At 40.5% G+C, this 60,948-nt stretch overlaps 4 protein-coding genes and 1 long non-coding RNA gene across 6 annotated transcripts; 1 reads left to right on the forward strand and 4 right to left on the reverse strand.

The window, feature by feature from the left end:
* Positions 1-1,216: 1,216 nt before the first annotated feature.
* LOC112567886 lies at positions 1,217-5,028 on the reverse strand. The gene is made up of 4 exons (XM_025244758.1): positions 4,678-5,028; positions 3,147-3,448; positions 1,785-2,155; positions 1,217-1,704 (listed from the first exon to the last, which is right to left on the reverse strand). Exons 1-3 carry the CDS (start codon positions 4,950-4,952, stop codon positions 1,815-1,817), a joined length of 918 nt encoding a protein of 305 aa, XP_025100543.1. The 5' UTR covers positions 4,953-5,028; the 3' UTR covers positions 1,217-1,704; positions 1,785-1,814.
* Positions 5,029-9,088: 4,060 nt separating this feature from the next.
* LOC112567473 lies at positions 9,089-33,926 on the reverse strand. Its single transcript, XM_025244166.1, has 7 exons — positions 33,621-33,926; positions 32,635-32,735; positions 32,415-32,439; positions 11,063-11,140; positions 10,509-10,672; positions 10,244-10,296; positions 9,089-9,116 (listed from the first exon to the last, which is right to left on the reverse strand). Exons 2-7 carry the CDS (start codon positions 32,659-32,661, stop codon positions 9,089-9,091), a joined length of 375 nt encoding a protein of 124 aa, XP_025099951.1. The 5' UTR covers positions 32,662-32,735; positions 33,621-33,926.
* LOC112567894 lies at positions 19,862-26,158 on the reverse strand. Its single transcript, XR_003099938.1, has 3 exons — positions 26,109-26,158; positions 24,474-24,832; positions 19,862-20,035 (listed from the first exon to the last, which is right to left on the reverse strand). It is a non-coding gene; the product is annotated as an uncharacterized LOC112567894 (long non-coding RNA).
* Positions 33,927-35,890: 1,964 nt separating the features above from the next.
* Positions 35,891-37,794, forward strand: LOC112567890. The gene is made up of 3 exons (XM_025244765.1): positions 35,891-36,367; positions 36,488-36,868; positions 37,301-37,794. The coding sequence occupies exons 1-3, from the start codon at positions 36,292-36,294 to the stop codon at positions 37,609-37,611; spliced, it is 768 nt and encodes a 255-aa protein (XP_025100550.1). The 5' UTR covers positions 35,891-36,291; the 3' UTR covers positions 37,612-37,794.
* Positions 37,795-48,192: 10,398 nt separating this feature from the next.
* On the reverse strand, positions 48,193-52,401 carry LOC112567882. Of its 2 annotated transcripts, none has more exons than XM_025244751.1 (3): positions 52,094-52,401; positions 50,682-51,040; positions 48,193-49,708 (listed from the first exon to the last, which is right to left on the reverse strand). In XM_025244751.1, exons 1-3 carry the CDS (start codon positions 52,351-52,353, stop codon positions 49,368-49,370), a joined length of 960 nt encoding a protein of 319 aa, XP_025100536.1. In that variant the 5' UTR covers positions 52,354-52,401; the 3' UTR covers positions 48,193-49,367. The 2 variants fall into 2 exon arrangements, with proteins under 2 accessions (XP_025100536.1, XP_025100537.1); XM_025244752.1 differs by having other exon boundaries at positions 51,951-52,401.
* Between the last annotated feature and the right edge of the window lie 8,547 nt (positions 52,402-60,948).

Raw genomic sequence — 60,948 nt, forward strand, 5'->3', positions numbered from 1 at the left:
GTGCAGTTCAATAAACAACTGTTAAATAGTGAAAGAGCTTCGTTTATATCTTTATCTGTCTTATCGCTTGTTTGCGTTAGTAGCTCCTGTATCTCCGGGGATTGGACAGCTTGGTGAAATTTCTGGATATTAGCGGGGTTCCATGCCATCTTGCTTACAGATCTACTTGTTTTGATGGTATTCCTTACAACATGACCAACTGTCTGAACTTGTAGGCTAAGTTCTACTGGAAAATGTTTGGATTCAATCCTGTCTGCCACTATCATCTTAAAGTCAGATGACTTTTTATGTAGCAGTTCGTCTGAAGCAATGTAATAATCTATTGTACTATTTCCATTATCTGATAAGTATGTGAAACTTCCATAAGGGTCGCCATTACATACTCCATTTAGTATAGTCAAGTCCAGAGTAGAACACATATCTAGTACTAATCGGCCATATTTGTTTACCACCTTATCCTCCGACTGTCTGAGTTTGGTAATCATTTCATCATTTTTTAAATGCATATCATACAATGTACTAATGCTATACATAAGGCAGTTTTCTGTCCCAGTTCTTGAATTTAGGTCCCCTGAAATAAGGAGGTATACATCTTCATAAACATTTTTCATATCAGTTATACATTCTTCAAGTAAGCCGATGCCGTTATCGTTACCTGTTACGACATAGTAGACAGAGTGTTCAGGGGGCACATACCTTGAGTATCTGAATCTTTTAACAATATACATGTAATAACATTAGGGAAATGGTCAGGCTCATCCTTATCCAGAAATGGTTGTACACGTCTGAGTATATTCCCATACTTCTCATCAAAACTAATCGCAGTTCCTCACTGCTCATTACTACTGATGACTTCTTAAGATTGCTAATTACCGTTAAAACAACACTGACGGCCAGTCTCATTGTCCCCAGGCCGGTGTGGTGTCTGTCTCTGGTGGCGTTGTCGCTGTAATCAAGATTAGTTCACTAGAAATGAGAGACACCCGCTAGTATGGAGTACATGCAATGACTGGTAAATTGTTTATTAAATTGTCTAGCATGTCCTGGTCTTGCAAGAAGTGTGATTGTGAAAGGACTGACAGACACTTGTGAACATGAACTCGGTGGATAACAATTAAAAGTCTTTATTCATTTGAAAGTCGCGACCTGTTCACTTCTTGTCGTTTAATCATTCAGAGACCAAATTAGCAACAGAATCAAAATCGTCTCCTGAGGAGAGTAGACATGTTGACAGCTGCTCTGGTAAAATAACGGTTTGAAGGGAGGTCTGTACACGACTTAGTGTGACACAGTCTGTGTGTGAATTCATAAACAAATACCAGAAGAGAAATTACTGGAACATATTCAACAGTCCACTGCAGAAATGAACAAGGAAAGTTAATATTTAAAAAAAAACTTTTTTGTCTTAAACGTTTTACTGCCACAGCCCGACACACAGTTACTGCTGCTCCTGGTGATGTTGCAGCTACAGTGCATGTACTTTCTCAAATTGTTGATAAAAAAAAAGGAATTTTTTCCATAAAGTTTAGTTTATGTGTGGTGTGCTATGTTGTAAACGTATTTACATGCTGCAATAAAAGTGTCACCTCATCTGTGTGCATACGTATGATATTAAAGTTAACACTAGTTGTTGTGTAAAGAGAGACACCGACTGTTGTGAGTGCAATATACAACATGTATATATAAATGTGTCATAGACACAATGTGTCTATAAATGTCTTTAAACATGTGTAAAGAAATGTTCCCTACACACCATATGTCTATAAATGTGTCATACACTCGATGTGATGACGTCAGATACCCTTTGGTTTGTCCTAAGAGTAGACAATCACAAGTTGTGACGTACACCGGGACATGCAGTAGAACCGGGCTAAAACGTTATCCTCCACACAGATTACAACTTTTCGCTCCAGACCACAAACACTTTCTCCACTCGTCACCCACACCACGTCACTGCGGGCCGTGGAAACGTCCTCGATGTCATCATCCTTCATCACCCGCACTGGGATACTCGCTTCTTCAAGTCCCTTCATCATACCCGAGTCGTCACTAATGTCATTCCAGTACAACACCAGCACGTCTCTCCACTGCAGGCAGGGCGGTGTTGTGCCGCCGTTGGTGGAGCTGACGGTCGTGGCTGTTGTCGTGACATTCTCTGTTAACATTCAAAGTCAGTTTCTACTGTTAGTTACTTGTCGGAGATACAGCGTACACACTGACAGACACATGGATATAAACACGACGTAAAATAACAGTCACACGTGACTTACACAGTGAGCATAATGATAATAATGATAATACACATAATGATAATGATAATGTTTATTATAATAATAATGGCATCTTGATAGCGCACTTTTCCGCCATTAGTTTTGACATAAGCAGTCAGCAATGTCCATGTAGATTATCAGACTCCACAGCACAATCACACTACAGGTAAACTCAACATGTTGTACACAAAGTAAACAACACAAACAACGGCGTTACACACAGCAACATTACAGGTGTCACACAGTCAAGAGGAGGTGAACACAGATTCACCTGAATACTTCAGTTGTAGGCAACACAGGTAAGTATCCAGACACAAGATCACGTGACAGCAGCCTCAAACACACATGGAGCAGGACGACAGACAACCACCAATCCCTGATATCACACTCATCGTCAGTCACATCATTGAGATGAAGAGGACACAAACATCTACTCTACAGACAGTGCAGCCATGAGGCACAGGTCCGCACATCAGACAAAGGAAAACTGAGTGGTCAGCAGTGCCAAACATGGATTGTCAGTGAAGTAGACACAAGTAATACACATGATGAACAGGTGTAACACATGACAAGATGGCGTAGATGTTACAGTTGAATAAAAGTGTTCTACAAAAATGAGACACGTTGTAAAGATACAGAAACCGGTTCAGAAACCTGGGTAATGATGTCACACTTTCAGAGATGACCAGTTTACACAAACCATGGTTCAGATGAAAGGTCAAAGACGACATGGTATGAAGAGCTGTCACCCTGTAGGTAGTTAGGCGAAAGAATATCTCACATTCATATTCACAAGACTGTTTCTCACCTGCTTGTTATTTATCACACGGTGTTTATCTGTCAACAGACGTTACACTACACAATACCCACACCTACCTGTAACACCAACACGGAGACTGAGTAGGAAGCTGGCCACGTCACGACCGCACGTCACACAGTCACCTGGCCTGTCACCTGAGTGACCTCGCTCAGTGTACGGTTTTACATCACCGTGTTTAGTGATAAAGTCGTCCTGCTCGACTTCCCTGACGACGGCCGGCGGAGAGCGGAGGGGTCTGGTTAAACATTCCTCTTGCCAGCCGTCGGGTGCATGTCCATGGAAACAACTTGACGCCCACAAATGGAGATCAGAAACTTGTGTTAGCAGCTTGTCACACACTTTGTAGAAGTATGGTGACCTGTGACAGACATGAGTGTTGCTATAGTTACCGTCACACACAAACATCACAAGTGTTCAATTCCTGTCAAAGTATTTTATGAAGTTTCATGAACAGAAAAATCACTTTAATTGACAATAAAGTCACGTGTTCAGAGTATGTGTGTGTTGTGTGTGACTAGACAGTAATTGTGTAACACCTTGATGTCAAGGGGAGGCTACTTGTATACTAAGCTCACTGACACTGTACATAATAATGTGTGTGAATAGCGGTGAATGCTGTGGTTGTGTGTGTAGATATGTATACATGCATGAGGCAAGAGAGAGTATATGTCTGTTGTCTGACACAGAATGTGTAAGTATACACGTAAATGTATCTTGTACAAATAAAATTAAGCAACTGACAAGCATTTACGTTTATTGCCGAAAAGAATTTTGTACAGATGTACGAAACTGATGTGTAAGGACAAGTTTCATCTTCTTCAACACGTACATGGCACGAAGATGATAAAGAAATTGTGGTGTAAACTGAAAAAAATATTTTACTTTCTGTGTTTATGTGGTCTATGGGAGAAAGAGGATGGGAGGGTAAAACTTAGTTCCAAGATAAGTAGAAAATATAGTTGTATTCAATATGTCACTTAGAACAGAAATTCTACCTAAAATATATATTTATATAACATGCAAAGTTCTTAAGATGCAAGCTTTCTTCGCCAATTTTAAGTAATAATGTATTAGATGATCATTTAGTATTGTTACTTTTGTTTTTGTTGTTGAGTATATATTAAATCCATCCACTGGTGTAGTCTTCTACTGCACATCTTTGTTCAACTTCGTTGTCTTCAACTCAGTGCTAACTGTCACAATGTGTTCATCAGGACAAATCACAACTTTCTCATTTAATTTGACTATCAGTCTTGAAGCACCTCCATCTCGTCTTTGTTTACTTGTATACCTGTTGTTTGAATGAAAGCTACGGTCACGCGAACTACCGTTTATTTCGGAAGGTCGAGGTCAAGGTTTGTCACCTTGGTAACCACGTATGGAAGATCGCGCATGCGTAGAACATGTCATTGTAAAAAAAGCGTGTGCGAAAACAATTCTTACGTACTGGTGCGAGACTTGCGTGAACAGGGCAGGTGTCCCTTTAATTGAAAAAATATCACCTGTTAAACACCTTGTGGTGATTATAACATCATAGCAAGCACCTACCTGTGTGTCTATCATCACATCACACGATGTACTACTCACCTGTAATAGCCCCCTACTTCATCAGCGATGATGTACAACGACCCTCCTGTTGCTGCCTGTGACAAGTCGTTGATGGCCTTCTCCGCCTCGTTCTTTTTATCGTCATCAAGATCATACTGCAGGTAGTGAGGCTGACCAGGTGATACACCTGCTGACTGTTGTCTCTTTACTGACTGCAGCAACAGGTGATACAGCATCATGCACGCTGCTTCACTTCCATCATGAGTACTGACAACGTAGACGTGGTGACCACACCGCAGCCACTGTATGGCCATCAGCAGCAGCACCACAGTTTTACCTGTACCGGGCGGTCCGGTGACAAAGAGTGTGGGAGGCGCCGTGTGTAGCAGGTGAACTTGCTCCGGGAAGAGTGTGATGACAGCAGTATAGCACTCTCCTGTCCACCACACGGCCTGACCCAGGGTCTTGACACTCACACGTGGAGGACATGTACATGGCACAGTCACTGTTGTCGCCGGACCACAGAATCTAGTACAGTCACATCAGTTGATGTCTTTTACAAATACTATTACTATTATTTTACAATCAATAATAAGTTAATTGTTATTTGTATTTTATTTTCCCCCCAAAAGTGTATAACTTCTATTAAAACTAAAGAGACATTTTATTTTACTATCTAACTTATGTTAACTAAAGAAACTTTCTAAAGCTTACTTCTATAATGGACACAATGATCTGCTCCAAATTAAGTATTGAAGTACTCCAGTACAATGCAAGACAGTACAGTGGAACCTCGGTTAACCAACTTAATTCGTTCTGGAAAGCTGTTCGTTATCCGAAACAATTTGTTCCATAAGAAATAAAGGAAATAGATTTAATTGGTTCCCAGCCTCTGTTGACTCGCTAATATTTGAAAGCTACAGGCTATATAAGTATGTTTTAATGAGAACAGTTATAATGCAATATAAATGGAATTAAACATAAAAACATTAACGAAAGAATTTAAACATCAGAAAACTTGCCGTTTTGACGGCGTGGTTGGAAGCAGGTGAGGGGAGGAAGGGGTGGAATTACTGATTTGATTCCCCCTCCATGAGCACACATGACATTGTAAAATCGGGGGTGACTTCCCTTTTCTGTAGCTTTGAGGTTAAGGGAAAAAACTTGTCCAGTGTCTGTTGCTTCTGCCTTTTTTGTAAAACTCTTCGGCATCACATATCCGAGGACATAGGGAATGAATTCCATTATCTTTTTAATTGTAACAAATTTGATACCCAGCGCAAAAAATACTTACCAAACTACTATACTCGTAACCCAAATGCTTACAAATTCCAATCTTTATTAGCCTCAAAAAATAAAAAGACCCTCAGTAGACTATCTCAATTTGTAAAGATATTAATAAGGACAGTGAATTAGTTAAATTGATAAAACGTGTGTGTGTGGGAGATATTGTAAACAGGGATGGATGGGAGTGCATTACCACTGTGATAATGAAATATTAAAGAATACAGAACACCTGTGAAAGAGAGTGAGGGAGAACAAGAGAGTGCTAATCCTATGTTCTGATATGTTCAGATGCCTTAACCTACTCGATTACAATATCCAAGTTACACGAAGGGATTTGAAAAAGGAAAGAATGAGTGGATGATTTTGAATATATATGAATGAGAGACACCCTATATTTAATGATAAGAATGTGAATGTATATGCATTGATACTTCCTAATTTCTCAATACCCCCTGGAGGGCGACAGAATAAAAGAATCTTGAATCTTGAATCTTGACAGACGCATGCCATCTTCATACTTTGAAATCATTTCCTTTTTCAATTGATTTGTTGGCCGCTTCTTTGTCATTACCTCACTACTATTAATCTTGATCTTCATTGGAGCCATGATTGAGGATTATCTTATTAAAATAAAGCACACAAAGCACTAAATAAGAAGGATGCGCATAGATAAGGAACGACTGATCGTAACTGTGTCTCGAGCGCGAATGATGACATGCTGGTCGGTCACGTGTGGTTCACGTGACTGTTCGTTATCCGAAATTTTGTTCGCTATCCGAGACAAATTTTTAACGAAATTTTTGTTCGTTAACCGAAATATTCGCTATCCGAGGCGTTCGCTAACCGAGGTTCAACTGTATAATAAAATTTTTAAAAGGTAAAATGTGTTTCAAGTTTAAGAATTTTACAGAAGGCAGCTAGTGAGCTGGTAGAAAAAAATATTTAGAAAAAACAACAGAATAATTATAACACTGTGACAATGGTTCGCAAACAGTCGGACTTACAACATCTCTATTTGTTGGTTGAACCTGAAACTACATCAGTCGATGAATACAGGTTTCATGAGCTACATATGCGCTGAAAACGCACTTCTTCCGTGAAAATTATTCCTAACACCCTTTCCCACCATGCTAGTCCTTTGTGACAACTTCCATGATCGTCTTCCTTTTGCAATATCATGTTACTCTCAGTTCTTGTACTTATTTTTTTGGTTCCTCTGCGTTTTCTGTATATGTTTTTTTTTATTTATCCTTAGAACCGTTGTTTAATCTTTTTATAGTTGGTGTGTTATTCGTTTGTTTTTCAGTCCCTCGTATTCTGTCCATGTTTCGTTCTTGTTCTTAAGCGCTAAGAGCTTGCTCCTTAGGAGTGTGAGTATGCACTTTACACATTTTGCATTTTGTTTATTATCATATGACAAATGTGTCTTTCCGTGTGTGTGTGTGTGTGTTTTGTTTCAGTGGTTTGTTTGTGTGAATGCGGGAAAATCTTCAAAGAAAAAAATGGCCGTTCTAGGGTGGGTCACGTTTTTCATATATTATATACACACTACAAAGATTCCAACTTTTGAGATGCACTTAAACTTTTAATCTAGCGAAATTCTATATCTACACAAAACAACAATAATGTGATCTGACGTCATTTGTAATTTAGGGTTACAACTGACTGCTGATAATGACATGTTTACAATGTAAAATGAGGGCTTCTGCTTACGCAAAAAATTGCGTACAGTACGCATTAAAAGTTCGGAGTGTCGCGTGTAGCGACGTATCCAGCCGCTCCCAGCGCTGAACAAACCAACACGCATTTGTCGCGTGTCGCATGCTGACTCAGCCTGTTGCGTCAATGAAGTTTGACGTAATTTGTTTTGGTGACGTTTTTTTTTGGAACGACGGGGGATGAGAGAGTGAGAACCATGATGGAAGAAGTTTCAACTGTGACGATTATCGTCCTGTGAAGGGAAATTTGATTGTGTTTACCGTCGAAGAGACGGAGACTCGCTAGTGACCACCGTTGAAAGAACGGTGGTGGCCGTGCAGCTGAGGAAGCCTGAGCTAGGTTGTTGCGGGAACGGAACTGTCGGGAGTTGGGGGTAAGGTCAGTTGGCGTCCGGTAGGGAGGCGTTTGTGTTTTTTGTTTTTTGGGGGGTTCGTTTTTTTTATTTTGTTTTCATTAAATATATATTTGTAGCGTCGTTTCGTGTGCGTGTTGGTTTGTTCAGCGCTGGGAGCGGCTGGATACGTCGCTACACGCGACACGGAGGACCCCTTCAATTTTCGTCAATAGGGTTCCATTCAAATTTAGACGAAAAACAGGGATGTCTTAAAAATCTAAAGAAGGGGTCCCTGAGACCGCAAAGAATTTAACCTTAGCAGAAGCCCTGAAAATGTAATATAATGTCACTGTGGTCACAGTTGTGAGGTCAGCAGGTGCGGCTGTTTTGTGTAGTTACAGCGTGTGTCTGATTTACAAGCGTGTCTGCAAGTAAGGACTGTCGCATATACTGTGAATAAAGTGTTGTTGGAAATCTTATCAACTGCAAAGACTCAGTTTCCTGGAGAGGTTGGCACCGTAGACTGATGACCAACCAACATGCCATTGATTACATAATCGGGGTTATAGAATTCTGCTTTCTCGCCAATCATCACATTTCCACATATCACCTGTAACATCTGGTAACAGTTACCAAGCCCTGTTGAAGATAAAACTTTTACTTTTGAAATATAGTTTGTTGACGATTTGTCTGACGAGAACAGCGGCGTGAGCACTGATGTCACATCTAACATCGTACACGACAGTCTTAGACTGTGACAGTGTTGTGACAACACATTATTGTCATATTTACCTGGCTACTAGTCTCTTGTAGAACTCAGTCTTCATTTGAGTACAAGGTCCAGCCCCATCAACACGTTGCTGCCACCAGCGTCGGAGTTCCTTCAGCACGTGACTACTGACGTCACACGGGGTCTTTGGGTCAGACAACTGATCACACCACACACAGAGACCTGGGATGTTGGAGGGATCTGTTGTTCCTAGACACCGACACAGGTCCTGTAGAGGATCCACATCATGTCATGTGACAAGAGTTAAATATAGAGATAGAAGATGAAAGTAAACTTAACGAAAATTAACCAACCCTCAACATTAAAGTATTAATTACAAGTTAAATACGAATCAGTAGCTTAGAATGGCTGCAACAAGATAATAATGCTGTTAAAATAGATATAAAAGCTGTCTACATGCAATGAATTTATTGAAACAAATCGTGCTGAGATGGCGTGAAGACAATAATGGGCACCAAAGAAGAAAAAATAAAGAAGAATTCGTTTATTTGCCAAGTAACACTACACTGTGAATTCGATTTGATAACAACCGCTACTTACACACAAACACGTGTGGACGCCGCTACTGGCACCGGTATTTATACACACCCCTTCCCCCCAACAATTATTTTCTCTGTATTTTATACATACAAATACACTATCACAACATTTTATTCTCATTCACATACACTGTCCACATTATCAGTTCGTCTTCTATTGACCATTTTTTTTTTTTACACATTTAGGTACTTTGTAAGGTATATTATAGAAGACCTGTAAGGTAACAGAAAGGTACAGAAACCTGAATGAGGAGGCTGTCACCGGAGATGGCCTGTTGAACTTGACGAGCCGTGAGGTTGGGGAAGGCGATGACCTTAGTGACGGGCAGACCGGGAGCGATGTCGGACACCAGGTGAGACAACATGGCCTCCGCCTTGTCCAGCTGTGACACGGCGTTACTCAGTTTCTGTCTAATGTTGTTGTCTACATCCTGCTGTGACTTGTTTAAATCTTTGATATTGTCACCCACTGCCTTCACCTCACAGACTATCAGTCCGTACTGTCGATGAATGAGAAGCACATCAAAGTCTCCCTGTTTCCAGTTGTGTGGTAGAGAAGGAGGAAGGTTGGAGGGTCGGGGTAGGTGGGTAGCGGCAGCAGCGTAACAAGGTTCACCCAGGTACTGTCCGAACTGAAGCTGAGTCAGTCCAACCATCACATCTCTGTTCTCTTCAAACATTTTCTGAAGACAGACAAACATCCGCTGCATAGCAGCATCGTCTCTGACATCACTGTCCTGAAGGCCAGGAGGCTGAGAAATGGACGGATGAGCAGCAGAAGATGAATTCGTCGGCACTTGGTTAGACTGACCAGCCTGTCCAGGTGCTGACTGTAGGACGAGAACCTCCTGACCAGCAGCTGACTGTCTAGTCATGGGCACGCGGTTGACGTAGACAGGAGGCAGGAAGTAGGCGCGAGAGTCGAGATGAGGGAACGCGGCCTCCACCCACTGTAGCCAGAATGTCTGGGCCTGGTCTGGTAATGGGTCCTGTGTGAAGACCAGTGTGGTCAATAAAATAATAACTGCTTATTAAGTCACTTGAGTATTTCTGTTCAAACTTTACTTGTATTGTCTACAGTTATTTAGTACAGGAGATGGCTCTTTGTATTTTGTGTCATTAGGTAAGGTATTTTTTTATCTCCTTCTCTATAGTGTGTTGCACACTGTTCTAATATTTATTTGATTGTCAACAAACAAACCTTTATACCAATCTTCTGGCTGATCAGCCTGACTGCAGCCTCGATCTGAGAAGGAAGACCGCGGATGATAAGAATCTTCATACCTGGTACAGGTGAGGGGTTGGGGTGAAACTCTACCTCAGCGCCTGTGTTCTTTTTTACCTCTTCCAGGGGGCGTGTGTTCACTTTAAAAAGAAATACATTTTTATAAGGGTTTTTCAATGCGCATACACAATTGTCTAAATTATAAAAGATAATTTTTTTAAACTGTTTATTTATCATTACGAGGAGATGTAACGGCTGATTGCGCTAATGCTATTGTTTATTTTTAGTATTGACATCGAACACAGATCATTAGTGATTTACTCGTAATCATAAAGCTGATCTTTATAATTATCATAATCATCATTATGATGATCATTTCTCTTCGATTGTCCACCATTTTCATGGCTTTACTGATTTTGATGTTTACATGTGAATCCTATCTCTATACTTTTCTCCTGTCTACTTTTTATTCTGCTTTCATCTATTGTCAGTTTTTAAAAAAAGTAAAGCATATTAAAAATACAACCTACCTGTATCTGTAAGTAGTGCCGCCTGTTCATCAGTCACAGCGTGTAGGTAAACTTTGACCCGACCACCGCCTCTACGACTCTGTCTACCATATCCTCCTCTGGATCGCTTACCCTGTGATAGTTATTACAGTGAGAGGAGAAGTGAACACAGGGTACATCACTGAGATGATAATGTACAGGATGACATTAAATATCTACACCAGCATTATATTAAAGATGTTTTCATACAACAAAATTAGGATGATAAAACTAGTTGAAGTACTGTAAGCGTGCAGGGAGGGAGAGTGGCTCACCTGACCAGACGACGGATGAGCAGACATTGTTGACAGTGGTCTCCCCTGTACAGGACCAAGTTTGACGGAGGCAGCACCTGCACCACGTGGTCTCCACTCTTGTTGAGAAACCAGCAAACTGTCATGTGTCTGGTGTCATAGAGTAATATAGTGTCTGTGGCATGGTATCAGTGACATGTTATCAGTTCCATAAACTGTTTCTTTAAGCTCTATTATCAAGTAGTCGTTGACAGCTCGTTTTGTTATTTAAGGGAATATAACCCAAACCCTAACTAAGCTCTACGGCGCACTTGTGTGAATATTTTTATTTGGATATTTTCTGATTTTGGGAAATCATCAAATTGTGAATGAAACGTATGGGTACTGTCAAAATTTTTGAATGTCTGCATTAGAAATATGCATAATCTGTATTGAATCAATCTTTGTGAAAGAAAAATTTCCTATAAACATAAACAAAATGCTTGAAAAAAAGGTGCAGGTGTAGGGAGCCTTGCTATGCTGTTACTGATGCAGATCACCTCGATTTGAATTATGTTCCAGGTAATGGGTTGATTGTATGCATCTCAGTAATTGTAGTACTAGTACAGCTCAAAACTCAGGTATGATGAAAACAATATATCAGAGTGTCAGGAGAACTAAGAAGTATGTTTTAGAAGAATACAAAGGTTTCTGAGACATTTGTAATCATTTGGTTGTAAGATGTTATAGGACAGTGATGGTGTTTTGCTTTCTTGGTGACACATTTAATCTCTCCTACTGGTCAGTTGATACTTCAAACGGGAGTGCTTATGTCTGTGGGCTGCTGGGAAGTTTAGTACAGTTTACTCCTTTTGCATGTTTCTCAGTCTCTGTCTATGCTCTTTTGTGTGTGCACCTTTCTTTTTGAATGCTGTACAGATGCACATTGTTCAATCCTAAACACATTTTTTGCAGTACTCCTTTTTTTAATTACAACGTTTATAGGTTACTTTTTGCTTGTGAATTTTTGCTACAAAGCAATTTTTTTTTGTAATGCTTTGGGTTTTCTATTATAGAATGCATTAAGTTCAAGAGACTTCCAAATCACCCCATGAGAAACAGACTGGCTCAGCCGACGAAGGGAAGGTTGAAAAGGGGAAGTTTCATCCACCAGGCGAGGATCCTTGAACGAAAACACCGAGACATCTTGGAACACGACCTCAGAGAGATCCCCATGTGCCGGACAAACCCAGCATGGAATGAAACTGCTTTCCCCCTGATTCACTGCAGCATCCCTGGTGTCAGCAAGAAAGACTCCCAAGACGCTGTGAAGAAGTCCTGTACTGTGGAGTATATCCACAACAACTTCCCACAAGATCAGTGGACTCACGTGTTCACTGACGGGTCAGCTGAACAAGCCGTGAAGAATGGTGGCGCCGAAATCTACATCCGGTACCCAGGAGGAAGAGAAGACCGTCTTTCTCTCGCAACCGGCCTCTACTCCACCAACTTCAAGGCTGAAGCAGTTGCCATTCAGACCGGTGCCACCCACGTTGAAAACAGTCCAGACACCTCCAACAACGTCGTCTTCTTTACGGACGCTCTGTCTGTTCTGCAGGCCTTACAGACTGCCAGAGACAAGAAACTGAACGACCTGTCCACTGCTCTCTCCTCCTTATGCGGAGACTACACAGTCGTCCTACAGTGGATTCCCTCCCACTGTGGGGTTTTTGGCAACGAAGCCGCAGACACTCTTGCGAAGGAAGGATCCACAAAAGAGCAGCAAGACAGGTCCACCACCTACAGTGAAGGCAAATCCATCATCAAGGCCAAACAGCACAACAAGTGGCTGCAGCAGCACCCACGTTTCAACCGAAACGACCCATACTACCTGCTTACAAAGCTGAGCAGGTCATTATTTCAGGCTGAGGACAGGCCACAACCGTCTCAATCACCACCTTACACCAAGCTCTGGATCGGCCAGACAGACCAGTGCCCGTGCCAGACAGGCAGCCAGACAACAGCACATCTACTGCAAGAATGTCCCATGCACGAAGAACTCAGGCACCGCATTTGGACTGATGAGACGCCAGTATTGAGGAAACTACACGGCAGCCTGGAGGACCTGCGGCGCACAGCATCATTTGTGCAGGAGGCAGGCGTGTCCATTTGAGTGATCGACGAAGAAGAAGAAGAATGCATTATTGCTAGCGAAAATAAATAATAGAAAAAAGCACCACGGCCATTTTGTAAGACTACCCACAATGCTAAACAATAATAACTGTTTGTTTCCTTGGTTCCTCTTCTCTTTTAATTTTATCCGATTTCTCACTTTATTATGTGTTTATTTAGCATATATAAAAAAATAAAAGTATAAAACTACCTTTCCCTAGATAATGATCATAGCTAAGAGTGAGGATTATCATGTGGACACAGCACGTTCGTGTATACAAAGCAAGTAAGTAAATAAACACACCAATAAGCTTGAGTATTCTAGATATGTTCGACATAAGAACATACAAACAAACTATAATATATAAAACATTAGGACAAATTCCTCTCTCACTGTCCTGCCTTCCCCAACCCTGTATGTAGCCATGTCGCTATTCCCAGCAGCTGCTTGACGAGGGAAAGTTTGCTGCGCCACACGGGTATCGAAGCCATGCGCCTCTCAGATCAGATGCTAGCGCTCTTAGCAATGTTAACCCAGCTAGTGGTGACAATTACTGATTACTTCATAGTTGACTTCAGCACTGTGATATACCCATTATACACTCAGTACACTCAGTACTGCTAAGTATTGCTCCTTACTTGTGAGTTGTGATGACCTCAAACACACTCACAGCCTGTGTCTTCCTCCTCAGGCCACGATGGGGATGTTATCGCTGTATGAAGTCTTTATCACATCAACGACAGAAGGAAATCAGTACTCACCTGTCCTGAAATAAATCTTTCTCTCAATTTCGCAGTGGAATAACTCAATTATTTCTCTTGCTGTGGTCACGACGAGGAATGACAAGATGGCGGAACTAGGATCTGTCGTTTCTCAATGTCGATCTACTTTATCGGAGTTTCCCCAATCGTGAAATAATAGTTCAGCTTTAATGTCATCATATTGTATGTGTATTGGGCATGAGTGTACATGAGTGTATTGTTATATTTAAACAGAAATGTAAACTAAATCAATAAGTATTATAGATCAACATCCGGGTGTGTTCGATGTTCCTATGAGTGTGACCGTCGGGGCAGGATATGGTCTTTGGTTTCCTCGAGGCTTAGGCCCCAGTGAGTAGATTGAAACACTTGATGAATGGTTTGAAATTTCGTCAGCTGTTCAAACACTTGTGTAATATTTAAATTCTAATATATATTCTAATAAAATATGATCTTGTTTGGCACGTTACGCTTGTATATATCATGTACAAAAAATGTTCTTGAATTTCTGAGTCGTGACCTTCCGACCAGTTTCTGAAATCTAAGCCCCATACAGTTTTGATGTCAGCTTACTACGAGAAATCGAAACCTATAAAAATTAACACCACGTAAATGTTTTTAAAATGCTCTTTGAAAAGGCGTATCATATATATTTGTCTTTTTTGTAATTTAACAGATATAAATTTTTTAACACAGGTGAAAATTTGCTTCGCAGGCACTCAGTGCTCCATAGTGATTTGTTTTCGCGCGGCTCTGTACCTTCTTAGTGAACCGATAATAATATTATTAAATGCATCAATCTGATTTTTTAGGAGCAAGAACAATGTTTATTCATTTCAAGTTTATATGTGGTTGTCAAAGTGTTATTCATTGACTGGAGGTGTAACTTGTGCTTCCGTGATATATCATGTACAATCCTGTGTGACTTTTTAAAAAAATTCAATTACACCTACCTGATTTGCTTTTGATTATCTAATAAGTGACTGTTCATGCAGGATTCAAATGTAAACAGTTTTGTTTCACACAGTTTGATTTCTTATTATTAGTTTCAATTTTTTCTATCTCTTACCGTTATTTTTTATGCTTTTTTGAAATTGGTGAATCTCCGTGCGGACAAGGAGAGTGTGACCTCGTTGAACCCTGACTTATCGAATGACGGCGGACACACAAACATAGATGTCATTTGCCCAGACGACACTAAGTTTATTCTCGGTGATTTTAATCTTTGTAAACTTAGCAGGATACTTAAGACTTATGAGCAATATATATCCTGCTACACTGCACACAGGATTGTATTAGCGACCTTTGTTACAGCTCTGTAGTGAATCGAATCCTCCGGACGTATCTAAACGTATGGGTATAGTCTGCGCATGCGCATGAAGCTAAACTTCACTACCGCGTGGTAGTTTACTTGAAACAAAAGTAAAGGACGAAACATTACAGGACATACGAAATAAAATGTCATTACAAAAGCAAAATTATACAACTCACAATATGCTTTGAACTGGTTTTTGATAAATAAACCCTAGAAAATTTTTACTAACGTATCGGATGTTTCTCCGTCCGCTTCTCATCATCTCTCCGGCGGTTACGTTGGGATTCCACACTCCCAGTGAGTCCCTTCGTAGTTCCTTGACTGGGCAAGCAACTAATTTACTTATTACCGGTCCCTGTATCCACACGTACAGTCAGACCACTTTCACGCCTGTCTTTTCTATCTCTCGTCTCCCGTCGTCTGCTTCTTCCAAAAATTTTTCACTCTCCCCACACAATCTAAAACTACGTCATAAAATGACGTCGTGTTCTGACGCTAAACACGACGCACCCAAAAATTCACTGATACTGGTAAGGGCAATAATCCCTGGTTAACACAGACAGGGGCAACAACCCCCTGTTCCTAACAACAAATAAAAATTAGGAATTAACAAGCGTTACCGTTTGTTACTAACAAGAATTGTGTACAGATGTACAAAACTGATGTGTAAGGACTAAAGCTAGTCTCATCTTATTCAACAAGTACATAGCAGGTAGATGATAAGGCTCTACATTACTTTCTGTGTTTATTTTATCTTTGGGAGAAAGAGAAGAAAACGGTGAAACTGATTTCCAAGATAAGTAGTAAATAAAGTAGTAAATAAATATGTAACTTTTAAAAGAAATTCTACCTGAAAATATATTCTCCATGCTATGCTCTTAAGAAGCAACGTTGCGTGTGTTTTTTTTTTTTTTGGCTGTTTTGAAACTAAAGTTAAAATGAACATTCCATATTATTATCTGGTGCTTAGAGCAGGACACGTGACCACGCCACCCCTCTCATTAGTTTTTTACACTGGCTTCCCATCCGTTCTGGCATCAGTACAAACTGTCCGTGTTGTGTTTTAATTTCTTTGCTGGCACCTTCCCTGAGTATTTCTCCGAACTGCTCTTCCCTTTTATCTCAGCTACAAAAGTCTGGTCCTCGTCTGATGATCGTCTCCTTCCTCTTCCTGTCACCAGAACAACAACATATTGCCACAGGATGTTTAGTTATTGTATAGCGAAATAATGGAACTCTCTGCCTTTCCATAACCGTCAAATAACCCACTATTGAATCCTTTGCATGTTCAATGACAACACACGTCTTCTGTAAACATTACAGCTAACAATCATCCTTCATTTTACATATCCTGTAACTCTCAGCTCTTGTTCTTGTTAGTTGGTTCCTCTTTGTGTTTTTTGTATTCGATTTTATTCTTTTAGTACGCTGTTACTTCTCTTTCAAGTCATGTAATATTTACTTGTGTTCCTGTCTGTTTTATGCTGTATATGTCTCGAGATAACCGTTTTGTTGGAAGGTCAAGGTCAAGGTTTAATATTATCACCTAGGTAACCACGTATGGCAGTTCACCCATGCGTACAACAAGTAAGTGCAAAAAGCGTGTGCGAAAAAAATTAGTGACGTAGCGGAGCGAAACTTGTGTGAGCAGGGCAGGTGTTCCTTTCATTGAGAAAATATCACCTGTTAACTGTTGGTGATTCTAACATCACAGCGAGCGACATCTACCTGTGTGTCTGCAGCAACAGGTGATACAACATGCTGCACGACTTCCCCACCACGTACTGACAACGTAGACGTGGTGACCACATCGCAGCCACTGTATGGCAATCAGCAGCTTTAATTAATTTTTCTAAAGACTCAATAAGTTCCTTATATTTGTTAAGCAATTAAAAAAATTAAAAAGCAACTTTCTGAAGATTTTTTGTTTACCTTATAATCTCAGGCTGGCTTTTACGTGGTGAATAAAATTGTTTATGCTTCTAAAAAGAATATTTGTTTTTGACGTTCTACTTCCGAGTTGGTGATACTCCAGATGAAATGACTTCCCAGTGGGCGGTGTTGTTACCAGGGTTACGATTTACATCGTAAAAGGCAACACTACAGTCCTGTTCTCTACAAAATGGCCATCTGACATCCTTAGACGATTATTGGGCATTTTCTGACGAGGAAGATAAAAAAGAATTTTAAAAATAAAAAAAAAAACGCCGGAAAAGGTGAATAATGCTTTGTGTTGTTTGCGTTTTCTCGACGATGAACTAAAGATGCAATATAAATAATATTCTTATATTATAAACGTACCTCTTACATAAACATTACTCATAACAACCTTTCCCATAATGCTATTCGTTTTCACATTCTTACTTATGCAACATCATGTACTCAGCTCTTGTTCTTGTTATTTGGTTCCTCTTTGTGTTTTCTGTATTTGATTTTATTCTTTGTTTAGTATGGTTGTTCATTCTTTTCTAGTTCATATGTTATTTGTTTGTTTTCCTGCCCCTCGTATGCTGTCCGTGTTTCGTTCTTGTTCTTAAGCACTAAGAGCATGCTCCTTAGGAGAGTGGGTATGTGCTTTACAAATTTTGTAAATAATAATAATAATTTTAACGTATCTTTATGTATTGCGTCTAATCTTTTGAGGTCGTTGGTAAGGTGTTAGAGACCTCACTTTTCTTGGAGCCAGCTTTACATGAGAGCGATGTCTTACCCTATATATAGTCAGATACCCCGTTCTCGCTGGGTAGGTGATTAGGAGAGCATGCTTGGCTAATCGGGAATTGAAACAGATTACTCTTAGTTTGGACGCCATCGCTCTAACCACTCGGGTACATGCTTCCCCATCTGGCTGTCATTTATTGGGGAAGTACATGATACTTGAAAGTAAACTACAGGAAGATTCTAGCGTGGAAATGACTTCAGACAAAACCGAAAGAATTGGAGTTGTTATTGAACTGCCTTCTTCAGTAAATACGTACCAACGAGGATATTCATTTCCCTCACAAGGATTTGTTTTATGGCATCTATATGTGATGTAGACCAGCGAACAGAAAATTTTTTATCAAGGTTAATATGAAATCTTTGTCTCAAAAACACAAACAAACACACACACATTTATTGGCAAAGAAAGAAAAGAGAGGCTGAGAGTGGCAGTGTACACGGAATTAGTGAGGAAAAAGAGGATTCACATTATAGGAGTTGAAATATTTTAAAAGTTTAGACAAGATTTAGATGGGATAAGTACTTAAGGAAGCGAAAAAGAGTCACGATACTTATAGAATCATCATCAACAAGGAAATCGACAAAAATTAAACAAAATATTCTGTCATGAACCAGCTGGTTCTAGGTCAGAACAACAGCTGAAGCGGGGTAGATAATTATAGGTGGGCAGTGGAAGCGGATAGTAAAGACAATCCTTTCTGTCCGTTGTTTCGACTTGACAGGTCGCCTTGTGTAATGGAGGCGATCGAGGCCCAGGGTCCGGGGTGAGATGTAACAACAGATATTTTTGTAAGTCAAATTAGGTATTGCTCTTCCTAAATGTTCTGAAGCTTTAAAAAGGCTGTTATGTTTACAAATGAAAAAAATCACCAAAAATTGTTTTTATCAACACCAGGGTATGTTGTAACGGGTGTGACCATTGGTGCAGGATGTCTGTCTGTTGGCTGATAGAGCGAGACAAGCTTCACTGAATAACATGGGTCTTGTATTTTTGTCTACTTTACTTATGCTGTAAAAAGAACATAAAACATTAATATCTATACCCTACTGCAGAAGATGTTCAAGATAACCAGCGTGACATTCACGCACATGGGAAAACACACACGTAAAGATCAAAGTGTGAGAATTATTAGTGTAGTTACAAGTGTTTGGGTTGAAAGTACTGTGACAGCAAACAAACAAGTGTAGCGGGACTGACCAGGTTCCTAACCAACACCGTGGAGTCATGTCCTGGTCTTGCAAGAAGTGTGATTGTGAAAGAACTGACAGACACTTGTGAACATGAACTCGGTGGATAACAATTAAAAGTCTTTATTCATTTGAAAGTCGTGACCTGTTCACTTCTTCTCGTAACCAACTGGGCAGGTCACGTGATGTTCGTCATGTGATGACGTCAGATACCCTTTGGTTTGTCCTAACAGTAGATAATCAGAAGTTGTGACGTACACCGGGACATGCAGCAGAACCGGGATAAAACTTGATCCTCCAGACAGACGACAACTTTTCTCTCCAGACCACAAACACGCTGTCCACTCGTCACCCACACGTCACAGCGGGCCGTGGCAACGTCCTCGATGTTATCGTCCTTCATCATCCGCACTGGGATACCCGCTTCTTTCAGTTCCTTCATCATACCCGAGTCGTCACTAATGTCTTTCAAGTACAACACCAGCACGTCTCTCCACTGCAGGCAGGGCGGAGTTGTGCCGCCGTTGGTGGAGGTGACGGTCGTGGCTGTTGTCGTGACATTCTCTGTTACAATTCAAAGTTTCTACTGTTAGTTACTTGTCGGAGATACAGCGTACACACTGACAGACACATGGATATAAACACGACGTAAAATAACAGTAACACGTGACTTACACAGTGAATGTAATAATAATATATACATAATGATCAATATAATGTTTATTATGTTAACAATGGCATCTTGATAGCGCACTTTTACGCCATTAGCTTTGACATAAGCAGTCAGCAATGTCCATGTAGATTATCAGACTCCACAGCACAACCACACTACAGGTAAACTCAACATGTTGTACACAAAGTAAACAACACAAACAACGCGTTACACACAGCAACATTACAGGTGTCACACAGTCAAGAGGAGGTGAACAAAGATTCACCTGACTACTTCAGTTGTAGTCAACACAGGTAAGTATCCAGACACAAGATCACGTGACAGCAGCCTCAAACACACATGGAGCAGACAACATACAACCACCAATCCCTGATATCACACTCATTGTCAGTCGCATCGTTGAGATGAAGAGGACACAAACATCTTCTCTACACACAGTGCAGCCATGAGGCACAGGTCCGTATATCACAAAATGGAGAAGTGAGTTGTGAGCAGTTCCAAACATGGATAGTCAGTGAAGTAGACACAAGTAATGATGAGCAGGTCTAACATATAGATAGATGACGTAGATGTTACAGTTGAATAAAAATGTTCTAGAAAACTGAGACACGTTGTAAAGATACAGAAACCGATTCAGAAACCTGGGTAATGATGTCACAATTTAAGAGATGACCAGTCCACATAAACAATCATCATCATTCCTTGTTACTCCTCGATGAGCATAGGGCCGCAACAATACTTCGCCAGCGAACCCGGTTTTGGGCAGCCCCCCTCAGTTGGGCCCATGTGCAGGCCCGTTCTTAGCCCCCGCGGGGTCCGAGGCAAAGGGCATGTGCGGGGCCCTCACGCGACGATCACACGGTTTTAGTTGGGATCTAAAGTCACATATCAATCAAAAGCGCGGGGCCCCTTGAAGCGCGGGGCCCTAGGCAGATGCCTCGTCCGCCTGCCCCTAAGCACGGCCCTGCCCATGTGGTTCCGGCAGCCTTTGCCTCGCTCTCTACTGATCTTCTCCAAGTCTGTTTTGGTCTCCCAACTTTCCTCTTCCCCTGCGGGTTCCAGTCAAGTGCCTGCCTGGCAATGGTGTCAGCCGGTTTGCGCAGGGTGTGTCCTATGTGTGTGTCCAGGGTGTGTCCCCACTTGCGCTTTTTGATGTCTTGACTAGTGGCATTCTGGTTAGTTCTTTCCCACAGGCTGCTGTTGGAGATCCTCTCAGGCCATCTTATTCTCAAAGTATGGCGAAGGCATCGGTTGGTGAAGGTCTGGAGCTTGTTGTTGATGGTGTTTGTCACTCTCCAAGTTTCAGAGCCATACAGTAGGACTGCCTTCACATTGGTGTTAAATATGCGGGTCTTGCTGCGAAGGGATAATGCTCGGGAGTTCCAGATGGGGCGCAGACTGTTGAAAGCATGCCTGGCCTTGTTTATGCGGCTTCTGATGTCGTCGTTCGCTCCACCATCCTTGGTGACGATGCTCTCCAGATATGTGAAGCGGTCTGTTTCTAGGATGTTCTGTCCTTGAAGTTGAATTGGAAGTTCCTGCTTGTTGTTGAATTTCATCACTTCGGTCTTCTTTTTGTTGATCTTTAAGCCGGTCTTTTCTGCTTCCTCTGCTAGCTTGCTCAGTTTGGTTTGAGCATGCTTCTGCCGATGAGAGAGGAGACTAATGTCATCTGCAAAGTCCAGGTCTTCTAGCTGTTTAGTGAAGGTCCACTGGATACCGGTGTTGTTGTCTTGGGTCGTCTTACGCATAACCCAATCTATGACCATCAGGAAGATTGTCGGTGATAGTATGCAACCCTGTCTTACGCCAGTCTTCATTACAAAAGGTTTAGTGAGTTTGCCATTATGGATAACTTGGCAGGATGAGTCTTCATACAATCCCTGGACGATGTTTATGAATTTAGGTAGAATACCATAGTGGTTCATCAGTCTCCAGATGACGTCCCTGTCTACACTGTCGAAGGCCTTCTCAAAGTCCACAAAGGTTATATAAAGGGAGGATTGCCATTCGATGGACTGTTCTATGATGATACGAAGGGTTGCAATGTGGTCAGTGCATGATTTGTCCTGGCGAAACCCTGCTTGTTCTGGTCTCATTCTCATGTCTAGTGCCTTCTTCAGTCTCTCTAGTATTATCATTGTCAGGACTTTGCTGGGATGGACAGCAGCATGATTCCCCGCAGTTTGTTGCACTGGGACAGGTCTCCTTTCTTTGGAAGTTTGACCAGGTGGCCTAATTTCCAGTCTGCTGGGACTAGCTCTTGTTCCCAGATCTTGTGTAGGAGGGGCTGTAAAATTGTTGCTGTTGTTTCTGGGTCTGCCTTTAATGCTTCTGGAGGTATGCCGTCCGGGCCTGCTGCTTTGCCATTTTTCATGCTTTTGATAGCTTTGATGATTTCTGTCTTAGTGGGAGGGCTGGTGTTGACGTGAAGCTGTGCAGTTGCTGGTGGTATGTCAGGTAAGGATGGTGGATGAGGTCTATTCAGCATCTCTTCAAAGTACTCCATCCAGAGGTCTCTTTGCTCTGCGTCATTTGTTATGGTCTTGCCGTTTTTGTCTTTCACTGGCTTGTTTGAGTTTACGCTCTAGCCTGACAGAGTTCGTGTTATTTCATATAATCTCTTCATGCTTCCCTGTGTGGCTGCTGTCTCTGCTTCCTCTGTCAGTTCATGGGTGAAGCGTCTCTTGTCGTCCCTTGCCGACCTCTTCACTTGGCGGTTGGCTTCCCAGTATTTCGCTCTGAGACCTTCTTTCTCTTGCTGGTCTTGGCACTGGTTGAGCTTCTGTTTCAGTCCCTTTCTTGATTCCCTCTTTGCCCAGATCTCTTGGGTCATCCATTCCTTATGTTTTCTTTCCCTCTTTCCTAGAACATCTGTACAGGTTGACTTCCAAATTCTTTTGAGTGTTGACCAGTGTTCTTCCACATATTCTTCCACCAATCCTGAAAGGGCCTCATACTTATTCTTAATTCCACAGTTATAAATTTCCCGTGTCTCCTTTTTCTTGAAGTACTGGGTATTGAACTTGTGATGTGGTCTGCCTGATGTATCAATGAAGGACTTCAGCTTGATCTTGAAGACTGCTATTAGAAGCTGGTGGTCTGAAGCAGCATCTGCTCCTCTTCTCACTCTGACATCTTGGAGACTCCTTCTCCACCTTCGACCAACTGTTATATGGTCGATCTGGTTTTCCGTTTGGCCATCCGGGGAAGTCCACGTTGTTTTGTGTATATTCTTGTGTTGGAATACAGTGCCACCAATGACATGGTCGTTGAAAGCGCAGAAGTCTATGAAGAACTCCCCGTTTTCATTGCAGGTGCCGACGCCATGTCTTCCCATGATGAGCTCTCTGTTGGTGTTGTCATCTCCCACTTTGGCATTTAGGTCTCCCATGATAATCTTCAGATCTCTTCTTGGTGTGCGGTCAAGAAGAGACTGCAGGGAGTTATAGAATTCTTCTTTTTCCTCTTCATCTGCGGCATTCGTTGGTGCATAGCACTGGATGATGGTAGTCTTCCTTCCTTTAGCATTGAATCTTGCAGACATGAGCCGTGGTGAGACTGGCTCCCAGGCCCTCAGCGCCTTTGTTGCCTCTGTTGACATCAGCAGTGCTACTCCCTGGGAATGGTCGTGGTCGAGGTCTTTGTGGCCAGAGTAAATTATGGTTTCCCCTGATGTTAGTCTGGTCTGCCCACTTCCATTCCATCTGGTTTCACATAACCCGAGGACCGTGATATTGTATCTTCTCATTTCCCTCGCCATTTGAGCTGATTTGCCACTTTCATAGAGGGTTCTGATATTCCAGGTCCCTATCCTGGTTCTTGCCTTGGTCGTCAGAAGATGAGTCGGCGAGCTGGCTTCCCTAGGGCTTTCACCAGCCTGCGTCATGAGCTCTTCTGGAGAGGAATCTTCCTGACCAGGCCCCTGTTGCGATATTGTTGCAGTTTCTGTAACAGTTTATGTTTTACTTGAATGGGTTGTTAACCCATAGCAAAACCCCCAACCTGGAGGGCCAGGGTGCAACATTTTAGTCTGGCCTCTACCCTGACAGACCTGTTCGGCTTGGTTGGACCTGCCAGGAGCACAAGGCTCCCGCCGACATAGCTCTGTGGGTCGTGGAGGCACACAGAGATGACCAGTCCACATAAACCATGGTTCAGATAAAAGGTCAAAGACGGAATGGTATGAAGAGCTGTCACCCTGTAGGTAGTTAGGCGAAACAACATATCTCACATTCATCTTCACAAGACTATTTCTCACATGCCTGTTATTTATCACACCGAGTTTATCTGTCAACAGACGTTACACTACACAATACTCACACCTACCTGTAACACCAACACGGAGACTGTGTAGGAAGCTGGCCACGTCACGACCGCACGTCACACAGTCACCTGGCCAGACACCTGAGTGACCTTTACCTCGGTGAGACAGTATCTTGACTGGCGGGCCGTCTGTGTGGTCGGGCACACCTCGCTCACTGTACGGCAGGACATCACGGTGTTCAGTGATAATCTCGTCCTTCTTGACTTCCCTGACGACGGCCGGTGGAGAGCGGAGGGGTCTGGTTAAATATTCCACTTGAAAGCCGGCGGGTGCGTCTCCATGGAAACAACTTGCCGCCCAAAGATGGAGATCAGGAACTTGTGTCAGCAGCTTGTAACACACAGTGTGGAAGTATTCTGACCTGTGACAGACATGAGTGTTGCTATAGTTACCGTCACACACAGCTTCCCGCTGATCAAAGGTCGTCGAGCGCACAAACATCACAAGTGTTCAATGCCTGTCAAAGTATTTTATGAAGTTTTATAAACAGAAAAATCACTTTAATTCACAATAAAGTCACGTGTTCAGAGTATGTCTGTGTTGTGTGTGACTAGACAGTAATTGTGTAACACGTTGATGTCAAGGGGAGGCTACTTGTATACTAAGCTCACTGACACTGTACATAATAATGCGTGTGAATAGCGGTGAATGCTGTGGTTGTGTGTGTAGATATGTATACATGCATGAGGGAGGGAGGCAAGAGAAAGTATATGTCTGTTGTCTGACACAAAATGTGTAAGTATACACGTAAATGTATTTTGTACAAATAAAATTAAGCAATTGACAAGCATTACCGTTTATTACTGAAAAGAATTTTGTACAGATGTACGAAACTAATGTGTAAGGACTAGTTTCATCTTCTTCAATACGTACATGGCAGGAATATGATAAAGAAATTGTAGTGTAAAATGAAAAAAAAATTTTACTTTCTGTGTTTATGTGGTCTATAGGAGAAAGAGGATGGGAGGGTGAAACTGATTTCCAAGATAAGTAGTAAATATAGTTGTATTAAATATGTCACTTATAACAGAAATTCTACCTAATATATATATATATTTATATAACATGCAAAGTTCATAAGATGCAACTTTTCTTTGATAATTTTAAGTAATAATGTATTAAATGCTTATTTAGTATTATTATCTTAAATTTGTTGTTGAGTATATATTAAATCCATCGACTGGTGTAGTCTTCTACTTCACATCTTTGTTCAACTTCGTTGTCTTCAACTCAGTGCTAACTGTCACAATGTGTTCATCAGGACAAATCACAACTTTCTCATTTAATTTGACCATCAGTCTTGAAGCACCTCCATCTCGTCTTTGTTTACTTGTATACCTGTTGTTTGAATGAAAGCTACGGTCACGCGAACTACCGTTTGTTTCGGAAAGTCGAGGTCGAGGCTTGTCACCATGGTAACCACGTTTGGCAGATCGCGCATGCGTAGAACATGTCATTGTAAAAAGCGTGTGCGAAAAAAAAATAGTTACTTACTGGTACGAAACTTGCGTGAGCATGGCAGATGTCCCTTTCATTAAGGAAATATCACCTGTTAGACACCTGGTGGTGATTATAACATTACAGCGAGCGGCATCTACCTGTGTGTCTATCATCACATCACACGACGCACTACTCACCTGGTCACTTCATCAGCGATGACGTACAACGACCCTCCTCTTGCTGCCTGTGACAAGTCGTTGACGATCTTCTCCACGTCTTTACCGACATCATACAGCAGCAGGTGAGGCTGACCGGGGGATACACCTGCTGACTGTTGTGTCTTTACTGTTTGCAGCAACAGGTGATACAACATGATGCACGCTGCACGACTCTGATACCAGGTACTGACAACGTAGACGTGGTGACCACACCGCAGCCACTGTATGGCCATCAGCAGCAGCACCACAGTTTTACCTGTACCGGGCGGTCCGGTGACATAGACTCTGGGAGGCGCCGTGTGTAGCAGGTGAACTTGCTCCGGGAAGAGTGTGATGACAGCAGTATAGCACTCTCCTGTCCACCACACGGCCTGACCCAGGGTCTTGACACTCACACGTGGAGGACTTGTACATGGCACAGTCACTGTTGTCGCCGGACCACAGAACCTGGTACAGTCACATCAGTTGATGTCTTTTACAAAAACAATTACTATTATTTTCAATTAATAATAAGTTATTATAACTTATGTTAACTGAAGAAACTTCTATAAAGGACACAATGATCTGCTCCAAATTAAGTATTGAAGTACTCCAGGACAATGTTAAACAGCATAAAAAATTTTTTTAAGGTAAAATATATTTCAAGTTTAACAAGTTTACAGAAAGCAGTTAGTGAGCTGGTAGAAAACAAGTATTTAGAAAAAACAATAGAGTAATTATAACACTGTGACAATGGTTCGCCTCTGGCAAACAGTCGGACTTACAACATCTTTATTTTTTTGTTGAACCTGAAACTACATCAGTGGATGAATACAGGTTTCATGAGCTACATATGCGCTGAAAACGCACTTCTTCCGTGAAAATTATTACTAACACTCTATCCCACCATGCTAGTCATTTGTGACAACTTCCATGCTCGTCTTCCTTTTGCAATATCGTCTTACTCTCAGTTCTTGTACTTATTTTATTTGGTTCCTCTGCGTTTTCTGTATATGTCTTTTTTAATTTATCATTAGAACTGTTGTTTAATCTTTTTATTGTTCGTGTGTTATTTCCTGTCCCTCGTATTCTGTCCATGTTTTCTTCTTGTTCTTAAGCGTTAAGAGCATGCTCCTTAGGATGGTGAGTATGCACTTTACACATTTTGCATTTTGTTTATTATCATATGACAAATGTGTCTTTTCGTGTGTGTGTGTGTATTGTTTGATTGTTTTGTTTGTATGAATGCGGGAAAATCTTCGAGGAAAATATGGCCGGTTGAGGGTGGGTCATATTTTACATATATTCTATACACCAGCGGTTCTCAACCTGTGGGGCGCGACCCCCTGGGGGGTCGCGACGTGCCTGCAAGGGGGTCGCGAAGGTGGTCATTTTTTAAAAAAAGTTTCTTATACTGGTATTAGTGAAATTAGTTTACATTGTGTAACCGAGTGGTGCGGGGGCTCAAACTCCAAATCTCTTCTCTCTGTTCAAGTACACTGTCTCGGCAATTCAGTGACTTCTCACTTCCAAAACTCAAAACACAATCCCCCTCTCAACAATTAAGCCTCCAATCTCCCTCCTCTCACCTTTTGCCCTCTCTCTTCCCCAATCTCTCATCGCTGACTCCCCTCTCCCTCTCCAGTCACACCTCTCTTTTTTTTTTTTAAACATCTAAAAGGCACGCATTCAGGAAACGTCCATCATTCACACCCTTTCATTCGCACGTGCTCAGTCCTAGTACTCTATAGGTCCCTGACAGAAGGCCATGACCAGACAAGGGAAGGACACCACCATATTACAAACAACTGACAAGATGAATGCTTTCGTCCGAAAAATTTCGTTGTGGACGCAAAAGATACGCCAAGAAAATATTTTTGATATGTTTCCGTGCTTGTGTAAGTGCAAGGCTGACAACTTGAATCTTGATCAGGTGAAGAATGTAATTATTGCCCATCTAAACGGACTGCAAGAAAGGTTTCAGCATTACTTCGCTGAAATTGATGTGACTAAATACCAGTGGATTCGTAATCCATTTCTGGCTGATCCTAGCACAAGCGGGTTGTCCACGCAAGAAGAAGAGCAGCTCATCGACCTTTCGAGTGACCAATCCCTGAAAATGGTCTTCCAAACAACACCAGTGCCAACATTCTGGATTAGCATCAACGTTGAATATCCTCTCCTTTCTGAGAAAGCAATGAAAGTTCTTCTGCCATTTTCAACTTCGTATATGTGTGAGCAAGGATTTTCAGCATTGGCAGCACTGAAGTGGAAATACAGAAATCGTGTGGACGCAGAGGCTGAGCTGCGAATAGCAGTGGGTACGAACATCGCACACAGGTTCGCTTCTCTATGCAACAGCAAGCAGGCTCAACCTTCTCATTAATCAAAGTCAGTGTCCAATAAAATAATATTTATTAGCAACACAGAATTTGCTTTAGTAAAATTTCATTAACAGTTATACTTCTTGCAGATACGAACTTTGTTCTTTCGTAGTTGAATTGCATTGATTTCCTCGACGCGGCGTTCGAGGTTAGCTAAGGCACCCCCCCCCCCTCTTCCACCGATCTAGCTGGCTAAGGGGGGTCGCGGACGTACCGGTGTTCGTCAGGGGGGTCGTCACATGTAAAAGGTTGAGAACCGCTGCTATACACACTACAAAGATTCCAACATTTGAGATGCACTTTAACTTTTAAACTGACGAATTTCTATATCTACACAAAAGTTATTTGTCAACATATTCCTGTAAACAACAATAATGTGATCTGACGTTCATTTGTATTTTAGGAGTACAAGTGACTGCTGATAATGACATGTTTACAATGTAAAATGTAATATAAGGTGTGTCACTGTGGTCAGAATTGTGAGGTCAGCAGGTGTTAGTGTAGTTACAACGCATGTCTTATTTACAAGCGTGACTGGAAGTGAGGACTGTCGTATATACTGTGAAGAAAGTGTTGTTGGAAATCTTATCAACTGCAAAGACTCAGTTTCCTGGAGAGGTTGGCACCGTAGAATGAGGACCAACCAACATGCCATTGATTACAACATCGGAGTTATGGACTTCTGCTTTGTCGCAAATCATCACATTTCCAAATATTCCCTGTAGCTTCTGGTAACACTTACCAAGCCTTGTTAAAGATGAAACTCTTAGTTACGAAATATAGTCTGTTAAATATTTCTCTGACTAGAAGTGGCGTGAACACTGATGTGACATCTAACATCGTACACGACAGGCTTAGACTGTGACAGTGTTGTGACTACACATTTTTGTCATATTTACCTGGCTACCAGTGTCTTGTACAACTCAGGTGTCATGTGACTGTCAGGTCCAGCCCCAGCCACACGTCGCTGCCACCAGTGTCCGAGTTCACTCAGCACGTGACTACTGACGTCACACGGGGTCTTGGGGTCAGACAACTGATCACAGCACAGACACAGACCTGGGATGTTGGAGGGATCTGTTGTTCCCAGACATCGACACAGGTCCTGTAAAGGATCCACATCATGTCATGCGACAAGAGTTAAATATAGAGATAGAAGATGAAAGTAAACTTAACGAAAATTAACCAACCCTCAACATGAAAGTATTAATTACAAGTTAAACACGAATCAGTAGCTTAGAATGGCTCCTACAGGATAATAATGTTGTTAAAATAGATAGAACAGCTGTCTACATGAATGACTTTATTGAAACAAATCGTGCTGAGATAGTATGGAGACAACAATGTGCACCAAAGAAGAAAAAATAAAGAAGAATTCGTTTATTTGCCAAGTAACACTACATTGGGAATTCGATTTGATAACAACGACCATTACTTACACACAAACATTTGTGGATGCCGTTGCTAACACTGATATTGAAACATACCCCTTCCCCCAAACAATTATTTTCTCTTTTTCATACATAGAGATACACTATCACCACATTTCATTCTCATTCACATGCACTGTCTACATTATCGTTTTTTCTTCTATTAATAAAAAATTGTTTACACATTTAGGTACTCTGTAAGGTATATTATAGAATATATGTAAGATAACAGAAAGGTACTGAGAAACCTGAATGAGGAGGTTGTCACCGGAGATGGCCTGTTGAAGTTGACGAGCAGTGAGGTTGGGGAAGGCGATGACCTTAGTGACGAGCAGACCGGGAGCGATGTCGGACACCAGGTGAGACAATATGGCCTCCGCCTTGTCCAGCTGTGACACGGCGTTACTCACTTTCTGTCTAATGTTATTGTCTATATCCTGCTGTGACTTGTTTAAATCTTTGATATTGTCACCCACTGCCTTCACCTCACAGACTACCAGTCCGTACTGTCGATGAATGAGAAGCACATCAAAGTCTCCCTGTTTCCAGTTGTGTGGTAGAGAAGTAGGAAGGTTGGAGGGTCGGGGTAGGTGGGTAGCGGCGGCAGCGTAACAAGGTTGACCCAGGTACTGTCCGAACTGAAGCTGAGTCAGTCCAACCATCACATCTCTGTTCTCTTCAAACATTTTCTGAAGACAGACAAAAATCCGCTGCATGGCAGCATCGTCTCTGACATCACTGTCCTGAAGACGAGGAGGTTGAGAAATGGACAGATGAGCAGCAGAAGATGAACTCGTCGGCACTTGGTTAGACTGACCAGCCTGTCCAGGTGCTGACTGTAGGACGAGAACCTCCTGACCAGCAGCTGCCTGTCTAGTCATGGGCACGCGGTTGACGTAGACAGGAGGCAGGAAGTAGGCGCGAGAGTCGAGATCAGGGAACGCGGCCTCCACCCACTGTAGCCAGAATGTCTGGGCCTGGTCTGGTAATGGGTCCTGTGTGAAGAACAATCTAGTCAGGTAAATAATAACTGCTTATTAAGTCATTTGAGTATTTGTGTTCAGACTTTACTTGTATTGTATAGTGTTATTTAATACTGTAGATGTAACGTTTTACGAAAGAGTGTGTTGAATGTGTTTGCGAGCGCGTGTAAACATCTGCATGTAAACTACGCTCGCCGCACTCTTTCACCTTTTTCAACAAAAAGGTCCTGCCAACGATTAACACATTTAATGTTTATGAAATTAACTAACGATGAGATGAGGATGAAACAAAATAAAATAACGCTACCCCCTCCAGCGTCAACCTCTTCCAAACGTTTCTCAGACGGTTGGCGCTGACGAGATCACTGACCAGCAGGCTAATCCTCTGAATTTCTTCACGCAGTTCGTGAAGATAAAAGATAAAATCCGTATCGGCGAAGATATTATATTCCGCTTGGATTGATTCCTGTACCACACTGGGTAATACTTCACACGATAATACTCCACTGGACGCACGTCGGCTATCCGTTGCTGGCAGTTAACCATATACTGTACACTCCTCACGGAGCTCTGTACACACCAACTGCTTGGTCTCGTCTGCCACGAGAACCGTTCGAATCCCCCGTTAACACGTCCTCTGTTCATTTACGTCATTCACTATATGACGCAAAAGAATCGTCACGCAGAGCTACGTCAGCGCTCGCGCGACTGCTCTTCCCTGACCACAGGGAAAGTTAAAAATAAAAATGAATCTAACTAGATTCGTCTCAATCGCGAATCGTTACAGTAGATGGCCCTTTGTATTTTCTGTCATTAGGTAAGGTATTTTTTATCTCAAACGTTATAATGTGTTGCACACTGTTCTAATATTTATTTGATTGTCAACAAACAAACCTTTAAACCAGTCTTCCTGCTGATGAGACTGACTGCTGCCTCGATCTGACAAGGAAGACCGCGGATGATAAGAATCTTCATACCTGGTACAAGTGAGGGGTTGGGGTCAAACTCTATGTCAGCGCCTGTGTTTTTCTTTACCTCTTCCAGAGGACGTGTGTTCACTTTAAAAAGAAATGATTGATTGCCAATGAACATACACATTTCTCTAACTTATAATAGACAATTTCTTTTGAACTTATCATTTATTATTACGAGGAGCTGTAACTGTTGATTACACTAATGACATTTAAAAAAATTATTCACATCGAACACAGATCATCATTATCTAGTTTCGATCATAAAGCTGCTCATTATGATTCCAATCATAATTATGATTATCATTTCTCTGTCAGTTATCCACCATTTTCATTGCTTTATCGACTATGATGTTTACTTGTGAATGCTTTTTCACTACTTTTACTTTTTATCCTACTTTTACATATTTCGAGTTTTAAAAAGTAAAGTATATTTAAAAATACAACCTACCTGTATCTATAAGTAGTGCCGCCTGTTCATCAGTCACAGCGTAAAGGTAAACTTTGACACGACCACTGACTGTACAACTCTGTCTACCACCTCCTCCTTTAGGTCGCTTACCCTGTGATAGTTATTACAGTGAGAGGAGAACATGATGAGACTGAACACCGGGTACATCACTGAGATGATGATGAGCAGGATGACATTAAATATCTACACCAGCATTATACTAGCTTAAACGACCAGCACACAACAAAAGTAGGATGATAAAACTAGTTGAAGTACTCTAAGCGTGCAGGGAGGGAGAGTGGCTCACCTGAGCAGACGACGGATGAGCAGACATTGTTGACAGTGGTCTCCCCTGTACAGGACCAGCGTCTGAACCACGTGGTGAGACACGAGCAAACTGTCATGTGTCTGGGGTCATGGAGTAATACAGTGTCAGTGGCATAGTATCAGTAGCATGTTATCAGTGTCATAGAGTCAGTAAACTGACAAAACTTTTTCTGTAAGCTCTATTGTCAAGTAGTTGTTGTTATCTCGTTTTGTTATTTATTAGAACATAACTCATAGCCCATACCCTAACTAACCTCAGTAGTCATTTTGTAAGACTATCCTCAATGCTAAACGATAATTGTTTGTTTCCTCGGTTCCTGTTCTCTTTTAATTTTTTCCGATTTCTCACTTTATTATGTGTTTATTTAGCATATATAAACAATAAATGTATTAAACTACCTTTTCCTAGATGATGATAATAGCTGAGAGTATGGGTTATCAGACAAATCATGTGGACACAACACATTCGTGTCTACAAAGCAATTAAGTAAATAAACACATTCATAATAAGCTTGAGCTTAAAACGAGTACTCTAGATGTTTGACATAACAACATTAACTAACTACAATGTATAAAACATGATGAGAAATTCCTCTCTCACTGTCCTGCCTCCCCCAACCCTGTATGTAGCCATGTCGCTATTCCCAGCAGCTACTTGACGAAGAAAAGTTTGCTGCGCCACACGGGTATCGAACCAAAGCACCTCTCAGATCAGATGCCAGCGCTCTTAGCACTGTTTTCCCAGCTTGTGGAGACAATTACTGATTACATGTACTTCATAGTTGACTTCATCACTGTGATATACCCAATATACACTCAGTACACTAAGTACTGCTAAGTTTTGCTGCTTACTTGTGATGACCTCAAACACACTCACAGCCTGTCTTCCTCCTCAGACCACGATGGCGATGTTATCGGTGTATGAAGTCTTTATCACATCAACGACAGAAGGAACTAAGTACTCACCTGTCCTGAAATAAATCTTTCTCGCGCTTTTACAGTGGAATAACTGAGTTTTTTCTCTTGCTGTGGTCACGACGAGGAATGGCAAGATGGCGGAACTAAGAGCTGTGTACTCTGTTATAAAAATGTTTCTCAATGTCGATCTACTTTATGGGAGTTTCCCCAATCGCGAAATAATAGTTCAGCTTTAATGTCATCATATTGTATGTGTAGTGGGCAGGAGTGTACATGAGTGTATTGTTATATTTAAACAGAAATGTAAACTAACTAATAAAGTATTATAGATCAACGCCCAGGTGTGTTCGATGTTAATATTAGTGCAATCGTTGGGGCAGGATATGGTCTTTGCTGGTATTCCTCGAGGCTTAGGCCCCAGTGAGTAGATTGAAACACTTGATGAATGGTTTGAAATTTTCTCAGCTGTTCAAACACTTGTGTATACACAGTGGATATCGGCTATACTAGGGTTGGACATTCTGCATTTTCTTGGTGGAAAAGGCCCAACATCTGAGAGCGACGAACCAGTATTAGCGACTTCTGAGGCTGCGAAAAGGACTTTCACTGAAAATGATTGCCTACATGTTTGACACATCTGAATCACTTGACAGCAAATTTGTATCAGTTTATGTTCCTACACTTCAAGTCTATGAATGTCCCTATGTTCCCAACAAAGGATATAGATAAAACATCATTGCCAAGAGTGTTTAGACAGTTTAAAAATGTCAGATACTCTGTAGACTGCACACATTTCTTTTGTCAGACACCCAGGATTATGGGCAGCAAGGCAATGTGTATTCCCCTTACAAGCACCACACCACAATGACAACACACCCAACAGTGTGTCAGAGGAAAAAGTCTAGTCTTTCTAAGGACACGCTTGGGTGCACACTGCTTGTGGCGATAGGTGTTGATTGTGTGCACTCCGTACGGGCTCAGTAATTCTACTGTGATTACAAAGGTAACCCTGGACTGGACTGGTACACACGTCTTGGCAAGATTTCAAAACAGCGAGTACTCCACCAAGTGCCAAGTATTAATGATAATAGTGAATACTTCAATTCATAGTGGCTGATGAACGCAGAGAGGATATACTAGTAAATGTTCTCCATGTTGATTTAAGAGACTCTCTTTTGATGTTGAACTGTTTCGCTGTACTGAGACAATAGAGAATTCTTACATGCCATAGAATTTATTTATCTAGTAGACTGTGTTTTTTTTACTCAAACATTGTTGTACGTTGTGTTGTGTTGCCATGTATCCATTTCACGGTATGTCTTGTCAGATTTAGCTGTAATATAAATGGCGACTAGTCAAGGGTGGTCAAGGATAAGCGTATGCGTCTCTGACATTGCATATAACCTGGGTAGCTTAAGGAATCGTTGGGCAATAGTGTTCAAAATATGCGCAACTATCAGATGAGAACACGTTGAGAGCCCATCCTTGTTGTGACAACTCCCTGGTTGTATGCATTTTCAATTGACTCAGAAACCTCAGGTGGTTATATATATATAAATGTATTTAGGTAACATAAATAGAATACATGTATATACCTTTTGAAATTCTTAGTAGGCATCTATATCTCAATTGGAACATGTCAAAGAAAAGTGAACAGTGGACTGACCAGCAAGAAAAACCTTTGGCCTGACATATCATGTGTCAGTGAGTAAGATACATAGATAAGTAAGATGTACACATATAGTGAACCTTCTCTAGAAAAAAATAACCCTGATATTTACAACAGCATTTCATAGTCTTTTTTAAAGTTCCCATCTTGTATTATATAGTGACCAACAAATAATTTGAAGTAAAAGATATTATTATGTGCTCTAATATGCATGCTAAATACAAAGCGGCATGTAAAACAAAATACATACCATATGAAGACAAGCTAGTTATTCAGGGTGAAAGTAGTGAAACGAGGCATAAAAACATATCTCACCAGTAAAAATTCATACATAGTACATGTATCTATTTAATAAATATTATTTTACCTGTTCAGATCAATCTACTTGTGTAGTCTTTTGGTGTAGAACTGTAGATGAATAAAAGTCCATTCTACACATAATAAGCTTAAGCCAAGTTTTTTTCTATAAATAGAACTATTGGCGCCTGTACTTAAAATAGTGCCAAAGCCTTCTAAGAATAGAACGTACACATGCGGAGATTCTCCGTCGCTTTAAAAATTTATCTTACTAAATCCAGTAAAAATACCTGTATGTAAACTTTTAACTAAGTATATTTTATTAACTAAGATATACATCTAGATTGCTCGGATTAAATTATGTTATGTATGACATGCGAAGTGAATTGAATAACTTTACATATTATTGTTTATATGTGTGTATATATTTTTGCCACCTGCTGAATACATGTTTAAGCCACAAGTGGAATGTTGGGAATGTTACACCACTTTTAAGTGATTTCCATTTCACTGTATTGCATACAACTTCAAGATTTATATACTTTGTCATTGTGTCTCGCCCCAGAGCTTGTGTCGCATAGAAAATTAGTTCTTCTTCCCTGCCGAGGGTTTTCACTAATATTGTTCAATTATAAACCATCCAAAAGCTCAGGGAAACTGAAACGGAATGAGTCGAACATAATACAACTTGAAAGTGATCTATTTGAAGTTCATACAGCTGTCCTCACTACAGTCCCTTGTGTGAGATGCTTTATGATGGCTGCAACTATTACTGTCTTCCTTTTTTGTGTGTTTCTCCTGCAACAGAATAGAGCAAACTCCAGCACTTGTAAGTACTTTTTGTGTAGGTTGATGTGCTTGGTATGGTCATCGAAGAAAACGTTGGTTAGTTTTATTAAATAGAACAAATATATTTTTAAGTTGTTGAATGTCTTTCTAAATGTTTCAGGTGAGTCACAGTACTATGATGAAACCAAACAAGTAGCAGAAGATCATTTTGCAAATATCAGCTATTCTCTGAATATTATTGACGGTCCACAGTACTTACCCAAGCTGAAAGCAGCATATAATGTGTGCCAAGGAGACAAAATCTCACTTCAGTGCATGTTTGTCTGGAATAAAGAGTCCAGCAAAGTCACCGCAATGCACTGGGTGTCGAAAAATGAGACAATATGTTTCACAAAGCATGGCGACCTCAGCAAAGCAGCTTTCAAGTTTGAGATGCACATTACTTTGCTAATCAAACGATCGTTCAAGCTGATTGAGCTCTCCATTGCGGATGGCGATGGGTTATACAAACCATTACGAATTTTTCACCTTGATGTTCTCTGTAAGTCTTTAACACTTTTTTTTTATCGTTGAACTTAATTTCACACACATCTTTTGTGGTGTATCCACTGACATTATGTCTACATGATATAAAAAAATTAATTAAGTAAATATTTTATATTTTTTAATTATACTACAGTTATTTTTTAGAGTAAATCTCTGTAAATGCCAACAACTATTTCAATATTAACAAAAATATTTGCAGTTAAAGTTGTTCGTCTTTTATTGTTTTTGTTTTGCTTTTTGGTGTTTTATTTATTTGTGTTTTGTTAAAGTGGTGTGGTTAGTTCAGTGGACTTTGTACAAAAATGTCGTTGATGGACTCTGCGTGCAAAAAGTGAATGTGTGCAATCCTGTTATACAATACTATTATAGAAGTCGTTTCACTTGTTCTTGTGTCAGTTAAGTGGTCATCAGTTTGATATGATTGCAGATCCCCCCAAAGTAAAACTTTTCACAGTGGACGGCAGTGAAGTGGGTGATGTATATCTCATTAATGAAGATCAGAAGGTCACTGTTGTCTGCTCCTTCGACAAGGGAAATCCTCCTACCAGCTTCCGTTTGTTGGACAGAAGAGGGAAGGATCTAGAAAGTATTGAAGATGCAGACCACTTTAGCCACTCATTTGCTGTTAAATGTGAAGATGATTGGCCAAAGGTTCGGTGTGAAGGAGTGGGTTCGAAATACAACAGATCTGTATCATTTCTTTTTAGATGTAAGGGCATAATATTTCTTTATAATTAGAGGTGTCATTTTTGTTTTCATCAATTTGATGGCAATGAGACAAAAATTGGAAAATTTTAGTTACTCTTTATTGAATTATTCGCTCTAGAAATAATATTTTCGCGTAATTTGCATAAGAAAACAGGTTGTGAAAGTATTGGGATAATTAAAGCGATATAAACATGTTTTGACTGTTTCAGGTCCCCCACGCTTTGTCGAGAGCCTTAGAACGATTCCTTTAGGTCTTCGAGAAGTAGCGCTTCCTGTCAAGGCTCACTCCACAGACAATGGTGGCTGTTTCTGGACACCAGTTCCACCAAGCAATAATGTAAACCAGAAAATCAACTGCACTTTAAGTGGTAACCCTCCTGACCTCGTACTCAATCTCTATCTCGGCAACGAAAATGAAACAACTGAAGGGAACTGGACAGTAACTTTCCGCAATGAAAGAGGATTTGCCAAAGCCACCTTAATTGTCATCGATTCTCCAGGTTAGTCTTTCAAACAACCAATAAAGCAAGTAATTACAAAGCAATGTAACTATGATTCAGACGTATTTATACATTTAAGGAGTGTACTTTAAAGCAGAAAAGAGAAATAAAGTATCCAGTTTTCGTTCTCCAATTTTCAGTGGTGGTCATTGATTACATCTTTAGGAATTCATTTACTTCCAAAGCGCATTTTCTATATAAATCTTAAAATAAAATTAAGGTCTCTGTACTTTAAAAAAGAACTAGGTGTCAACGAGAAGCCCTATCATTAAAATAAAAATACAATTTTCTCCTAAAGAGTACTTGGCGTTTAATTATTTTTCTTGCATTTTACTTTCAAAAATAACCTTGGAGATATCAGGTTTTACTTAAAAGCAGTTATGTTTAATGTATGAAAAAATCAATTAAACACAAGTTGTGTTTCACTGTGCGTTTTCTTATTTCTGTCTAGTACTTATTTTCATCACTAGTTTTATAAAATTTGAAGAGAAATGAAGACTTGAACATTTCTTTTTCTCTGGATTTTAAACAAAATATTCCGGAAACTCTAATGTGAGTAAATGCGGTGTGTACCTTTTGCTGTACTTCTGTTTCCTTTTCGTAAAATGCAGTCAAAAATATCGGCTTTTTTGGCTCACGTGACCGCTAGAGTAATGACAATCGAAACTTTAACTTGATTGAAGAACAGCATTGTATGGTCAATGTTCATTATATTTCTCGGAGTTATCAGTGAGGTACAGCAAAAAAAAAAAAAAAAAAAAAAAAAAAATGACTTCATGGTTATTGAAAAGTTTAAGAGACAGTAACAAATACACTTCGTGATTAAAAAGAGAAGAGACAGGACATTAGCACAATTTAAGTGCAAGAACTTCGAAACAAATCCCAAGCAGCGCAACGAAAAGAAAATTTCGAGAGCTGTCGAACTAAAGGAGGAAATAACGATAGAAAAAGAAATAACTGAGGTAAGTAAACTAAGAATTAGTTCCAACAGTGCATGTATATATATATATGATAATTCTTTATAAATATTTAATTAAGGACTCTAAGTCGAGTCTGATTGGCCTTTAATTATTTTTTCTAAAACCTCAATAAGTTCCTTATATTTTTGGATGCAATTGAAAGAAATAAAAAGAAGCAGCTTTATTAAAGATATTTTACCTTACAATCTCAGGCTTGCTCTTAAATGTTGATCAATGTTGTTTCTGCTATTGAGAAGGATTTTTTTTATTTTGAAGTTCTACCTCCGAGGGGACAATGATACTTCAGATGAAATGACTTCTCAGTGCTGAAAGTTGTTACCATGGTTATGATTTACTTCAAAAAAGGGAACGCTACAGTCCTGTCCTGTACAAAATGGCCCCGCGACGATTATTGACAGAAGCGGGCATTTTCTGACGAGGAGGATGAAAAGGAATTCTAAGAAAGAAGAAAGAAAAAAATCAAACGGGAAAACAAATGGCGCATAATGGATTATATTATTTGCGTTTTCTATACGATGAAATAAATTTTCAATATAAATTATTAAAATGTATATTAAATATTTTAAACGTTTTTCTGTGCCTTGTGTCTATTTTTTTGTGGGAGGAGGCGAATTAACATTACGTGCAAGTCACGTGACCCCTAACTATGATAACGGTTTTTAGTTTGTTTTTTTTTCCGTCCGACGAGATTAAATTTGTATAGTAATTGAGGAATCGAAAAGGGTCTCCCTGGTTGGAAAACCATCATTAACAGGGAAATCAAACGAAAAACGAAACAACCTATTTCTGTCGTTTCTTGACAAGTCAACGTGTTATTTTACAGACAGTTATGAATGTTGTGATAATCAAAGTGTACGTCAGCAGCGACAACGATAACATTGACCACTCCCATCAAGCAATTTTTTTCTGCTGCTGCCGGTTGTGAAGTATTTGGTGAATCTCTAAAGAGTTACAGAATCGAAGATATTAATCCTGTTATGTACTTTGTCCCCATAACCTCAGGTAGATATTTATACTTTCTGGTTATGAAAAAAGACATAATATCTTCAACAGTTCCTCCACAACCTGAATACTGATTTTTTTTACCCGAAAGTTACCTATGTATATGTAGGTGTTTGATTTTGCACGTATGCATATGTCTGTAAAACGAATAAGCTATTTGAGTATTGTGCATGTGGTTATGTATGTGCAGTTGTAATTATTGCTCCATGTATGTATGACTTGATAATGACTTTTTGTTTCGTCTCTTTTTAAGAGCACGAATATTTACTCCACAGGAAAGATTGTCAATGCACATATTAACATAATTTTTGTAAGTGCGTCCAGGAAGCCATTTGTGCCTGTTGGAGCTGAACTGTCATGTTTGTGACATACCATCGAATTGGAAAGTATGAGGCCAACGAAAACATAATGTAAGCAACGATTACAGTGTAGAAGAGAGATATAAAAACGAGGGAAGTGAAACCCGTTGTACTAAAGTGTTCTTTAGAAAAAGCAATGTAATAAATAAAGAAAACTCCAGACATTCTCTACAGGACATTTGAGACAACACAGGAAACTGAAACATGCTTAAAATCAATCTATCATCTAAGTTCTCTCCATTTTAAAGTCAGTCTAATGCACCTTATGTTAATCTTTATTATACTATTTGTATAGCTTAGCCCTTAACGTGTACTCGAGAATATAGGTTATGGAGATGAATTGCTACACGAGAACAATTTATGTCTTCTTTAACCATGCAGGAAGCACACATCTGTGCTATAGAAGCCCTTTCCCCCTTCCTTAGGTCTTTAGAGAAAAAAATTAAAGATGGCGTGTGTACATATTCAGATGAGCAAGTTTCCGAGGACAGTCTCTGTAACTGTGAGAAAAATGACAAAGTCACGCGAGAATGGGTTTAACAGGACCTAACACCATGCATGACCGACACAGGTGGCGCGCCCTGGCCATTTATCCGTCATGTCTGGTTCCCCCAACGACCGGTACTGGCGGGCCAGCTCTACCATAGGTCAACTGATTTATTGATCAGGTACTACTGAACAAGGATGGATGAATGTGAATAGTGAATAGTGAATACTGAATAGTTTATTTATTTTGTTAGGCCTTTGGGCCCATTCAAAAGGATTCATGCAACACAATAGATACAGTGTTATTATCGTAGAATAGCATCTCTTTTCTTTGCCGCTAAATATAAAAACTTGGCAAGATTGGACAGTATTGTTTCATTACTTGTTGACATAAGCATCTGCAGTTTGGAATTATTTGGTCTAGTGTAGTACATTGTCGGAATGAAATTTTTTCTCAGATCTTTCAGGCATGGACAACATAGTATAAAATGGAACTCATCGTCTTCATCAATTTGACACATAGGGCATATTTTACTTATATTATTGACAGAATATCTTAAAGTATGTGTCATTATACCTGAAATACCAAATCCAATTCTCACTAATGCATTTCTGATGAAACTATTAACATCTAAACTCAAATACATCTCTCTGTTAGTCACAGATTTAATTGACTTATAGAAACTATACCTTTCACTGCTATTGATTATAAAATCCCATTCTTGCCAGTGACAATCAATCAATCTTTGTTTAAAACATTTTATAAAATTGCTTACTGATTCCACTCCTTGATTTTGCCAAACATGTCCAAAACCATATCTAAAAAGAAGTAACCTGATCTCAGATACCTAGTTTTGCTTTCCATTATTGTCTAATCGTTCTAACATTTTGTAAGCTCTCCAAGGGAGTCTTTGTTGCTCCATCCTTGTTAATTTTATCCAATATCTAACACAGCTTATGTATATGCTAACGAAAAGTGGATATCTCCCAAAATCACCGTATATCATCGTGTTAGGAGTGCGTGTACCCACACCAAAAAATCTTTTCATAGCATATGTGTGAACTTTTTCAATTTCTATACAGACATTTCCATGAAGGCCCCAAACTTCGGCTGCATAACATAAGACTGGTTTAACTTGCATGTCAAATAGTCTAGTAAAAACGTTAACAGAATGGTTTCCTATTTTGTATAATGTATTCATGATGCAGAATACTGCTTTCTTGGCCTTAGCAGTTAGGTCTTCAGACGCAAGGGAAAAACTTAATCTTGTGGAGAAGTAAAGGCAGGGCTTCTGCTTACGCAAAAAATTGCGTACAGTACGCATTAAAAGTTCGGAGGACCCCTTCAGTTTTCGTCGATGGGGTCCCATTCAAAGTTGGGCGAAGAACAGGGACCCCTTAAAAATCTGAAGAAGGGGTCCCTGGGACCCCATAGAATTTAGCCTTAGCAGAAGCCCTGTAAAGGCCTAAATACTTTTATGTATTTACCACATTTATTTGCATACCTCCATAGAGCCACCTTTCACTCGCTGCTAAAAATCCCCGTTTTCTTAAAACAACAATATTACTCTTGTTTAGATTAACATTTAGGCCCAGTCTTACTGATGCGTTATATAAAGAATTTAGCTGGTGTTGTAGTCCTTCTGTAGTTTCGGACATCAATAAAATATCATCTGCTAATAAAAGAATGAATATTTCCATAAATTCATGTGTAAAGGTTGCCCCATGTTTTCTATTATTCATAATTTCTAAAGCTAGCTCATTAATAAAAAGCGAGAAAAGTATAGGGCTGCATACATCTCCTTGCTTAACTCCCTTTGTGCACTCAATGTAATTCGTGAAATCGCCTCCACATCTCACACGGGCTTTAACCGATTTGTACATATTTTGGATGCATGTGTGTAGTTTACAATGTATGCCATGTTTGGTAAGGATTGGCCAAAGTAATTTTCGAGAGACAGAGTCGAATGCTTTTTCAAAATCAATAAATGCTACATAAAATTTACGATTCATAGCAAATTGTTTCTGGATGAAGGCAAATAATGTAAAAATATGGTCAACCGTAGAACGATCTTTCCTAAAGCCAGCCTGGTTCTCCCCAACTATATCATTTAATTCTACCCATTTTTTAAACCTGTTATTCATAATGTAGCTGCACATCTTACTACTAATATCATTTAGAGATATTCCACGATAATTGTTTGGATGTGAGTAATCTCCCTTCTTATGAATGGGCTGAATAATAGATTCAGTCCACTGTTCTGGGTTTATGCCTTTATCAAATAGCGTGTTAAAATATTTTACAAAAAAGTTTATAAAAGCACCATCCACATATTTATAGACTTCACCAATTATGCCATCTGGACCTGGTGCTTTACCATTTTTTAGGGATTTTATGGCTTGTATATCCTCGGTTTTAGTGATAGGGTAATCTAAGCCTGTATCTTCTTGTAGTATAGTCAGAGTGGGTGGGTTCTCTATTTCACTGTTGGCTTCAAGTACTGTCTTGAAATGGACATACCACTGATCAACATCAATCGTATTTCTTGCCAACCCACTTTTGCATGATATATTCTTTATAGTCTTCCAAAACGATTGCTGGTTAGTGGAAGAGTTGATAAGGTCTGCACATAACTGTTTTTTGTATAGCTTCTTTTTCTTCTCAACTAATTTTTTTGTATCCCTTACGTGCTAGAATATACATCTGACCATCTTTCCTATCAGCTGATCTACGGAATTTTCTTAAAACGTTTTCTTGTATTTCTTTTCTCTTTGATACACTCAGTGTCGAACCATTTTTGCTTATGCTCTTTTCGGTCTATATTACTCCGTTTATCCATGCACTGAGTGCAATTCAATAAACAACTGTTAAATAGTGAAAGTGCTTCGTTTATATCCGTATCTATCTTATCGCTTGCTTGCGTTAGTAGCTCCTGTATCTCCGGGGACTGGATAGCTTGGTGAAATTTCTGGATATTAGCGGGGTTCCATACCATCTTGCTTACAGATCTACTTGTTTTGATGATATTCCTTACAACATGACCAACTGTCTGAACTTCTAGGCTAAATTCTACTGCAAAATGTTTGGATTCAATCCTGTCTGCCACTATCATCTTTAAGTCAGATGACTTTTTATGTAGCAGTTCGTCTGAAGCAATGTAATAATCTATTGTACTATTTCCATTATCTGATAAGTATGTGAAACTTCCATAAGGGTCGCCATTACATACTCCATTTAGTATAGTCAAGTCCAGAGTAGAACACATATCTAGTACTCATCGGCCATATTTGTTTACCACCCTATCCTCCGACTGTCTGAATTTGGTAATCATTTCATCATATTTTAAATGCATATCATACAATGTATTAATGCTATACATAACGCAGTTTTCTGTCCCAGTTCTTGAATTTAGGTCCCCTGAAATAAGGAGGTATACATCTTCATAAACATTTTTCATATCAGTTATACATTCTTCAAGTAAGCCGATGCCGTTATCGTTACCTGTTACGACATAGTAGACAGAGTGTTCAGGGGGCACATAGGCACAGACATATAACATATCTTTGTCTATTCCGAGGAGTTCTTTCTTAAGGATAAATGCAAGTATGTTGTCGAAACTATTACCAACATCTTTACATAGGCCACTAATTCATTCTTGATCAAAACTAATAATCCTCCCGATAATCTTCCGTGCATTGATAGTCTAATACCTGGCTTGCTGAACGCTGTGTGATGGGGAAAGTTCTTCGAGTAGAACTCCTTTATAAATGTTTCAGTTAGACATACAAAGTCAAATTTGGAAACGTAAGCGATAAAGTCAGTGTCTTCTAGCTTTGACATTAATCCTTCTATGTTCCAGTTCAAAAACTTCAAATAGCTAGGACGTATGTTCAGATTATCCTCACTGCTTTCTTTACTACCATTACTACCATTACATTTACGATTATCGACTCACAGATGATTGTGTTTGTAACCACGTGTGAGTCACAGACTACATAATTTTAATGTCTTCAATGTTTACCGACCCAGTGTATTTTTTGAATATTAATGACTTACCCCTTGATATGAACCCTATGGTGGTGTCAATAAATGATCAAAGGTCAAAAGGTCTTACACACAGAATCACACACACACAGTTACACACACATAGCTTGTCAGTCTTACCTTGAGTATCTGAATCTTTTAACAATATACATGTAATAACATTAGGAAAATGGTCTGGCTCGTCCTTATCCAGAAATGGTTGTACACGTCTGAGTATATTCCCATACTTCTCATCAAAACTAATTGCAGTTCCTCACTGCTCATTACTACTGACGGCCAGTCTCATTGTCCCCAGGCCGGTGTGGTGTCTGTCTCTAGTGGCGTTGTCGCTGTAATCAAGATTAGTTCACTAGAAATAAGAGACACCCGCTAGTATGGAGTACATGCAATGACCGGTAAATTGTTTATCTGTAATTTTAAAAGTGAAGCAGTTGACTGGTCATCAACATTTACTCTTTAATCTACTTTATCTGGGTTTCCCAGAGAATAACTCCGTCCTTTCAACGCTTTTTGTCGGACTGTCATGTCTGCAGGGAGTACAGATTTAGCAAAAAGGCTGTTATGTTTATAAATGAAAAAAATCACCAAAAATTGTTTTGATCAACACCAGGTTATGTTGCAACGGGTGTGACCATTGGTGCAGGATGTCTGTCTGCTGGCTGATAGAGCGAGACAAGCTTCACTGAATAATATGGGTCTTGTATTTTTGTCTAGTTTACTTATGCTGTAAAAAGAACATACAACATTAATATCTATACCCTACTGAAGAAAATGTTCAAGATAACCAGCGTGACATTCACGCACATGGGAAAAACACACTCGCAAAGATCAAAGTAAGAGAATTATTAGTGTAGTCACAAGTGTTTGGGTTGAAAGTACTGTGACAACAAACAAACAAGTGGAGCGGGACTGACCGGGTTCCTCACTCAGACTAACACCGTGGAGTCATGTCCTGGTCTTGCAAGAAGTGTGATTGTGAAAGGACTGACAGACACTTGTGAACATGAACTCGGTGGATAACACTAGTTGTTGTGTAGAGAGACACCGACTGTTGTGAGTGCAATACACAACACGTATATATAAATGTGTCATACACAACATGTGTAGATAAAAAATGTCATAAACACCATATGTGTATAAATGTCATTAAACATGTGTATAGAAATGTTCCCTACACACCATGTGTGAATAAATGTGTTAGATACATGTGTATATGTGTCATAGAGCATATGTCAATGACGTCAATGTGTGATGACGTCAGATACTCTTTGGTTTGTGCTAAGGAGAGACAATCACAAGTTGTGACGTACAGCGCGACATGGAGTACAACCGGCCTATAACTGCATCAAACAGACAGACGACGACTTTCCGCTCCAGACCACAAACACGCTGTCTCCTGGTCACCCACACCACGTCACTGCGGGCCGTGGCAACTTCCTCGATGTCATCGTCGTTCATCACCCGCACTGGGATACCCGCTTCTTTCAGTCCCTTCATCATACCCGAGTCGTCACTAACGTCAAGCCAGTCCAACACCAGCACGTCTCTCCACTGCAGGCAGGGCTGTGTTGTGTCGCCGTTGGTGGAGGTGACGGTCGTGGCTGTTGTCATGACATTCTCTGTTAACATTCAAAGTAAGTTTCTACTGTTAGTTACTTGCGTGTGTGGATGTTTTGCCGACTGGCTTTTCGCAGCCGGACGTTTCACCGCATTATATCAGAGAGAGAGAGAGAACTTACTTACTTCTCAAAGAATGACAGTAACTACTAGATTACACAATAATTCTTTATTTCAAACAAATTTTACACACAGACTTCACAGACAGTTCACTTTGATTGTCACAGATTATGCGCAACAGCTTTGAGAAACATTGATACAATGGCGAGAGAAATGTGTGAGCTAACGGTTCACATGAGGAGGGATAGTGAGAGAGAGTTCACTGATACATTGATACAATGGCGAGAGAAATGTGTGAGCTAAGGGGCGTCCCACACTTGACTTCGGCTAAAGATCCCGCGTGAAATGCCGAAATGTTCGTCGACAAAACGTCCGTCGGCTGCGGGCCCCGCGCCGAAACCTCCGTCGACGAAGCATACGTTGGCTAAACGTCCGTCGTCGAAAAGTCCGTGTACCCTTTTTGAACCACTTTTCTGGATATTTGCTTTTTCATATTTATTTAAATTGTTTTTTAGCTTCGTCATCATCATCACTATCATCCTCGTCATCGTTGTCGTTATCGTCGGCGTCATTACAATTTGTTAGTTTTAACTTCCTTTAGTAATTACTTCGTAGCTTTATCCACTTCAAGCTGTTTCGCATCAACAATATCTTATTGTTGATCATTCTCCATGCAATGATTATCATATTTGTTAGTTAGGTTTCAAAATCCTTTAAGAAAATTAAAGGGTTATGCTTTGATTTTCTTTGAGATATCTCATACCTTTTTATTTGTTCTTAAATTTTGTAAACTATTCAGTGTTATGACATGTAATATTTGCTTTTCAACATTTTAACAAATAAGACAATAGCAGAAAAAGAATGTTGTATCAATGCTATGCTCACATTTACATAAACTTTACAGGTTTTTTAAGGGTTCTGTAGAGTAAACGCTGTTTTTTCTTTAAAAATTAGAAATGTTCACCATCCGGGACTTAAGTCTATAATATAAACGAGAAGTTAGCATTTTCTTTGACCGAATACGTTCTCCTCAAAATAGTATGCATTTATTTATTTATGTATTTTGACAACCGGAACCCAGCAACTTGTTTCCGTTATCATTGTTCACTTATTGCTTCATCTGATCTTTCCTGCTACTTGAAGTCAGGATGTGAGTCAGTACAACCTGAGACACAGTCTTGTAGTCACATACTTCACTCTGTCATCTTTAGTCTCATGCTACTCATAATGCCACTAACAACTCCAGTTCTGTCTAGCTTCTTCCCACTATCCTTGTCTGTTTGTCTGTACGTATGTCTGTACAGTTTTTATTAAATTTGTAAAGAACTTGCCAGGGGCAGTCCTGCAGTGTAACAGTAAACACCTGATACAGGGAGGATTAGCTGCACTGGGTTCAGATCTCGTCTCAGGCACGCTGTTCTTTCTCTGCCGTAGAGTGTACTGCTGCCTTTAAACAGATGATGCTCTACATCTCAACTTTACTATTTATAGGATTTTGAAAAATCCTTATTATTCATAAATTCTCACTAAAAGTTTTCAATAACAAGATAAACATTTTTGCATTATTCTTTGACATTTTTATTGCTTTTTTTCTTGCTTATTTTACATGTTTCAATAATGTTACACGTTTGCTTATATTTGTATTATACAGATACGTAAACACAAAGGCATACGGTTCTGACTACTTTGAATCCTTAAATCCTTACAAAAGTATAACTGTTCTTCATTACTGCACATCCAGTCGTCGGTAGGTTAGTTATATTTTCTAGATCACCTTCCATTTGCTATTCCCGTCATTATTGTTTTGTTTTGTTCGAAGGCGCCCGTTTCCTCCCCCTCTTACTTCTATACATCCTTCTTCATTACATGACATGAGATCACATGGGGTCACATGGGTTCACATGGCAGCTGGGTCAGTGGGAATAGCAACGCTCGTCACTTTGCCCGATGCACCCCGTCCTCACACTTGCTATTTCGCCATACTGCTTCTTTAAACTGAAGAAATCCGTTACTTAGCTCTCACGCTAGTTCATGCAGGAGGGCAATGGAGGGCCCATGGATTCCTGAAATGTTTGTGGTGATTGTGTTCAAGTGAAGTCCGTCAACAGCACTGGATAAGTTGACTAGAATTTGTTAACTTTTTAAATTATGTAGATCGTAGAATCTGTTGGTACACTTAATTTTTAATTGACAAAGTTTATAAGCAGTTCTTCTTCGTTTGTTTGCCACATGTGTATGCTACATAATAAAGATCATAATAACATTTTAATGTTACTTTTATTCGTTTATGGTATCCTGGTTAGTATGATTTTTTTTTTTAATCTAGTGAATGTCGTGGTCATCAGGGAATAATGTCATTGTCAAGAGAAGAAAGCAGCACCAATTTAGAGTAAAAACTAAAAAACACACCACAATAAATTTGACACAGGAAACATTATAATCCGTATGATCTCTACACAATGACACTGAAAACACGAATTAACATCGTGGGTGTTGTCGGCTGACACAAGCACACAGCAGTCGACAACAGTAACAACTGATAGAGAGGCAGTGTAACCCCATGTGTAAATAAATGTGTCGTACACATAATAAATGTGTGATACACAACATTTGTAAATAAATGTGTCATACACAACATGTGTTTATAAATGTGTCATACACAACATGTGTATATAAATATATACAGAACATGTGAATGACGTCACGAGGTTATGACGTCAGATATCCTTCAGATTGCTTAAATTGTCACAATGACAAGTTGTGACGTACACCGGGACATGGAGTAATACCGGGATGAAGCATATTCCCCCAGACAGACGACGACTTTTCTCTCCAGACCACAAACACGATATCCGTTCGTCACCCACACCACGTCACTGCGGGCCGTGGCTACGTCCTCAATGTCATCGTCGTTCATCACCCGCACTGGGATACCCGCTTCGTTCAGTCCCTTCATCATACCCGAGTCCACACTAACGTAATGCCAGTGCAACACCAGCACGTCTCTCCACTGTAGATAGGATGGTGAAGTACCGCCGTTGCTGGAGGTGACGGTCGTGCCTGTTGTCGCGACATTCTCTGTTAACATTCAAAGTTTCTACTATTAGTTACTTGTCGGAGATACAGCGTACACACTGACAGACATATGGATATAAATACAACGTAAAATAACAGTAACACGTGACTTACACAGTGAATGTAATGATAGTAATGATAATAATATATATATATAACTATAATGATCATTATAATGTTTATTATAATAACAATGGCATCTTGATAGCGCACTTTTCCGCCATTAGCTTTGACATAAGCAGTCAGCAATGTCCATGTAGATTATCAGACATCTCAGCACAATCACACTACAGGTAAACTCAATGTTGTATACAAAGTAAACAACAAACAACGACTCTACACACAACAACATTACAGGTGTCACACAGTCAAGAGGAGGTGAACAAAGATTCACCTGAATACTTCAGTAACAAACACAGGTAAGTATCAGACACAAGATCACGTGACAGCAGCCTCAAACTCACATGGAGCAGACGACAGACAACCTCCAATCCCTGATATCACACTCATCGTCAGTCACATCGTTGAGATGAAGAGGACACAAACATCTACTCTACAGACAGTGCAGCCATGAGGAACAGGTCCGCACATCAGACAAAGGAGAACTGAGTGGTCAGCAGTGCCAAACATGGATTGTCAGTGAAGTAGACACAAGTAATACACATGATGAACAGGTGTAACACATGGCAAGATGGCGCAGATGTTACAGTTGAATAAAAATGTTGTACAAAACTGAGACACGTTGTAAAGATAGAGAAACCGATTCAGAAACCTGGGTAATGATGTCACACTTTCAGAGATGACCAGTCCACACAAACCATGGTTCAGATAAAAGGTCAAAGACGAAATGGTATGAAGAGCTGTCAACCTGTCACCTTCACAGTCATATTCAGAAGACTGTTTCTCACCTGCCTGTTATTTATCAAACCAAGTTTATCTGTCAACAGACGTGACACTACACAATACCCACACCTACCTGTAACATCAACACGGAGACTGTGTAGGAAGCTGGCCACGTCACGACCGCACGTCACACAGTCAACTGGCCAGCGACCTGAGTGACCCTGACCTTGGTGATACAGTCGTGTGACTGGCGGGCCGTCTGTGTGGTCGGGCACACCTCGCTCACTGTACGGCTTGACAACATTTCCGTCAGTAATAAAGTCGGCCTGCTCGACTTCCCTAACGACGGCCGGCGGAGAGCGGAGGGGTCTGGTTAAATATTCCACTTGCCAGCAGTCGGGTGCGTTTTCATGGAAACAACATGCCGCCCACAGATGGAGATCAGGAACTTGTGTCAGCAGCTTGTCACACACAGTGCGGAAGAATCGTGACCTGTGACAGACTTGTATACTAAGCTCACTGACACTGTACATAATAATGTGTGTGAATAGCGGTGAATGCTGTGGTTGTGTGTGTGTAGATATGTATACATGCATGAGGGAGGGAGGCAAGAGAGAGTATATGTCTGTTGTCTGACACAGAATGTGTAAGTATACACGTAAATGTATCTTGTACAAATAAAATTAAGCAATTGACAAGCATTAACGTTTGTTACTGAAAAGAATTTTGTACAGATGTACAAAACTGATGTGTAAGGACTAGTTTCATCTTCTTCAACACGTACATGGCAGGAAGATGATAAAGAAATTATGGTGTAAACTTAAAAAAAAATATATTTTACTTTCTGTGTTCATGTGGTCTATGGGAGAAAGAGGATGGGAGAGTGAAACTGATTTCCAAGATAAGTAGTAAATATAGTTGTATTAAATATGTCACTTATAACAGAAATTCTGCCTAAAATATATATATATAACATGCAAAGTTCTTAAGATGCAAGTTTTCTTTGCCAATTTTAAGTAATAATGTATTAAATGTTCATTTAGTATTGTTACTTTTGTTTTTGTTGTTGAGTATATATTAAATCCATCCACTGGTGTAGTCTTCTACTTCACATCTTTGTTCAACTTCGTTGTCTTCAACTCAGCGCTGACTGTCGCAATGTGTTCATCGGGACAAATCACAACTTTCTCATTTAATTTGACCATCAGTCTTCAAGCACCTCCATCTCCTCTTTGTTTACTTGTATACCTGTTGTTTGAATAAAAGCTACGGTCACGCGAACTACCGTTTATTTCGGAATGTCGAGGTCGAGGCTTGTCACCTTGGTAACCACGTTAAAAATATCGCGCATGCGTAGAACATGTCATTGTAAAAAGAGTGTAAGAAAAAAATAGTTACTTACTGGTACGAAACTTGCGTGAGCAGGGCAGGTGTCCCTTTTATTGAGGAAATATCACTTATTAAACACCTGGTGGTGATTATAAGATCACAGCGAGCGACATCTACCTGTGTGTCTATCATCACATCACACGATGTACTACTCACCCGATCACTTCATCAGCGATGACGTACAACGACCCTCCTCTTGCTGCCTGTGATAAGTCATTGACGGCCTTCTCCACGTCTTTATCATTACCAACATCATACAGCAGCTGGTGAGGCTGACCGGGTGATACACCTGCTGACTGTTGTGTCTTTACTGTCTGCAGCAACAGGTGATACAGCATGGTGCACGCTGCATGACTCCTATCCCAACTACTGACAACGTAGACGTCGTGACCACACCACAGCCACTGTATGGCCATCAGCAGCAGCACCACAGTTTTACCTGTACCGGGCGGTCCGGTGACATATACTCTGGGAGGCGCCGTGTGTAGCAGGTGAAGTTGCTCCGGGAAGAGTGTGATGACAGCAGTATAGCACTCTCCTGTCCACCACACGGCCTGACCCAGGGTCTTGACACTCACACGTGGAGGACATGTGCATGGCACAGTCACTGTTGTCGCCGGACCACAGAATCTAGTACAGTCACATCAGTTGATGTCTTTTACAAATACTATTACTATTATTTTACAATTAATAATAAGTTAATTGTTAACTGTATTTTATTTTCCCACCGAAAGTGTATAACTTCTATTAAAACTAAAGAGACATTTTATGTTATTATCTAACTTCTGTTAACTGAAGAAACTTTCTAAAGCTTACTTCTATAATGGACACAATGATCTGCTCCAAATTAAGTATTGAAGTACTCCAGCACAATGCAAAACAGCAAAATAAAATTTTTTAAGGTAAAATGTGTTTCAAGTTTAAGAAGTTTACAGAAAGCAGTTAGTGAGCTGGTAGAAAAAAGTAGTTAGACAAAACAAGAGAATAATTATAACACTGTGACAATGGTTCGCCTCTGGCAAACAGTCGGACTTACAACATCTTTATTTTTTTGTTGAACCTGAAACTACATCAGTGGATGAATACAGGTTTCATGAGCTACACATGCGCTGAAAACGCACTTCTTCCGTGAAAATTATTCCTAATTCCCTTTCCCATCATGATAGTCCTTTGTCACATCTTCCCTGCTCGTCTTCCTTTTGCAATATCATGTTACCCTCAGTTCTTGTACTTATTTTTTGGATGCTCTACGTTTCCTGGAGATGTTGGCACCGTAGATTGAGGACCAACCAACATGCCATTGATTACGACATCGGCGTTAGGGACTTCTGCTTTCTCGCCAATCATCACATTTCCACATATCACCTGTAACATCTGGTAACAGTTACCAAGCCCTGTTAAAGATGAAACTCTTACTTTTGAAATATAGTCTGTTTACGATTTCTCTGACGAGAACAGCGGCGTGATCACTGATGTCACATCTAACATCGTACACGACAGGCTTAGACTGTGACAGTGTTGTGACTACACATTATTGTCATATTTACCTGGCTACCAGTGTCTTGTACAACTCAGGTGTCATGTGACTGTCAGGTCCAGCCCCAGCCACACGTCGCTGCCACCAGTGTCCGAGTTCCCTCAGCACGTGACTACTGACGTCACACGGGGTCTTGGGGTCAGACAACTGATCACAGCACAGACACAGACCTGGGATGTTGGAGGGATCTGTTGTTCCCAGACACCGACACAGGTCCTGTAGAGGATCCACATCATGTCATGCGACAAGAGTTAAATATAGAGATAGAAGATGAAAGTAAACTGAACGAAAATTAACTAACCCTCAACATGAAAGTATTAATTACAATTTAAATACGAATCAGTAGCTTAGAATGGCTCCTACAGGATAATAATGTTGTTAAAATAAATAGAACAGCTGTCTACATGAATGACTTTATTGAAACAAATCGTGCTGAGATAGTGTGAACACAACAATGTGCACCAAAGAAGAAAAAATAAAGAAGAATTCGTTTATTTGCCAAGTAACACTACATTGGGAATTCGATTTGATAACAACCGCTACTTACACACAAACATTTGTGGATGCCGTTCCTAACACTGATATTGATACACACCCCTTCCCCCAAACAATTATTTTCTCTTTTTTTATACATAAAGATACACTATCATCACATTTCATTCTCATTCACATGCACTGTCCACATTATCGGTTTGTCTTCTATTAATAAAAAAAAATTGTTCACACATTCAGGTACTCTGTAAGGTATATTATAGAAGACATGTAAGGTAACAGAAAGGTACTAAAACCTGAATGAGGAGGTTGTCGCCGGAGATGGCCTGTTGAAGCTGACGAGTCGTGAGGTTGGGGAAGGCGATGACCTTAGTGATGCGCAGACCGGGAGGGAATTCGGACACCAGGTGAGACAACATGGCCTCCGCCTTGTCCAGCTGTGACACGGCGTCTCTCAGTTTCTGTCTAATGTTGTTGTCTACATCCTGCTGTGACATGTTTAAATCTTTGATATTGTCACCCACTGCCTTCACCTCACAGACTACCAGTCCGTACTGTCGATGAATGAGAAGCACATCAAAGTCTCCCTGTTTCCACTTGTGTGGTAGAGAAGGAGGAAGGTTGGAGGGTCGGGGTAGGTGGGTAGCGGCGGCAGTGTAACAAGGTTCACCCAGGTACTGTCGGAACTGAAGCTGAGTCAGTCCAACCATCACATCTCTGTTCTCTTCAAACATTTTCTGAAGACAGACAAACATCCGCTGCATGGCAGCATCGTCTCTGACATCACTGTCCTGAAGGCGAGGAGGCTGTGGAATGGACGAATGAGCAGCAGAAGATGAACTCGTCGGTAGTTGGTTAGACTGACCAGCCTGTCCAGGTGCTGACTGTAGGACGAGAACCTCCTGACCAGCAGCTGCCTGTCTAGTCATGGGCACGCGGTTGACGTAGACAGGAGGCAGGAAGTAGGCGCGAGAGTCGAGATGAGGGAACGCGGCCTCCACCCACTGGAGCCAGAATGTCTGGGCCTGGGCTGGTAATGGGTCCTGTGTGAAGACCAGTGTGGTCAGTTAAATAATAACTACCTATTAGGTCATTTGAGTATTTGTGTTCAGACTTTACTTGTATTGTCTAGTGTTATTTAATACAGGACATGGCCCTTTGTATTTTCTGTCATTCAGTAAGGTATTGTTTTATCTCCTACGTTATAATGTGTTGCACACTGTTCTAATATTTATTTGATTGTCAACAAACAAACCTTTAAACCAGTCTTCTGGCTGATGAGACTGACTGCCGCCTCGATCTGAGAAGGAAGACCGCGGATGATAAGAATCTTCATACCTGGTACAGGTGAGGGGTTGGGGTCAAACTCTACATCAGCGCCTGTGTTTTTCTTTACCTCTTCCAGAGGGCGTGTGTTCACTTTAAAAAGAAATGATTGATTGCCAATGAACATACACATATCTCTAACTTATAATAGACAATTTCTTTTGAACTTATCATTTATTATTACCAGGGTTGTCCATGGGACATATTTTTCTATCCCATCCGCTCCCATCCCAAGGCAATTTATGCCTGTCTCATCCCATCCAATCCCATGGTAATAACATTCCTATGGACAACACTGCGCATTGCACACATGTTAACAAAGTCATGGCATAATGAAACTGGAATACAAAAGTATTTTTCCTGTGCTTAAAAAGTCTGACAACGCAAATTTCAGCGTAAATTTATTTTGCAATATCAAGTATCGACTACCATGGGAAATACAAATGTGTGATGTCCCATCCCATCCCATCCGATCTCATCCCATGGGACGTTTCCCATGCGATTCCCATTCCTATGGACAACACTGATTATTACGAGGAGCTGTAACTGTTGATTACACTAATGACATTTAAAAAAAATTATTGACATCGAACACAGATCATCATTACTGTAGTCGTGATCATAAAGCTGCTCATTATGATTATCATCATTATTATGGTTATCATTTCTCTGTCAGTTATCCGCCATTTTCATTGCTTTATCGACTATGATGTTTACTTGTGAATGCTATTTCACTACTTTTACTTTTTATCCTACTTTTATCTATTTTGAGTCTTAAAAATTAAAGCATATTAAAAAATACCACCTACCTGTATCTCTAAGTAGTGCCGCCTGTTCATCAGTCACAGCGTGTAGGTAAACTTTGACCCGGCCACCGCCTCTACGACTCTGTCTACCACCTCCTCCTTTAGGTCGCTGATCCTGTGATAGTTATTACAGTGAGAGGGGAACATGATGAGACTGAACATCGGGTACATCACTGAGATGATCGTGTACAAGAAGACATTAAATATCTGTAACAGCATTATATTAGCTTAAAGATGTGTTCATATAACAAAAGTAGGATGATAAAACTAGTTGAAGTACTCTAAGCGTGCAGTGAGGGAGAGTGGCTCACCTGACCAGACGACGGATGGGCAGACATTGTTGACAGTGGTCTCCCCTGTACACGACCAAGTTTGTCGGAGGCACCACGTGGTCTCCACTCTTGGTGAGAAACCAGCAAACTGTCATGTGTCAGGTGTCGTAGAATAATATAGTATCAGTGACACAATGTCAGTGGCATGGTATTAGTTCCATAAACTGACAAAACTGTTTCTTTAAGCTCTATTATCAAGTAGGCGTTGACAGCTCGTTTTGTTATTTAAGGGAATATAGCCCAAACCCTAACTAAGCTCCGCGGCACACTTGTGTGAATATTTTTTCTGTGGATATTTTCTGAATGAAACGTATCGGAACTGTCAAAATCTTTGAATGTCTGCATTAGAAATATGCATAATCTGTATTAAATCAATCTTTGTGAAGACAAAATTTCCTTTAAACAGAAACAAAATGCTTGTAAAAAAGGTGCAGGTGTATGGAGCATTGCTATGCTGTTACTGATGCAGATCACCTCAATTTGAATTATGTTCCAGGTAATGGGTTGATTGTATGCATCTCAGTAACTGTAGTACTAGTACAGCGCAAAACTCAGGTATGAGGAAAACAATATATCAGAGTGTCAGGAGAACTAAGAAGTATGTTTTAGAAGAATACAAAGGTTTCTGAGACATTTGTAATCATTTGGTTGCCACATGTTATTGGACAGTGATGTTTTGTTTTCTTGGTGACACATTTAATCTCTCCTACTGGTCAGTTGATACTTCAATGGGGAGTGCTTTTGTCTGTGGGCTGCTGGGAAGTTTAGTACAGTTTGTTCCTTTTGCATGTTTCTCAGTCTCTGTCTATGCTCTTTTGTGTGCACCTTTCTTTCTGAATGCTGTACAGATGCACATTGTTCAATCCTAAACTAAGTTTTGCAGTACTCCTTTTTTTAATTACAACGTTTATAGGCTACTTTTTGCTTGTGACTTTTTGCTACAAAGCAATTTTTTTTGTAATGTTTGGGTTTCCTATTATAAGATGCATTATTGGTGGCGAAAATAAGTAATTAAAAAAAAGCTCCACGGCCATTTTGGAAGACTATCCACAATGCTAAAAAATAATTGTTTGTTTCCTGGTTCATCTTCTCTTTTAATTTCTTCCGATTCCTCACTTTATTATGTATATATTTAGCATATATAAAAAAATAAAAGTATAAAACTACCTTTCCCTAGATAATGGCCATAGCTGAGAGTAAGGATTATCTGACAAATCATGTGGACACAACACATTCGTTTATACAAAGCAAGTAAGTAAGTAAACACATCAATAAGCTTGAGTATTCTAGATATGTTCGACATAAGAAAATAAACCAACTACAATGTATAAAACACTATGACAAATTCCTCTCTCACAGTCCTGCCTTCTCCAACCCTGTATGACGCCATGTCGCTATTCCCAGCAGCTGCTTGACGAGGGAAAGTTTGCTGCGCCACACGGGTATCGAACCGATGCGCCTCTCAGATCAGATGCCAGCGCTCTTAGCACTGTTTCCCCAGCTTGTGGAGACAATTACTCATTACTTAATAGTTGACTTCAGCATTGTGATATACCCAATATACACTCAGTACACTCAGTACTGCTAAGTATTGCTCCTTACTTGTGAGGACCTCAAACACACTCACAGCCTGTGTCTTCCTCCTCAGGCCACGATGGCGATGTTATCGCTGTACTCAAGTCGTTATCACATCAACGACAGAAGGAACTAAGTACTCACCTGTCCTGAAATAAATCTTTCTCTCAATTTCGCAGTGGAATAACTCAATTATGTCTCTCGCTGTGGTCACGACGAGGAATGGCAAGATGGCGGAACTAAGAGCTGTGTACTCGTTTCCAAAAATGTTTCTCAATGTCGATCTTATTTATCGGAGTTTCTCGAATCGCGAAATAATAGTTCAGTTTTGATTTCATATTCTACATGTAGAGGGCACGAGTGTATATTTAAACAGAAATGTAAACTCAATGAATAAGTATGATAGATCAACATCCGTGTGTGTTCCCTGTTCCTATGAGTGTGACCGTTGGGGCAGGATGTGGTCTTCGCTGGTTTCCTGTAGGCTTAGGCCCCAGTGAGTAGATTGAAACACATGATGACTCGTTTGAAATGTAGGGAGGGGTTAAGTACATATTACCAAATACCTCACATTGAATGAATAATTTTTAACTGCTGTTAATATATTTGTTTACACCGAGACTTGACTGAAGGAGTCTGACAGTGACAATGAGTGACATGTCAGCTGGTTTGGTCATCCTTTTCCCATGGACAAGTGTCCTACTATCACCATCAAATCCACCGGAGAAGGCGTGTGTTTTATATAAACTAACGGTACTGCAACGCCGTTGTGGCCAGGGAACGAGTGTGTACCCCGATGAAAAATCCGGCAAAGACTAGAAGACTGGTTTGCCCGGAACTGGCATCGCGATGTAAGAAACAGTTCATGTCTAGAACTGTGGGCATCCTATAAAATCTCTCTCCAACGTGAACGATACATTAACATCTACCAACTGAAAAGTAGCTTAAACCTGCTTTAGACTATGAATATCTGATATGACAACACATAAGCTCCAATACAGACATGATGTGGGCCCACGTGACATGTCGTCTGTGTAAAGTAGAAACAGAAGATGAAGCACGTGTACTCTGTTTCTGTAAAGCTTATACCAACATCAGAACACGTCCGAACACTGCAAAACCTACAGACCCTAACAGTGGGTCAGAGGTCATGGCAGATACCTCAAAAGCAGGGGTGGGCAACATACGGCCCACGGGCCGAATCCGGCGAGCGAAGGGATTTTGACTGGCCCGCAGACTGTTTCTGGTCGTACATGATAATGTGGCCCGCGGCCACAGTCTGCCGCAATCTCCCACTACATGTACTAATTACTTGCTTACTGCGTCGAATAATAGTGACTGATAGTTATTTTTTGGTTCTTTGTTTTCAGTTAGAATTAGATTTAGAAGTCGGCAAGAAAGCTTGTTTGTTGTGCAGTGAAAGTGTTGCCGTGTTGACAGAGTACAACGTTAGCCGCCATGATGCGACGACACATGCAGGCAATGGCAGTACTATGGCAGTACTGTATGGCAGGCTATGGCAGTACTATGGCAGTACTATGGCGGGCTATGGTGGCTAACTCAGGCTATGGCAGGACTTTATCAGCAGCGGAACGGCAAACAAGAGCAACAGAACTGGACAGAAAACTTGTAAGGCAGCAGACTGTATTCGTAAAAACCAAAGTAGCCCAGAAAGCTGCTACTCATGCCAGCTTGGTGGTCGCACACAACATTGCCAAGCTCAGCAAATCGTTCAGTGATGGTGAATTTGTCAGAACATCACAACACACTTTCCAACACTGGAGACTATGGCACCTCAGATGATGTCAACTGAGAAATACACCAATATGATATCTACACTAGACAATGAATTTGCTCGTCGTTTTGTGGACTTCCAGAAACTTGCTGCTGAGTTTGATATCTTGTCATCCCCGTTTACAACTGACTTTGAAAAGGTGCCGGATGCTCTACAGCTGGAATCGACTGACCTGCAGTGTGACTTTACCCTGAAAGAGAAATTCCAGCCTGAAAGCATTGACAAATTTTATGCTTCACTGAATGAGTCCAAGTTTGCCAACCTGAGAAAGATGGCCATGAAACTGCTTGTTCTGTTCGGGTCTCCATACATTTGTGAGCAAACATTTTAGACCATCAACATTAACAAGACCAATCTGCGTTCCAACCTAACTGATGTTCACGTGCAGTCGTTACTGAGGATGTCTACGTCCGACATGCAGCCAGAGTTCAAGCAACTTGTTGACAACTTTGATCGACCGCAGCTGTCTCATTGACTTCAGCAGCTATTGAAGTACATTACCTTAACATCATTAAATACTGTTTTCGGTCTCTATGCTTTAAAATTAAAGTTTATGAGTTTACATTAAACACGATTTATTCCTTGTGTAACGGACAACTGCGTAGTAGAGGGGGCAAGAGGTGATGGGGGAAGGTTGACATCCGGTGTTGACGGTTTGTTTTTAGAAAATGCTTGCGACGCAAGTCAGCGAAGGCCACGTGCGGGCCCGGCAGTGCTGACACCTGGTCTAGAGAGACTGGGGTGGGTATATTTAAGCCCGACCATAAGTGGCCAACACAGGAAGGCAGATGAAGGCGGCGGCTGATAATAATTTGGTGGATTTGTGGTTTTAATTCACTGACTCGACGATCTCTGTGGACGTGATACTGTGTATGTGTTACGAGAGAAGTACTTTGTGGTAGTACCATCTCTGTGGATGTGATACAGTGGCTGTATTACGGGGGATGTACTAGTGCAGATGTACTACTGTGGATGTACATCGTGTTTCTGTAGTCCTTATCATCGCCGTGGGAGCTCTGTGGTGTGAGCAACAGGCCGTGGAAATTCTTGGGGGCCAAGAAGCTGCACACCGACGTGGGCGAGCAGGAGCAGTGGACTCGGAGTAAGGAGGGGGCTACCCTGCCCTTCTTTACGTGGACGTACCGACC

This window comes from Pomacea canaliculata, linkage group LG7 (genome assembly GCF_003073045.1).
Source record: "Pomacea canaliculata isolate SZHN2017 linkage group LG7, ASM307304v1, whole genome shotgun sequence".
In the NCBI taxonomy this organism is placed as follows: domain Eukaryota; kingdom Metazoa; phylum Mollusca; class Gastropoda; order Architaenioglossa; family Ampullariidae; genus Pomacea; species Pomacea canaliculata.

Excerpts from the sequence above, each read along its gene's own strand:
- LOC112567882 (XM_025244751.1), bottom strand. The coding sequence starts at position 52,353 with ATGGCCATACAGTGGCTGTGGTGTGGTCACGACGTCTACGTTGTCAGT. Across the intron at positions 51,041-52,093 it reads ATCGCTGATGAAGTGATCGG|GTCACGATTCTTCCGCACTG; the intron begins GTGAGTAGTACA and ends AGTCTGTCACAG. Across the intron at positions 49,709-50,681 it reads TCTCCGTGTTGATGTTACAG|AGAATGTCGCGACAACAGGC; the intron begins GTAGGTGTGGGT and ends GAATGTTAACAG.
- LOC112567890 (XM_025244765.1), top strand. The coding sequence starts at position 36,292 with ATGATGGCTGCAACTATTACTGTCTTCCTTTTTTGTGTGTTTCTCCTG. Across the intron at positions 36,368-36,487 it reads TAGAGCAAACTCCAGCACTT|GTGAGTCACAGTACTATGAT; the intron begins GTAAGTACTTTT and ends TAAATGTTTCAG. Across the intron at positions 36,869-37,300 it reads TTTTCACCTTGATGTTCTCT|ATCCCCCCAAAGTAAAACTT; the intron begins GTAAGTCTTTAA and ends ATATGATTGCAG.
- LOC112567886 (XM_025244758.1), bottom strand. The coding sequence starts at position 4,952 with ATGGCCATACAGTGGCTGCGGTGTGGTCACCACGTCTACGTTGTCAGT. Across the intron at positions 3,449-4,677 it reads GAAGTAGGGGGCTATTACAG|GTCACCATACTTCTACAAAG; the intron begins GTGAGTAGTACA and ends TGTCTGTCACAG. Across the intron at positions 2,156-3,146 it reads TCTCCGTGTTGGTGTTACAG|AGAATGTCACGACAACAGCC; the intron begins GTAGGTGTGGGT and ends GAATGTTAACAG.
- LOC112567473 (XM_025244166.1), bottom strand. The coding sequence starts at position 32,661 with ATGTCTGCTCATCCGTCGTCTGCTCAG. Across the intron at positions 10,673-11,062 it reads GGCACTACTTACAGATACAG|TGAACACACGCCCCCTGGAA; the intron begins GTAGGTTGTATT and ends TTCTTTTTAAAG. Across the intron at positions 10,297-10,508 it reads GCCAGAAGATTGGTATAAAG|GACCCATTACCAGACCAGGC; the intron begins GTTTGTTTGTTG and ends GTCTTCACACAG.